The sequence below is a fragment of the Oncorhynchus gorbuscha genome, linkage group LG09 (genome assembly GCF_021184085.1).
Source record: "Oncorhynchus gorbuscha isolate QuinsamMale2020 ecotype Even-year linkage group LG09, OgorEven_v1.0, whole genome shotgun sequence".
NCBI lineage: Eukaryota > Metazoa > Chordata > Actinopteri > Salmoniformes > Salmonidae > Oncorhynchus > Oncorhynchus gorbuscha.
In genome coordinates this window covers 91,343,420-91,414,305 of record NC_060181.1, presented here as the reverse complement: position 1 = coordinate 91,414,305, position 70,886 = coordinate 91,343,420, and the positions used below count along the sequence as shown (strand labels likewise).

At 44.1% G+C, this 70,886-nt stretch overlaps 4 protein-coding genes across 8 annotated transcripts; all 4 read left to right on the top strand.

The window, feature by feature from the left end:
- The first annotated feature begins 3,974 nt into the window (after positions 1 to 3,974).
- On the top strand, positions 3,975 to 7,993 carry LOC124043023 (uncharacterized protein C21orf62-like). 3 transcript variants are annotated; one of them, XR_006840241.1, is made up of 3 exons: positions 3,975 to 4,325; positions 6,405 to 7,325; positions 7,433 to 7,993. XR_006840241.1 is itself a non-coding variant. In XM_046361207.1 (3 exons), exon 3 carries the CDS (start codon positions 6,462 to 6,464, stop codon positions 7,227 to 7,229), a length of 768 nt encoding a protein of 255 aa, XP_046217163.1. In that variant the 5' UTR covers positions 3,983 to 4,092; positions 4,200 to 4,325; positions 6,405 to 6,461; the 3' UTR covers positions 7,230 to 7,993. The 3 variants fall into 3 exon arrangements, 2 of the variants coding, with proteins under 2 accessions (XP_046217163.1, XP_046217164.1); XM_046361207.1 differs by having other exon boundaries at positions 3,983 to 4,092; positions 4,200 to 4,325; positions 6,405 to 7,993; XM_046361208.1 differs by lacking the exon at positions 3,975 to 4,325 and adding an exon at positions 4,859 to 5,426 and having other exon boundaries at positions 6,405 to 7,993.
- A 15,566-nt stretch (positions 7,994 to 23,559) lies between these two features.
- Positions 23,560 to 47,692, top strand: LOC124044475. The gene is given in 16 exon segments (XM_046364105.1): positions 23,560 to 23,915; positions 24,323 to 24,439; positions 26,314 to 26,482; positions 28,906 to 29,066; positions 29,254 to 29,402; positions 33,581 to 33,740; positions 33,862 to 33,989; positions 34,364 to 34,456; positions 34,458 to 35,244; positions 37,902 to 37,940; positions 38,561 to 38,690; positions 40,396 to 40,574; positions 40,834 to 40,979; positions 41,199 to 41,364; positions 41,564 to 41,676; positions 46,711 to 47,692. Coding segments are annotated over 15 exon segments (3,150 nt in total). The 5' UTR covers positions 23,560 to 23,915; positions 24,323 to 24,390; the 3' UTR covers positions 47,392 to 47,692.
- A 212-nt stretch (positions 47,693 to 47,904) lies between these two features.
- Positions 47,905 to 50,596, top strand: LOC124044275. Its single transcript, XM_046363915.1, has 2 exons — positions 47,905 to 50,283; positions 50,365 to 50,596. The coding sequence occupies exons 1-2, from the start codon at positions 49,663 to 49,665 to the stop codon at positions 50,419 to 50,421; spliced, it is 678 nt and encodes a 225-aa protein (XP_046219871.1). The 5' UTR covers positions 47,905 to 49,662; the 3' UTR covers positions 50,422 to 50,596.
- Positions 50,597 to 55,705: 5,109 nt separating this feature from the next.
- Positions 55,706 to 68,392, top strand: LOC124044274 (interleukin-10 receptor subunit beta-like). Of its 3 annotated transcripts, none has more exons than XM_046363912.1 (7): positions 55,706 to 55,792; positions 60,947 to 61,073; positions 61,632 to 61,804; positions 62,130 to 62,284; positions 64,052 to 64,199; positions 64,375 to 64,520; positions 67,257 to 68,392. In XM_046363912.1, exons 2-7 carry the CDS (start codon positions 61,000 to 61,002, stop codon positions 67,392 to 67,394), a joined length of 834 nt encoding a protein of 277 aa, XP_046219868.1. In that variant the 5' UTR covers positions 55,706 to 55,792; positions 60,947 to 60,999; the 3' UTR covers positions 67,395 to 68,392. The 3 variants fall into 3 exon arrangements, with proteins under 3 accessions (XP_046219868.1, XP_046219867.1, XP_046219870.1); XM_046363911.1 differs by lacking the exon at positions 55,706 to 55,792 and adding an exon at positions 59,334 to 60,408; XM_046363914.1 differs by lacking the exon at positions 55,706 to 55,792 and having other exon boundaries at positions 60,987 to 61,092.
- Positions 68,393 to 70,886: the final 2,494 nt, after the last annotated feature.

The window sequence follows — 70,886 nt, the reverse complement described above, 5'->3', positions numbered from 1 at the left end:
GAGCCAGTGGGTTTGGCGACGAGTATGAAGCGAGGGCCAGCCAACGAGAGAGTACAGGTCGCAGTGGTGGGTAGTATATGGGGCTTTGGTGACAAAACGGATGGCACTGTGATAGACTGCATCCAATTTATTGAGGAGGGTATTGGAGGCTATTTCGTGAATGACATCGCTGAAGTCGAGGATCGGTAGGATGGTCAGTTTTACAAGGGTATGTTTGGCAGCATGATGAGTGAAGGATGCTTTGTTGCGAAATAGGAAGCCAATTCTAGATTTAACATTGGATTGGAGATGTTTGATGTGAGTCTGGAAGGAGGGTTTACAGTCTAACCAGACACCTAGAATATTTGGACAACTACAAATACCTAAGTCAGAACCGTCCAGAGTAGTGATGTTGGACGGGCGGGCAGGTGCAGGCAGCGATCGGTTGAAGAGCATGCATTTAGTTTTACATGTATTTAAGAGCAATTGGAGGCCAGGAGAATTGTATGGCATTGAAGCTCGTCTGGAGGGTTGTTAACACAGTGTCCAAAGAAGGGCCAGAAGTATACAGAATGGTGTCGTCGGCGTAGAGGTGGATCAGAGACTCACCAGCAGCAAGAGCGACATCATTGATGTATACAGAGAAGAGAGTCGGTCCAAGAATTGAACCCTGTGGCACCCCCATAGAGACTGCCAGAGGCCCGCACAACAGGCCCTCCGATTTGACACACTGAACTCTATCAGAGAAGTAGTTGGTGAACCAAGCGAGGCAATCATTTGCGAAACCAAGGCTATCGAGTCTGCCGATGAGGATGTGGTGATTGACAGAGTCGAAAGCCTTGGCCAGGTCAATGAATACGGCTGCACAGTAATGTTTCTTATCAATGGCGGTTAAGATATCGTTTAGGACCTTGAGCATGGCTGAGGTGCACCCATGACCAGCTCTGAAACCAGATTGCATAGCGGAGAAGGTATGGTGGGATTCAAAATGGTCGGTAATCTGTTTTTTGACTTGGCTTTCGAAGACCTTAGAAAGGCATGGTCTGTAGCAGTTTGGGTCAAAAGTGTCCCCCCCTTTGAAGAGGGGGATGACCGCAGCTGCTTTCCAATGTTTGGGAATCTCAGACGACACGAAAGAGAGTTTGAACAGAGGTTGCCACCCTTAGTAATAGGGGTCTAGATTTTGCAGCTCTTTCAGAACATCAGCTGACTGGATTTGGGAGAAGGAGAAATGGGGAAGGCTTCGACGAGTTGCTGTGGGGGGTGCAGTGCTGTTGACCGGGGTAGGGGTAGCCAGGTGGAAAGCATGGCCAGTCGTAGAAAAATGCTTATTGAAATTCTCAATTATAGTGGATTTATCTGTGGTGACAGTGTTTCCTATCTTCAGTGCAGTGGACAGCTGGGAGGAGGTGTTCTTATTTTCCATGGACTTTACAGTGTCCCAGAACTGTTTTGAGTTTGTGTTTTTTGGGGGGGAGGTTGAGTTTGGTGTATACACATGTACAAAGTTGATGTCAATCTGGAACTCTTTGGGGGTCTCAGTGAATTCATCATCCCAGAATCCTTTGGGGCACTGGAGCTCCTGAGCTCCTGATTCAGCCACATCACCCACTGGGCCACAGGATTGTGTTTTTTTATAGAGGCCCAACTCTATGCAAAGGAGATGTGACGCTGCACGGGGCAGATAGTTGTCACACCAGTATTCAAACACAACTCTAGACTGCCTCAGGCTTTTCCAGTTTTTCATTTAACCAACCTGGAAGACCAGGTGTGTTGAATTTATCTCTGAACTGATCAATTAGCTCAGTTAGTCAGGTGTGGTGCCTAGTTGAAACAAAATCCTTCAGTACCTTCGACACTCCATGAACAGGGTTGCTTACCACTGGCCGTGGCCCTCACATTGAGCAAAGAGACAGCTATGTTAATGTAACGGATGTGAAATGGCTAGCTTAGTTAGCGGCGGTGCGCGCTAAATAGCGTTTCAATCGGTGACGTCACTTGCTCTGAGACCTTGAAGTAGTACTTCCCCTTGCTCTGCAAGGGCCGCGGCTTTTGTGGAGCGATGGGTAACGATGCTTCGTGGGTGACTGTTGTTGATGTGTGCAGAGGGTCCCTGCTTCACGCCCGGGTATGGGCGAGGGGACGGTCTAAAGTTATACTGTTACATTGGTGCCGTGACCCGGATCACTGGTTGCTGTGGAAAAAGGAGGAGGTCAAAAGGGGGGTGAGTGTAACGGATGTGAAACGGCTAGCTTAGCTAGCCATGGTGCGCGCTAAATAGCGTTTCAATTGGTGATGTCACTTGCTCTGAGACCTTGAAGTAGTGGTTCCCCTTGCTCTGCAAGGGCCGTGGGTTTTGTGGAGCGATGGGTAACTCTGCTTTGTGGGTGACTGTTGTTGATGTGTGCAGAGGGTCCCTGGTTCACGCCCGGGTATGGGCGAGGGGACGGTCTAAAGTTATACTGTTACATTAACATGAGTTAAATGTCATGTGTCTTGCTCTGTGGGAAATATTTTCTTGTTACTTAAACTCTATATATTATTTATATTATTTTGATCCACACTGCTCAAAAAACTAAAGGGAACACTAAAATAACACATCCTAGATCTGAATGAATGAAATATTCTTATTGAATACTTTTTTCTTTACATAGTTGAATGTGCTGATAACAAAATCACACAAAAATGATCAATGGAAATCAAATTTATCAACCCATGGAGGTCTGGATTTGGAGTCACACTCAAAATCAAAATGGAAAACCACACTACAGACTGATCCAACTTTGATGTAATGTCCTTAAAACAAGTCCAAATGAGGCTCAGTAGTGTGTGTGAACTCCACGTGCATGTATGACCTCCCTACAATGCCTGGGCATGCTCCTGATGAGGTGGTGGATGGCCTCCTGAGGGATCTCCTCCCAGACCTGGACTAAAGCATCCACCAACTCCTGGACAGTCTGTGGTGCAACGTGGCATTGGTGGGTGAAGCGAGACATGATGTCCCAGATGTGCTCAATTGGATTCAGGTCTGGGGAACGGGCGGGCCAGTCCAGAGCATCAATGCCTTCCTCTTGCAGGAACTGCTGAAACACTCCAGCCACATGAGGTCTAGCATTGTTTTGCATTAGGAGGAACCCAGGGCCAACCACACCACCAGAAATGCCACCCCACACCATGACTGACCCACCGCCAAACCGGTCATGCTGGAGGATGTTGCAGGCAGCAGAACGTTCTCCACGGCATCTCCAGACTGTCACGTCTGTCACATGTGCTCAGTGTGAACCTGCCTTCATCTGTGAAGAGTTGATGTGTGCAGAGGGTCCCTGGTTCGCGCCCGGGTATGGTCGAGGGGACGATCTAAAGTTATACTGTTACACAAGTAATGGTACTCAGACACAGCCAGTGTATTAGTGTGCTTTGGTGAGTGAGTCATGGCAGAGAGGGTTTGAATACTACAAAGCATGCATGGTTCTGCAAGCAGAGGTATCTCTTAGATTTTTGGGTTCTATTCTGTACACTGTCAGTCCTTACCCATGAGCCCCAGTGTCACAATGTTCCATGGAAGACAAACGGTGTGTGTGTGTGGGGGGGGGTAAAAACATTTCAGATTAATTGTTTGGTATTCAAATAACATGATTTGATAGATAAGATCTCGAATACTGCAATTTTAATAGTGTAAGTAGTCTGTATTAGTCTGAATGGTAAAATATTTGTTCAGTAGTAGGCTTATTATATTCTACCAGCAGATGGCAGCTTGAGGAACATCGACAAGAGGGAGGGAGTGAAATAAGAGAGGGAGGGAGTGAAATAAGAGAGGGAGGGAGTGAAATAAGAGAGGGAGGGAGGGAAATAAGAGAGGGAGGGAGGGAAATAAGAGAGGGAGGGAGGGAAATAAGAGAGGGAGGGAGTGAAATAAGAGAGGGAGGGAGGGAAATAGGAGAGGGAGGGAGTGACAAGAGAGGGAGGGAAATAAGAGAGGGAGGGGGGGAGGAAGAGGGAGGGAAGAAAGAAGAGAGGGAATGAAAGCGAGTGACATGAGGAGAAAATGGGCAGATTATTTGTGTCCTGTGTCATCATCACCGAAGACTGTCCGTGCTATCCCATGTTCAGAGAGTAAGTCTGTCTTTCTCCTCTCCTTCTCTCACTCTTCCCAGCTCTCTCTGTCTCTCCCCTGTGTGCCTCTCTCTGGGCTGACTGTTTCTCCCCCTTGCGTCTGCTAGACGGGTGAGGAGTTCCACTGTGTCTGCCAACAGATGGGGAAGGCTAAGTTGCTGCGTCTGGAGCAGAGCTGAATCATAACGTCTGAGAAGCACATGCCTCCCTGACTGCTGCCTGCGCTCTTCCCTGTAAGTAGCCATACTTTTAATAATCAAGCCAATTCGTCTCATTTATCGTGTGTGTGTGTGTGTGTGTGTGTGTGTGTGTGTGTGTGTGTGTGTGTGTGTGTGTGTGTGTGTGTGTGTGTGTGTGTGTGTGTGTGTGTGTGTGTGTGTGTGTGTGTGTGTGTGTGTGTGTGTGTGTGTGTGTGTGTGTGTGTGTGTGTACGTGACAGTCTCAGACAGAAAATGGGATTTCGAGGAAGAAGGAGAGGGATGATTTGGAGAGGCAGAGAAAAAGAGTGAGGATTTTGGAGAGGAAGAGAGAGAAAGGGATGATTTGGAGAGGGAGAGAGGGATGATTTTGGAGAGGCAGAGAGGGAGAAAGGGATGATTTGGAAAGGCAGAGAGGGAGAAAGGGATGATTTGGAGAGGCAGAGAGGGAGAAAGGGATGATTTGGAGAGGCCGAGAGGGAGAAAGGGATGATTTGGAGAGGCAGAGAGGGAGAGAAGGATGATTTGGAGAGGCAGAGAGGGAGAAAGGGATGATTTGGAGAGGCAGAGAGGGAGAAAGGGATGATTTAGAGAGGGAGAAAGGGATGATTTGGAGAGGCAGAGAAAGAGAAAGAGAGGGAGGATTCCGTTGGGTGCTTGCGGCCGCATGCGGAACATGATGTCAGAGGAATGCCCTGCGCCGCTCCTCATAGCTGACTGGAACAGCAGCCACCTTCCTCTCTCTCTCCCTCCCTGTCTCCCTTTCCTTCAGCATCCGGCCCAGCAGCTGGAGCTTGAAGCTAATAAAGGGAGTGGAAGGGAGCAAGGGAGAGAGACAGAGGGAGAGGCAAAGTTTGGTGTGACACAAAGAGAGGGGAATAAGTTGGACTGGGACAGTAAAGGAGTGGGAAGGAAGGGAACAGAACAGTAGTCTATAAAGCTGCACTGAGCTCTATAGTAATGCAGACCTGTGAGTCATGGCTGTGGTCTGTATAGGAATGGAACAGAACAGTAGTCTGTAGAGCTTGGGCTCCGGTAATGTCGACTGGGCTGTGGTCTGTGTACTTAGCAGGGATCCGGTGACTGAAGGATACAGAGGCTACATGGAGCAGTCAGACACCTTAACACAGAGTGGGAGTAAGTTGACACCGTGTTGTATGGAGACGGCTGCTGAGCTTCTAGTTTAGGTTTAAGGTCTATGGTATATTCCGTTTAAAGACTGAGAATGTCTTGATGTTTTGTGATGGATAAGAGATGTTTGATGCTAGGCTGAGGAGTGGGGATCGACATAGCCGAATCCTCTGTTAGTCTGGGTTTTCAACCAAACATATCCTCTTACATCGCTTCAGTTGCCACTACAGTGCCAGACTGGCAGACTATCATCAACGCTATATGCTGGTTATATAAGAGATAAATAAATAGGATTCTTTGTGACCAGAGCCATCCTTCTATTTTTTCAGACATGTTTCAGACAACTAAGTACATTTTGTCCAACTGTGATGCCAATCACAACATCGGAAAGTCCTCTCCTTTAAAAACAAAAAGAGGGAAAAAGTTATTCTGGAAGTCCTTTATTCATCCCACCTTTCCTCTGCTCCTCGGTGGGGAAAGAAAGAGGCAGTGTTTTATTTTTCCTGACAGTTTTAATGTGGCTGGCCTCTGCCTTTACCGTAGCACGGTGCAGGCATTTTTATAGACAGTCGTATGCCATCCGCAGTAGCCCAAGGCCTGAAGGACCTCTCCCCAATAAAGTTGGAGAGCAACAAAATAAATGAGCTAAATTACGGGCGCCTGGAAATAAAGAGCTGAATTCAGCTGGCTGTCTCTCACGGACCTCCAACCAATAAACTGACATTTTAAATAAGAAGCAGCTAGGTTACTGTAGGACAGAACAGCTATTTATCATGTGCTATTCTGAGCGAGTGAGTATGATTGAGTTCTTCTGTGACAGAGGCAGAAGGCTATCTGACACATTTTTCCCACTGGTAGGATTTGTCTTGGTTTCAATTTTGCTTTGTTTTTGATTTGTCTCGGTGTCTATATTAGGTTGAAATCTATCTCAAAGTACACTTTGCTCTTTAAAAATCTGCATAACTTTCACCTCCCATCCTACAGATTTGCTTACAGGCTTCAGGATATCCACTCGGTGAAGATGTAGTCCATTTGGTTTCCATGGAGATGTCTCTAAACAGGGCCTCCTCTTGTCGCATCCCTCCTGCCCTGTTGCCGTGGCTACTGTGGACTCTGTGGGTTCTACTCGTCCCCACGACCGTCGCCTCGACCACGGGCCCCGGCAACAGCACCCTGCTCTTCAACAGTGCCGCCCACGGCAACAGCCTGCGGAAATGCAGCTGCTCCACCCACATCCAGGACTGTGACGAGGCGTTGGCAAACCTGCTGTGCAGCTGCCGCACCATGTCGCACTCAGAGCTGACCCCTGGGGGCCTGAGGGAGCAGGGTAGCTTGACCATGTGGCTCAGAGAGCCTTGGGTCCTCACAGAGCTACTGAATGGGAGTGTGGTGCCAGACCTGCGCCTGTCCTACTGTGGACCCGGGTCCCTGGCCATCCCCACCCAGTACCTGGCCCTGTTTGGTCTCCGTAGGCTGAGGGTCCACAGCGCTGCCCAGGGTGCCCCACACCCGGAGCAGGTCCTCACAATCGCCTCTGGGACTGAGGATATAGACGGGTTGGGGTCCCTAGCCTCCACTGACCCCTCGTCTATCCTCCATGTCTCCTTCCTGGATGTAGCGTTGCTTAATGGCTTATCGTCCCTAAAGGCCTACAGTGTGAGCGCCCCTCCCATGCCCACCCTCTCCCAGTACTTCCCCCACCTGCCCCTGTACCTCTCCACCGCCTTGGACCAGCCCCTGTACCCCTCCACCCCTCTGGACCAGCCCCCAGACCCCCAACAGGACTGCCTCTTCACCTTCATCTACTAGACCTGTAGGCTCTGAGCAGAGAGCAGGGCTGGGTCAGTCCCTCAGCTAAATAGATCTATGGAAACTAGACTGGGCTGGATGGATAACACTGAAGTGGTAAGTGCAAGAGCTCCATTCACCCTGATGTTACTGAATGGACTTGATGTGCAGAGAGCTATGCTGCTTTTCCATTTGTTTCTATATAGTGTGTTTCTACGCTGCAGAAAACACTATTCCAATATCCACAAGAAGACTCTGGACAAGACAAGACAACCATCTCTGAGAAGAAGAAGGAGGCATCTTGCAGTATCAATGCAAGAGCAAGGCAGAGAATAAGAGATGGAAAGAGACTGAGAACGAGACAAGGACGGCATCCGTCTGCTGCTCTAAAGACTAACAGAAAGCTTGTAGGCCTGCTGTTATGAATGCTATCAGACAGTTAGCTTGTAGGCCTGCTGTTATGAATGCTATCAGACAGTTAGCATGTAGGCCTGCTGTTATGAATGCTATCAGACAGTTAGCTTGTAGGCCTGCTGTTATGAATGCTATCAGACAGTTAGCATGTAGGCCTGCTGTTATGAATGCTACCAGACAGTTAGCTTGTAAGCCTGCTGTTATGAATGCTATCAGACAGTTAGCATGTAGGCCTGCTGTTATGAATGCTATCAGACAGTTAGCATTCATAACAGCAGGCCTACAAGCTATCAGACAGTTAGCTTGTAGGCCTGCAGTTATGAATGCTATCAGATAGTTAACTTGTAGGCCTGCTGTTATGAATGCTATCAGATAGTTAGCTTGTATGCCTGCTATTATGAATGCTATCTGACAGTTAGCTTATAGGCCCGCTGTTATGAATGCTATCTGACAGTTAGCTTATAGGCCTGCTGTTATGAATGCTATCAGACAGTTAGCTTGTAGGCCCGCTGTTATGAATGCTATCTGACAGTTAGCTTATAGGCCTGCTGTTATGAATGCTATCTGACAGTTAGCATTCATAACAGCAGGCCTATAAGCTAACTGTCAGATAGCATTCATAACAGCAGGCCTATAAGCTATCTGACAGTTAGCTTTGCCAGCTGCTCTTTTCTTCAGTTATTCGGTGCAGATGGCCTATTAAGGCATGTTGTTTTGAAGCAGGTTACCATGGCTCCCCTATAAATGGGTCTTCCTGGTTGGAACCCTAATGGATCGTCAGGTCATGTGACTGTTCTTAGTTGAACTGTACGGTTGTGGACCCACCTTAAGCTGGACTTGGTTGGGTTTTGTAATTCAAGATGAAGCTGACGTAGAAGCCTTTTGGACTGGTGTGCTCTGGTGACTGGGTCCGTCCGGCCCATGCTGGATTGATTACATCACTGTGTTTCTGGTGTTCTAGAATACAGGCTTGTCCTGGAACGGCCTTGGACTCACCCCTACGGTCCACAATATGTCATTCTGCTCATGTTCTAGAATCAGCATGTCTGTACCTTTTTAGTTTTAAAGTAGTATCCTGGCCAGGGATTAGACCATGTTAGTAAAAGTTAATAAATCTTACCCTTGGTTTAAAAAATAATAATAAGAGGGGGAAGAAGGAACATCACAAGAGGTGTTAGGAAATATTTTCTGATCTCCAACTCAAATAACAAATAGCACATGTTTTATTTTCAGCTGACATCCAGAGAGAGACATAGTCATATCATTCATCTAAAACCACCCTCACAAACCGACTGAAGCCAACACTTCTGTTCTGCGTGTGCGTGTGCCTAGGCGTGCAAGTGTACATGCATATTCTTATATACGTCTTGTAAATAATTGTTGAAGATCGGTGACGTGACGCTTCAGTTCCTCTGCCTGCCCTGTGGTGAGCAATGGTGGGTATTTTCTAGATTAGGTCACTCCAGAACACACTCACTAATGACAGTTGGGAAATGAAGTTTTCTAGATTAGGTCACTCCAGAACACACTCACTAATGACAGTTGGGAAATGAAGTTTCCTGGATTATTCTACATTGACATGACACTACAACATTCAGACGCATCAGATCCCAACCAGATCGCTGTATTTAAGAGAACAATGTTGAATATGGTCTCTAATTCTACACATTCGGTTATATAGCATTAGTGAAATATTCCAGTGGAATATTAAAACATTTCCTATGTCATGTTAATCAGGACCGAACACATCTGGGATACAATCTCTCAAGCTCAGGCTCTCTCTGTAGAGACAGAAACCTGACACTAGTGCTTCCCATTTGGAGAATTTAGGTCACACCTCTGGGGAACCATTTACTGTGGATTAAACATTTAGGCTAGGATGTCACAAAATGTGTCGCTCCTCACGCTCACTGTCTGCACCCTAAAGTATATCTCAGTCACTCACAATCCGGGCAGAACGATCCATGAGCCTCCGTAGCAGGAGATGGGTGCTTGTGTATCATGTCATGTTTATTAACTAGTGTTGCTACTTTGATTTTAAAGCACCTTTTGATTCAAGCACTTTTTTTCTTCACTGTATCATATTAGGATATTTTTTGAAGGTATATACAGTTGAAGTTTGAGGTTTACATACACCTTAGCCAAATACATTTAAACTGAGTTTATCACAATTCCTAACATTTAATCATAGTAAAAATTCCCTGTTTTAGGTCAGTTAGGATCACCACTTTATTTTAAGAATGTGAAATTGCAAAATAACAGTAGAGAGAATGATTTCTTTCAGCTTTTATATTATTTCATCACATTCCCAGTGGGTCAGAAGTCTACATACACTCAATTAGTATTTGGTAGCATTGCCTTTAAATTGTTTAACTTGGGTCAAATGTTTCGGGTAGCCTTCCATAAGCTTCCCACAATAAGTTGGGTGAATTTTGTCCCATTCCCCCTAACAGAGCTGGTGTAACTGAGTCAGGTTTGTAGGCCTCCTTGCTCGCACACTCTTTTTCAGTTCTGCCCACAAATATTCTATAGGGTTGAGGTCAGGCCTTTGTGATGGCCACTTCAATACCGTGACTTTGTTGTCCTTAAGCCAGTTTGCCACAACTTTGGAAGTATGCTTGAGGTCATTGTCCATTTGGAAGACCTATTTGTGACCAAGCTTTAACTTCCTGACTGAAGTCTTGAGATGTTGCTTCATTATATTCACATAATTTTCCTATCTCATGATGCCATCTATTTTGTGAAGTGCACCAGTCCCTCATGCAGCAAAGCAAACCCACAATATGATGCTGCCATCCCCGTGCTTCATTTTTGGGATGGTGTTCTTCGGCTTGCAAGCCTCCCCCTTCTTTCCTCCAAACATAACGATGGTCATTATGGCCAAAAAGTTATATTTTTGTTTCATCAGACCAGAGGACATTTCTCCAAAAAGTACGATATTTGTCCCCATGTGCAGTTGCAAACCGTAGTCTGGCGCTTTTTTATGGCAGTTTTGGAGCTGTGGCTTCTTCCTTGCAGAGCGGCCTTTCAGGTTATGTCGATATAGGACTCGTTTTACTGTGGATATAGATGCCTTTGTACATGTTTCCTCCAGCATCTTCACAAGATCCTTTGCTGTTGCTCTGGAATTGATTTGCACTTTTTGCACCAAAGTACGTTCATCTCTAGGAGACAGAAGGCGTCTCCTTCCTGAGCAGTATGACAGCTGCGTGGTCCCATGGTGTTTATACTTGCGTACTATTGTTTGTACAGATGAATGTGGTACCTTCAGGCGTTTGGAAATTGCTCCCAAGGATGAACCAGACTTGTGGAGGTCTAAAATTGGCTTATATCTTTTGATTTTCCCATGATTTTCCCATGATGTCAAGCAAAGAGGCACTGAGTTTGAAGGTAGGCCTTGAAATACATCCACAGGTACACCTCCAATTGACTCAAATCATGTCAATTAGCCTATCAGAAGCTTCTAAAGCCATGACATCATATTCTGGAATTTTCCAAGCTGTTTCAAGGCACAGTCAACTTAGTGTATGTAAACTTCTGACCCACTGGAATTGTGATACAGTGAATTATAAGTGAAATAATCTGTCTGTTAACAATTGTTGGAAAAATTACCTGTGTCGTTGCACAAAGTAGATGTCCTAACCGACTTGCCAAAACTATAGTTTGTTAATAAGAAATTTATGGAGTGGTTGAAAAACAAGTTTTAATGACTCCAACGTAAGTGTATGTAAACTTTCGACTTCAACTGTATGCTTTGCAGAAACCTGTATAAATCACATATAGATAAGTACAGGCTCTCTGGTGTTGGGGACTGGCTGTATAAATCACATATAGATAAGTACAGTCTCTCTGGTGTTGGGGACTGGCTGTATAAATCACATATAGATAAGTACAGGCTCTCTGGTGTTGGGGACTGGCTGTATAAATCACATATAGATAAGTACAGTCTCTCTGGTGTTGGGGACTGGCTGTATAAATCACATATAGATAAGTACAGTCTCTCTGGTGTTGGGGACTGGCTGTATAAATCACATATAGATAAGTACAGTCTCTCTGGTGTTGGAGACTGGCTGTATAAATCACATATAGATAAGTACAGTCTCTCTGGTGTTGGGGACTGGCTGTATAAATTGCTCTGGGTACAGTCTCTCTGGTGTTGGGGACTGGCTGTATAAATTGCTCTGGGTACAGTCTCTCTGGTGTTGGGGACTGGCTGTATAAATTGCTCTGGGTACAGTCTCTCTGGTGTTGGGGACTGGCTGTATAAATCACATATAGATAAGTACAGTCTCTCTGGTGTTGGGGACTGGCTGTATAAATTGCTCTGGGTACAGTCTCTCTGGTGTTGGGGACTGGCTGTATAAATTGCTCTGGGTACAGTCTCTCTGGTGTTGGGGACTGGCTGTATAAATTGCTCTGGGTACAGTCTCTCTGGTGTTGGGGACTGGCTGTATAAATTGCTCTGGGTACAGTCTCTCTGGTGTTGGGGACTGGCTGTATAAATTGCTCTGGGTACAGTCTCTCTGGTGTTGGGGACTGGCTGTATAAATTGCTCTGGGTACAGTCTCTCTGGTGTTGGGGACTGGCTGTATAAATTGCTCTGGGTACAGTCTCTCTGGTGTTGGGGACTGGCTGTATAAATTGCTCTGGGTACAGTCTCTCTGGTGTTGGGGACTGGCTGTATAAATTGCTCTGGGTACAGTCTCTCTGGTGTTGGGGACTGGCTGTATAAATTGCTCTGGGTACAGTCTCTCTGGTGTTGGGGACTGGCTGTATAAATTGCTCTGGGTACAGTCTCTCTGGTGTTGGGGACTGGCTGTATAAATTGCTCTGGGTACAGTCTCTCTGGTGTTGGGGACTGGCTGTATAAATTGCTCTGGGTACAGTCTCTCTGGTGTTAGGGACTGGCTGTATAAATTGCTCTGGGTACAGTCTCTCTGGTGTTGGGGACTGGCTGTATAAATTGCTCTGGGTACAGTCTCTCTGGTGTTGGGGACTGGCTGTATAAATTGCTCTGGGTACAGTCTCTCTGGTGTTGGGGACTGGCTGTATAAATTGCTCTGGGTACAGTCTCTCTGGTGTTGGGGACTGGCTGTATAAATTGCTCTGGGTACAGTCTCTCTGGTGTTGGGGACTGGCTGTATAAATTGCTCTGGGTACAGTCTCTCTGGTGTTGGGGACTGGCTGTATAAATTGCTCTGGGTACAGTCTCTCTGGTGTTGGGGACTGGCTGTATAAATTGCTCTGGGTACAGTCTCTCTGGTGTTGGGGACTGGCTGTATAAATTGCTCTGGGTACAGTCTCTCTGGTGTTGGGGACTGGCTGTATAAATTGCTCTGGGTACAGTCTCTCTGGTGTTGGGGACTGGCTGTATAAATTGCTCTGGGTACAGTCTCTCTGGTGTTGGGGACTGGCTGTATAAATTGCTCTGGGTACAGTCTCTCTGGTGTTGGGGACTGGCTGTATAAATTGCTCTGGGTACAGTCTCTCTGGTGTTGGGGACTGGCTGTATAAATTGCTCTGGGTACAGTCTCTCTGGTGTTGGGGACTGGCTGTATAAATTGATCTGGGTACAGTCTCTCTGGTGTTGGGGACTGGCTGTATAAATTGCTCTGGGTACAGTCTCTCTGGTGTTGGGGACTGGCTGTATAAATTGCTCTGGGTACAGTCTCTCTGGTGTTGGGGACTGGCTGTATAAATTGCTCTGGGTACAGTCTCTCTGGTGTTGGGGACTGGCTGTATAAATTGCTCTGGGTACAGTCTCTCTGGTGTTGGGGACTGGCTGTATAAATTGCTCTGGGTACAGTCTCTGGTGTTGAGGACTGGCTGTATAAATTGCTCTGGGTACAGTCTCTCTGGTGTTGGGGACTGGCTGTATAAATTGCTACAAGCCTTCGATGACATATTTAATACGTCATCAATACATCCCGTATCACAGTTTGGTGGCTTTTATTTGTGTATAATTTGGTTCAAGGCAGATTATTGACTGGTTTATAAAGGTAGAAATCATTAGTTTATATAGGTGAGTGTGGGTTATGGCCTCTGTCCACACTCCATTAAATGTTGAATATGAGTATTATGTTATTAAAAAAAACAATAAAAGTGACAATGTCTAAAATGCAATTATTTCTGTGTCGATGTGCGCACACATTTACAGGTGTCAGTGTATGGCCCATAGAGGGCACCTTGGAGCTACACAAACAGCAAAGTACAAAAACATTCAATGTTTTGAGGGGCACCAACTCAAATCCATTCCTTTTTACAGGTGTATAGTTTATGGAACAGCAGCAAAGATTTTGATTCAGAAGCTGGACAGAATCTGGTATATAGCTTAAAGGATACGTATTGGTGCATTTAAATCAACATCTGTATGTGTCTTAGTAGTGGAGGCAGGTGAGATGCCTTTGAATATACGACGTAATAAATTGTCATTAGCTTATTGAGTTGAAAGGCTGTGAGGCTGAGCATCCCACTGCTACTGTTCTAGATGACTGTTGGGAATATACTAGTAGACAAGGCAGTGGTTTTGGTTGGACAGTTGGAAAGCTTGCTGATGACAGTGGTTTAACCAGAAGGGGACTAGGGTCCCAATTTGGGAACACCCCCCCCCCCCACCCCCACGTTCAGCTGGAAGGTGGCGCATGGAACGCAAAAATATTCCTAAAAATATTTAACCTCCACACATTAACAAGTCCAATGGCTCAAATGAAAGATAAACACCTTGTTTATCTACCCAGCAAGTCAGATTTCTAAAATGTTTTACGGCGAAAACATAGCACATATTTATGTCAAACCACCACCGAAGACACAGCTAATTTGCATAGCCAAGTTGAAAAAAATATGCAATCAACAAACGCAGGATTAAAATAAAAATAATGCATTAACCTTTTGAAATCTTCATCAGATGACAGTAATATAACATGTTACACAGTACATTTATGTTTTTTTCAATAATATGCTATATATATATCCATAAATCTCTGTTTACAATGATGCATTGTTCAAAAAATGCTACTCAAATGTCCTGAGAAATGATGATAGCTCCGGCAGATAACGTCAGCTAACAAGGAATACACATCATAAACTTTGACTAAATATGCATGTTCTACATATATATAGTTAGATACACTTCTTCTGAATGCAATCGCTGTGTTACATTTATTTTTAACGTTACAGGTTTCGTTCACTTGGCTATACTATGAGTCTGCGCTCAAAAAGTAGCATTATGGCTCCTCTATCTTGGAGTCCACAGAAACCCAAATTTACCAAATAAATATTCCCTTACCTTTGCTGTTCTTCCATCAGAAGACCTGGAAGGAATTATACTTACCAAAAACAGCGTTTAGTTTTGCAGTCTGTGTCTTTCGGTTCTCAAACACGACACATTTCAGTTGAAATGTAGCCAAAAGTCAAGTCGTGAGGACGAACAGAAACGCATGCATTGTATAATCGATCTTGGAAAAAAGACAGGACCGGAGCAGAGCACGCATGAGAGTGACCTGTTTTTTCGCTTGACCGAAAGGTTTCCGCCCGCCAAAACTCTCGTGAGCGCGCAATTCTCACAATGAGAAGCCCCATTGGAAGCAGACATCGCGCTGAAGACAAAGAGACTGTTCCCAGACCTGTAGGTGCTTGGGAAGGGTGGGGGCGATGACGTCAAAGTTGGGCCAACTTTTCTGATGACAAGAGAGAGTTTGGGGGAATGACTGCCCTGAGAGTTCTGCTTTACATACAGACATAATTTAAACGGTTTAGAAGCTTTAGAGTGTTTTCTATTCAATAATATATTTTATTTGCATATATTAGCAATGTTTGACAAAAACAAAATATGTTTACTATGGGCACGCAATTATTCCAGCGGGGGCAGTAAACAGCCCTATTAAGGGAGTTGGAGGTTGGCCAGTCTGTGGTGATAGGGGATGTTCCTCCATGGTTACTCCCAGATCCTGTTGTTGATCTAACCTTGGTAGAGAAAAAGGAACGGTTGGTCAGAAGTCAGTGATAAAGGGAAACTGGTTGACAGTTACATTGGTAGAAGTTATGCTTTTTTATCACTTTTCACAGATGGATCCAAGGACCCAGATAGTGGAGCTCAGGAGCCTTTACCTTCCTGGATGTGATGTGCAGATATGTAGAACCCAGATAGTGGAACTCAGGAGCCTTTACCTTCCTGGATGTGATGTGCAGATATGTAGAACCCAGATAGTGGAACTCAGGAGCCTTTACCTTCCTGGATGTGATGTGCAGATATGTAGACCCCAGATAGTGGAGCACAGGAGCCTTTACCTTCCTGGATGTGATGTGCAGATATGTAGAACCCAGATAGTGGAACTCAGGAGCCTTTACCTTCCTGGATGTGATGTGCAGATATGTAGAACCCAGATAGTGGAACTCAGGAGCCTTTACCTTCCTGGATGTGATGTGCAGATATGTAGAACCCAGATAGTGGAGCACAGGAGCCTTTACCTTCCTGGATGTGATGTGCAGATATGTAGAACCCAGATAGTGGAACTCAGGAGCCTTTACCTTCCTGGATGTGATGTGCAGATATCTAGAACCCAGATAGTGGAGCACAGGAGCCTTTACCTTCCTGGATGTGATGTGCAGATATGTAGAACCCAGATAGTGGAGCACAGGAGTAGGCGTTTACCTTCCTGGATGTGATGTGCAGATATGTAGGACCCAGATAGTGGAGCTCAGGAGCCTTTACCTTCCTGGATGTGATGTGCAGATATGTAGAACCCAGATAGTGGAGCTCAGGAGCCTTTACCTTCCTGGATGTGATGTGCAGATATGTAGAACCCAGATAGTGGAGCACAGGAGCAGGCGTTTACCTTCCTGCATTTGATGTGCAGATATGTAGAACCCAGATAGTGGAGCACAGGAGCAGGCATTTACCTTCCTGGATTTGATGTGCAGATATGTAGAACCCAGATAGTGGAGCACAGGAGCAGGCGTTTACCTTCCTGGATTTGATGTGCAGATATGTAGAAGACTAACAGATGAACTGTCAGAACACTCAGTTGAACTGTTGGTGATAATAGTTGCCCTCTGGTGGTTGGAGGACGTACAACCTGTTAGAATTATAGGATGATCAGATTCTCTGTCTGGACTGAATAGTTTATCATCTGGTAAATCTGATAGGAGGGATTTACTATTGGAGGTATTCATGTTATTATGGAGAGTTGAGACACTGGGCGTGATAGTGAGATTCTGCTGGGTCCCAGCACATTCAGGTGTGGAAGGGAATGAAATTGTAGACCAGTTAGCTAAAAGAGCTTTGAAACGAGACATAATTGATATTAATGTTCCACTGGGTAGCGGTGAGACCAAATTTAAGATCAGAGACATTTTGAGAGATGTAGAAGAGATGGGACTCTGAGCCCAATGGCCGGCATTTTATATGCCCTCCACAGAAATGTCGGTGGACCAAGATTCAAAGGTCAGATCAGGAAGGAAGAGGTGGTGTTTGCTCGACAGCGCTTAGGACATTGTACATTGAACTCGTCATTACAACTGGTTAGCAAGCATGTGAATGGTTTGTGTCTGAAGTGTATGGTCGCGAAACTGTGGAGCATGTGTTGTTATACTGTTGTAAGTATGTTGAAGACAGGGAAAGATTGAAGTGTGGGGTCATTGAGGTTGGGGGGTTGGGGGGGTTGGAAGGCATTCGTGGGAAGGGGAGGGTCTATTAGAAGTTAGTAGGGTTATTTTGTATTTTCTCAGAAGTACTGAGTTAGGTAGGAGGATTTAGAAATGTTGTAAACCGTGATTGACCACACACTCCAGCCCAGTAGGTGGCGGCATGCACCTGTAACGTTGGTTTGCGGACCGCCATTATATCGTAGAAGAAGAAGTCCATTCGTTGCGGACTATGGTTCCGGCTAAAGAAAAAGATAGCGGAAGTGGATCCTGACTTCGAATCAAGCAGCGCGTTGAGCCAAGTTGATGAAGACGAATGTTCTGAATGGACAACGGTAGTAGTGAAAACTGTAACAAAAAGGAAATTGGCTAAAATTGGAGTGGAGGATATGTGTATGAATGATAATAAATCGCTTCTTGTTGGGATGCATATGTGGCAAACCCGTTTGAGGTGTCGAAAATTGTGAAAACGCTGGGAAAAAGTGGAGTACAAATGTATTAATTGTTTTTCTGAAGAACAGAGGAAGATTGCAGTGAGCCTGAAAAGAATCCGAACAACAGAAGTGTTGGGTTTTGAACTTCGCTGTAGAGCACCCGTCAAAGGAGTCAACTCAAGGGTGACGACAGATGTTGAATTTGAATACCATTTACCTGAAAACTCCTGCTGTGGTTGGTTCCCGGTGTCTGATCCGCTGGTGTCTGATCCACTGGTGTCTGATCCGCTGGTGTCTGATCCGCTGGTGGTCTGATCCGCTGGTGGTCTGATCCCCTGGTGTCTGATCCCCTGGTGTCTGATCCGCTGGTGTCTGATCCGCTGGTGGTCTGATCCGCTGGTGGTCTGATCCCCTGGTGTCTGATCCCCTGGTGTCTGATCCACTGGTGTCTGATCCGCTGCCACTGGGTGAATGAAGAAGAAAAAAAGTCTGAGGGACCTGTCGGTTTTTGATAAAGAGCTTGTCGGGCACGCTCATAGTGTACATGGGGCATTAGGCGGCCGAATATGGCAGCAGATCAACGACCTTAACTGACCAAGATGCACCTCCAACAACAACAACAACACACAAAACCTCACATAATTCTGCCCACAAACAATTACAATTTCTCTCAACCAGTGGCATATGGGCTTTTTAGGTGTGTGCCTATGCCGCATTTAATAAGCAGTACCCACTGCAACATATTTTGCTTATCCATTCCCTGCGCACCTCTCCAGGGTGGAGGGACGCGTCTCTTAAGCGCTCCACCAATGTTTTTCATTAATCTAACGTAAATCATGCAGCAGATATAGGATATGGTAGAAAGAGTGTGTGGCCTTTTCTATTGCCTACAGCCTGGAAATACAGTGCCTTGCGAAAGTATTCGGCCCCCTTGGACTTTGCAACCTTTTGCCACATTTCAGGCTTCAAACATAAAGATATAAAACTGTATTTTTTGTGAAAAATCAACAACAAGTGGGACACAATCATGAAGTGGAACGACATTTATTGGATATTTCAAACTTTTTTAACAAATCAAAAACTGAAAAATTGGGCGTGCAAAATTATTCAGCCCCTTTACTTTCAGTGCAGCAAACTCTCTCCAGAAGTTCAGTGAGGATCTCTGAATGATCCAATGTTGACCTAAATGACTAATGATGATAAATACAATCCACCTGTGTGTAATCAAATCTCCGTATAAATGCACCTGCACTGTGATAGTCTCAGAGGTCCGTTAAAAGCGCAGAGAGCATCATGAAGAACAAGGAACACACCAGGCAGGTCCGAGATACTGTTGTGAAGAAGTTTAAAGTCGGATTTGGATACAAAAAGATTTCCCAAGCTTTAAATATCCCAAGGAGCACTGTGCAAGCGATAATATTGAAATGGAAGGAGTATCAGACCACTGCAAATCTACCAAGACCTGGCCGTCCCTCTAAACTTTCAGCTCATGCAAGGAGAAGACTGATCAGAGATGCAGCCAAGAGGCCCATGATCACTCTGGATGAACTGCAGAGATCTACAGCTGAGGTGGGACACTCTGTCCATAGGACAACAATCAGTCGTATATTGCACAAATCTGGCCTTTATGGAAGAGTGGCAAGAAGAAAGCCATTTCTTAAAGATATCCATAAAAAGTGTTGTTTAAAGTTTGCCAAAAGCCACCTGGGAGACACACCAAACATGTGGAAGAAGGTGCTCTGGTCAGATGAAACCAAAATTGAACTTTTTGGCAACAATGCAAAACTTTGTTTGGCATAAAAGCAACACAGCTCATCACCCTGAACACACCATCCCCACTGTCAAACATGGTGGTGGCAGCATCATGGTTTGGGCCTGCTTTTCTTCAGCAGGGACAGGGAAGATGGTTAAAATTGATGGGAAGATGGATGGAGCCAAATACAGGACCATTCTGGAAGAAAACCTGATGGAGTCTGCAAAAGACCTGAGACTGGGACGGAGATTTGTCTTCCAACAAGACAATGATCCAAAATATAAAGCAAAATCTACAATGGAATGGTTCAAAAATAAACATATCCAGGTGTTAGAATGGCCAAGTCAAAGTCCAGACCTGAATCCAATCGAGAATCTGTGGAAAGAACTGAAAACTGCTGTTCACAAATGCTCTCCATCCAACCTCACTGAGCTCGAGCTGTATTGCAAGGAGGAATGGGAAAAATGTTCAGTCTCTCGATGTGCAAAACTGATAGAGACATACCCCAAGCAACTTACAGCTGTAATCACAGCAAAAGGTGGCACTACAAAGTATTAACTTAAGGGGGCTGAATAATTTTGTACGCCCAATTTTTCAGTTTTTGATTTGTTAAAAAAGTTTGAAATATCCAATAAATGTCGTTCCACTTCATGATTGTGTCCCACTTGTTGTTGATTCTTCACAAAAAAAATACAGTTTTATATCTTTATGTTTGAAGCCTGAAATGTGGCAAAAGGTCGCAAAGTTCAAGGGGGCGAATACTTTCGCAAGGCACTGTAAATATATATATAATGATGCAGACACTTTTTACATCATGCAGGTTTCTCCAGATCAAATACTGGAACCTAAATGGCACTCATATCCTAACAACAGGTCTCTCTCTCCTAACAACAGGTCTCTCTCTTCCCCCTCTCTCATATCCTAACAGGTCTCTCTCTCCTAACAACAGGTCTCTCTCTCTCCCCCTCTCTCATATCCTAACAACAGGTATCTCTCTCCTAACAACAGGTCTCTCTCTCTTCCCCCTCTCTCATATCCTAACAACAGGTCTCTCTCTCTTCCCCCTCTCTCATATCCTAACAACAGGTCTCTCTCTCCTAACAACAGGTCTCTCTCTCTTCCCCCTCTCTCATATCCTAACAACAGGTCTCTCTCTCCTAACAACAGGTCTCTCTCTCTTCCCCCTCTCTTTCTCTATCCCCCTCTCTCTTTCTCTTCCCCCTCTCTTTCTCTTCCCCCTCTTTCTCTTTCTCTATCCCCCTCTCTCTTTCTCTATCCCCCTCTCTCTCTAACCTCTCTCTCTTTCTCTAACCCCTCTCTCTTTCTCTAACCCCTCTCTCTCTTTCTCTAACCCCTCTCTCTCTTTCTCTATCCCCCTCTCTCTTTCTCTATACCCCTCTCTCTTTCTCTATACCCCTCTCTCTTTCTCTCTCTCTTTCCCCCTCTCCCTTTCTCTATCCCCCTCTCTCTATCAGGACAGGTCAAAGTGAAATGGACAATATGGAATGGAGAAATCACAACTGTTGTCCAGGAGTTTCACTCCCATTGTCATGATCAGTGGTTTCAAGTTTGTATAGATCAATGTTTGACAAGCTGATCATAGCGAAACAAGACAAATACTTCTACATTTCCCACTATGTGTAAACACACTGCAAATAGGCTTGAGAACTCCTGATGAAGTTGAGTAGCTGATTTCAGAGCTTAAATAGACAAATGAATTAGTCACAGGAATCAGGACTAATAAAGCCAATGCAACTTCCTGTTTTACAAATGGTGGGCCTACCACATGGATGGGCATTCATTAAATTCCATTGCCGGATGACATTGTAGGTCACACCCCAGTAAGCACAAGCCGACATCTAGGTTTACCACATGGATGGGCATTCATAAAGAATGTCATTTTAGGCAACACTGTAAGTTATACCTCAGTTAGCACAGGAGGATGTCTTTTTTTTGGTGCAGTTCCGAACAGGAACTGAATATGATTTCAACGTCCACGGACATAGATTTTTGATCCGGACCAAATTTGAACCAATCATATGTTAGGTTCAGTTTTTGTCCAGTCTAGACCATTCTTGATTTGGCCCAAACATAGACGTATATAAATGACTTATTTTCAACTTTCATTCAGAACCGAAAATGAACCTGATTTCAACATCCATAAAATATGTTTTTTTTTCTGGAAAAGATGCCTTTTCAAAATCCTGGAAAATGTTATTTAAACATACCTTTTCACCTTCCATTCAGAACCTAAATTTAACCTAACTTCGTCTTGTAAATAAGTATTTTAGACGTCCTTTTAACGTCATTATGCTTACTGGGACTATTCTAGTTTTGTGCGGGGGCGAATTTTTTTGGTCTCGCCTATTCCGGCATAACGCCAAGGACCGGTGTTGTGCCGAAAATCTCCCCCCTGCCAGAATCCCCCATTCGCGTGAACGCGCACGCACTCAGTTCTTCATTGCTGCGATTTGCTTGCTTGTTGAGATTTCTGATCACGTTAGGCTACGCCCTGGTGAAGTGCAGACCTTACCGTGAAATGATTGTTTTCAAGCCTTTATTAACGAACAATGCGGTTTTCAGAAAATATAGTTAAGAAAATATTTACAAAATAAACTAATCCAGACACCCTGGAGTGCCCTGTAAACGTGAAGGAGATTGAGGTGACTAAAAAAAAATCAGAGCGGTCAATCGAATCGCTTATGCAGAAGCGATTAACAGAATTGAGAAAATAAGTGATGCTAGTGAATATGTGGTTGTGGACGCATCACAGTCTGTAGTAAATGTTTGCTGCCAGCCAAAAGATAGCCTGTGCGTTTAAAGGGTGGATTTTGTGGCGTTCATTTCCACAGTTATAAACTGTGCGGCACAAGTCTCAAATAAGTATAATAATGTAATGACCTGACTAGATCACAAATGAACAATTGTCCAGACAGAGGCCTGAGTTTGCGAATTGACGGTTTATTAAACCAACTTTACACAGGTTACTGTTTGGGCCGTAGCACACGCCAAAAAGATGACAGATAACCCACAAGCCAATCGTGACCTTCTCCTGTGAAGCCCAGACGCAAGAGAGAGAGAACAAAGGCTGAACCTGGTCTTAACTTCCAATGCCCCGCCCCCTCCACGCCACTCCGCCAACCACCAGGATGCCCGGCATCAGAACATTCCAGGCATTCCTGTGATTGGCAGATAGCAGGTTGATTGACAGGTCGGACCCCGCGAACACCGGGTACTGGTCAGTACAACACAACCACCTCCTAGCCTAACACATAACACACAGCTGTCTGTGCGGGTCGCTACAATAATAAGAAACTGGACATTATTGTGTTTGCGGCAGAACGTTTTTGGGGACTTAAGGATCTTACATCGGAAGGCCCGCCCTCCCAGGTTCCCCGTGAGCCTGTGTATGGATCGCATGGTTTATTTTGTTAACAGAAAAGTTGTTTGATTTAGTTTATTTTTTGTTCGTTTTTTGTTGTTTTTGGTATTTTGTTCCATTTTGGGGAATCCTGTTTCCATCCCGCACAGCAGGTTGCCGGATGCACATTTAATTGTGCGATCGTCAATATACCATAGAAGAAGTCCATTCCACAAATAGAACAATGAGACAGATATTTCACCAGATGTATAAATGTAAAGCATCCGCTTGGCGTTTAAACTCCCTACCAAATATGGTAGTGAGAGGAAGCCCAGTGGCCGGCAGTGGTAGAAGACGCAACGAGATGGATTTTGGCCAATATTCTGCACATTTTCTCATCGATTACATTTTTTTTTATCTCAATACAGTTTTCTGTTCCCAAAACTGTTGTAAACAGAGTGGACTACGTTTTGTAGACTTTAACATTTGCAAAAGTTGTAAAAAAAAAAATGCATTGTTTACTTTAGAAGGAACGCAAAGACGAATTTAGTTATTGCACACGCGCACTTCACCGAGTAGGGTTCCCTAACGTGAATTACATTTACATTTACATTTAAGTCATTTAGCAGACGCTCTTATCCAGAGCGACTTACAAATTGGTGCATTCACCTTATGACATCCAGTGGAACAGTCACTTTACAATAGTGCATCTAAATCTTAAAGGGGGGGGGTGAGAGGGAATACTTATCCTATCCTAGGTATTCCTTAAATAATGCAGATATCTGCTAGTACGGGCGAATAGGATCTCATCTCAGTATGACTCATTTGTTCCCATTGCAAATGGCAGGCCCTGGTCTATCTTGGTTTTAGTTATACACATATTTGCCCCGTTGCCTTTTGGGAGCGTTCGACCTGGTTATCACGTGATTTCACGAAAACGAGTGACGTTTGGAAAACACACGTGACCGAAAGAAACTAACAAATTGCTTGTAATTCACAGCACGGTCAGACTGTTTATATGTCTATTTTCTCTTCTGCTTTTACCCACGGGGGAAAATATCACGTTCTTTGAAAGGGATTCATCAAGGAAGTCATATCTTCAGGTACAATTATTTATTAATGCCAGCATTTAGTTCGGATCAAAAACCGTGTAGGACAAGCGTAACGTTACCCCTTTTACAAGCGAAGTCATTATTAGAAACACTGTAGACTTGGAAGACTACACAAATCTCTACATTTTATTTCATTCATTAAAATTGTTTGTTGTGTTTAATCGTTTCAAGAGTTGCATACTGGTTGTAGACAACATATTTATATAAACACATAACAGTAGCCTAAAGTAAGCATAGATTGAGTCAAGTGTTGTTCACCTGTCCCGACGTTAGATCATACAACCTGGTCGTTCTAGCAATAGACGCCACACAAACCTCACAGTACTGCATTACCTTTCCTTTTGTGTGAGCGAGAACTTCATTTTCACTTCTGTATTCAAATGGCTTTTGTTTTTCAGAACATTGACCAACAATGGACCAGTCCTCTCGATAATTAAAAAAAAAAGGTTTTGGGAATAAAAAAGATATGAAATATATCCATCTATCTATTTATTTGATGTTGCAGTATTTTTATGGTAAGTTGTCCACTGCTATTATGGGTTTATGAACAGGTTCAACGTAGCAGTGTTTACTGCTGAGCGTGTTTACTGCTGAGCGTGTTTACTGCTGAGCGTGTTTACTGCTGAGCGTGTTTACTGCTGAACGTGTTTACTGCTGAGCGTGTTTGCTGCTGAGCGTGTTTACGGCTGAACGTGTTTACTGCTGCTGAGCGTGTTTACTGCTGCTGAGCGTGTTTACTGCTGAGCGTGTTTACTGCTGAGCGTGTTTACTGCTGCTGAGCGTGTTTACTGCTGCTGAACGTGTCTACTGCTGCTGAACGTGTCTACTGCTGCTGAACGTGTCTACTGCTGCTGAACGTGTCTACTGCTGCTGAACGTGTCTACTGCTGCTGAACGTGTCTACTGCTGCTGAGCGTGTTTACTGCTGCTGAACGTGTCTACTGCTGCTGAACGTGTCTACTGCTGCTGAACGTGTTTACTGCTGAGCGTGTCTACTGCTGCTGAACGTGTCTACTGCTGCTGAACGTGTCTACTGCTGCTGAACGTGTCTACTGCTGCTGAGCGTGTTTACTGCTGCTGAACGTGTCTACTGCTGCTGAACGTGTCTACTGCTGCTGAACGTGTTTACTGCTGCTGAACGTGTCTACTGCTGCTGAACGTGTCTACTGCTGCTGAACGTGTTTACTGCTGCTGAACGTGTCTACTGCTGCTGAACGTGTCTACTGCTGCTGAACGTGTCTACTGCTGCTGAACGTGTCTACTGCTGCTGAACGTGTCTACTGCTGCTGAACGTGTTTACTGCTGCTGAACGTGTTTACTGCTGCTGAGCGTGTTTACTGCTGCTGAGCGTGTTTACTGCTGCTGAGCGTGTTTACTGCTGCTGAGCGTGTTTACTGCTGCTGAGCGTGTTTACTGCTGCTGAGCGTGTTTACCGCTGCTGAGCGTGTTTACCGCTGCTGAGCGTGTTTACCGCTGCTGAGCGTGTTTACCGCTGAGCGTGTTTACCGCTGAGCGTGTTTACCGCTGAGCGTGTTTACCGCTGAGCATGTTTACCGCTGAGCGTGTTTACTGCTGAACAGTGCTGAGTTTCCCAAACTAGGGGTCAAGTTGAAAATGCGGTCGCAAGACAAAATTTGGGCAGATTCTAGATGTGGTTGTAATTAACAGACCAGTTTCTGTTTTCTTCCTATAAATGTGGCTCTCTTTTTAACGTTCTAAGCTTAACAATATTATGATGCCTTTCACTGAAAGAAATGCCTCAGGAACACTTGTTTCCAGCTACTATGCCCACAAGACGTTAGAATGGCGCAGACAAGACCAGGCTCTAAATCAGAGGGGGAAAGAACATTGTCAATGATGGTGTTATTTTCAACACAGAAGATCATACAATGTTATTGCCTGATGGTCTGCTGAACTTCTCAGTACCTTTCGAATGCATTTCAGGGGCGGCAGGGTAGCCTTGCGGTTGGACTAGTAACCGGAAGGTTGCAAGTTCAAATCCCCAAGGTGACGAGGTACAAATCTGTCGTTCTGCCCCTGAACAGGCAGTTAACCCACTGTTCCTAGGCCGTCATTGAAAATAAGAATTTGTTCTTAACTGACTTGCCTGGTTAAATAAAGGTAAAAACTTCAATCCATACTGTCTTTTAGACTGAAGACTGATTTGTAATAAACTGTCATAGTCAAATTAGGAAAGGAACCATTGGCCGTTGATTACATAACATGGTGGGGTTACTGGTGGCTAGGTAACAAGCTATTGACTTACTGTACCTTGGCTGGGATAAGATACTGAAGTCTCTAGTTGCTCTCAGACATACACCCACAAACAGTCTGTGTCTGTGGGCAGTATAGTGTCTTGTACTGACATACTGTATGTTATCTTCATTTAGGAGTTTTTACGATACAGTCCCTCTCTGTATCCCCTTTTGCCATCCTAGCCCTGTGTACCCTCCCTGCTCCGGTCAATGTTACCATCGATTCTCTCAACTTCCACCATGTTCTCCGCTGGATCCCTGGGCCAGGCACACCACCCGGGACCATGTACAAGATCTTACACAGGTTGTTACCTACATCACCCATCATCATGATTTTGTTTGTGTTTGTCATATTGAATAATTCTACTACTGCATTGTGGTTAAGGTTTATGGACTTTAGACGAATGATGGAGATCTGATTCCCATGACACTTGATATGACTGGGTTGTAAACGTGTGTCAGACGTTAGGTGTAGTAATAATAATGATAATGTCTCCCTGTCATGGCTTTTGATCCATCAGTACAGATCCCAACACATCTTGACCAGCAAAGTCCATTTGATGTCACAAATCTGTCCCAGTACTTTAAAAATATCCTCTCCTGTTGTCCTGGTTTCCAGTGGTTTGCAGAAGAGGATGTCGTCCTTAATTGAACCCCCGTAAGCGTAACGGACACTCACCAGGAGCTGTGCCAGGCCCGCCATGTCTGACTCATCCAGCTGTAACGCATAGAATTCACTGGCTTGTATGCGAAGCAGTATTTGTTTCAAAACATCTCCTGCCATGTCACTGATGCGTCGTGAAACAGTGTTGTTTGATGAAGACACTGTCTGTATCGTTGTTTTGGGCCTTTTCCTCCAGCATTGTCCCAGCCCATATCCGCGGCAGCAGGAAGAATTAAGTCCTCTACAATAGTATGGGGCTTCCCTGTCCCAGCCACTCGGTAGCTCACCATATAAGACGCTTCTAGCCCCTTCTTATTAATTGTATCTGTTGCTTTTATACATGTCTTACTACTCGAAAGTCATCTTAATTCTCACTCAAAAAAACTCCTGTGGCTTATTTTTCGAATTGTCATGTTTCGTTTCTAAATGTCTGCGCAAGAGTGGCGGTTTCAATCGAGAGAGTAACTGTTAATGTGATTGGATGAGTAACGGCGAATGTGATTGGATGAGTAACGGCGAATGTGATTGGATGAGTAACGGCGAATGTGATTGGATGAGTAACGGCTAATGTGATTGGATGAGTAACGGTGAATGTGATTGGATGAGTAACGGTGAATGTGATTGGATGAGTAACGGCGAATGTGATTGGATGAGTAACGGCGAATGTGATTGGATGAGTAACGGCGAATGTGATTGGATGAGTAACGGCTAATGTGATTGGATGAGTAACGGTGAATGTGATTGGATGAGTAACGGTGAATGTGATTGGATGAGTAACGGCTAATGTGATTGGATGAGTAACGGCTAATGTGATTGGATGAGTAACGGCTAATGTGATTGGATGAGTAACGGCTAATGTGATTGGATGAGTAACGGCTAATGTGATTGGATGTTAATAATTTGACAAGGCTACCTGGTTAATGTGATTGGATGTTAATAATTTGACAAGGCTACCTGTATTTGACATTGTGGTGTTATTTTTTGCCAGATGGTTTATCTTATTTTTGGCAGTGAAACGAGGCTACTCTGGTGAGGGGGAAAAAAAAAACTCACCCAAAAGTATAGTCCCGTTGGAAAAATATAAAATGTGCTGTTTGATTATAATATTTTTGGTCTGTGAATCACATTTTTATTTGGCGTACCCCCTGACGGCATTGTGTGTTCCCCAGTTTGGGAAAACCTGATATAGAGGATATCGCCGTAGTCTAAAATCAGAATGAATGTACACTGAATGATTTGTTTTCTGCTATTTAACGAAAGACATTCCCTATTCCTAAAGACCTCTTAACTAACTCATCAATTTGCTTTTTTAGAAAGATAGCTTTTTCATCAATTCAGATACCCAGATATGTATAACCCTGGACATGATCAATGTGGGCATCATCTAATGTACATATGGATAAATCATCAAGATACATTTCCAATATGGGATAAATCACCAAGATACATTTCCAATATGGGATAAATCACCAAGATACATTTCCAATATGGGTAAATCATCAAGATACATTTCCAATATGGGTAAATCATCAAGATACATTTCCAATATGGATAAATCATCAAGATACATTTCCAATATGGATAAATCATCAAGATACATTTCCAATATGGATAAATCATCAAGATACATTTCCAATATGGGATAAATCACCAAGATACATTTCCAATATGGATAAATTATAAAGATACATTTCCAATATGGGATAAATCACCAAGATACATTTCCAATATGGATAAATCATCAAGATACATTTCCAATATGGGTAAATCATCAAGATACATTTCCAATCCTTTTGGAATATAATATATGCATGGATAAATACTTGTAAGCCATTATGGAACAGGAAAGACTACTTTCTGGTTGGAAATGTGGTTACACAACACCACTCTGAGATAGAATATATCTTGTTGAGGTCTGAGGGCCACATTGATTCAAAATTATAATGATTTGGAATCCAAAAATGAACTCACTGTATTTTGTCAATGAAGTAATTTTAACGGGGTCTACTTTGTAATTTTATTCGCTACATTAAAAATGTACCTCCTGGTTTCTATCCTAACAGAGAAAACAACATGGCCCTACAGCTACAGCATCAAACCAACATGACAAATCAGATGCTGGATCTGAAGTACCCCAAAGAAGAATACAGATTGTGTGTTCAGGCTTCCCACGAGCTCTTAGAGTCGCCAGTGACCGTGATCACCTTCACCCCCTTCACACAGAGTACGTCTGCTGGTCATTCTGTCTTGCTAATGGGTGGATGACTATACTTCTGCACATAACACACTCTAGGCATGTATTTCAATGTGTCTTATAATATGTAATATAATATGTTGTTATTAAAAAAATAAATTTTAAAAAGTTAAATATTTAATTGTGAAATGATGCTACAGTATCATATCTTCCACAGCTGTTATTGGTCCTCCGACATTGTCTTTGGATGGATGTGGCAATTGTCTGGTAATCAACATCACACTGCCTGAGATGGAAACCATTCAAAATGTCTACGGGAGCACCGTTTCCTTTCAGATCGACTGGAAGAGAGCAGGAGAGACTCTGGTAAAAACAACAATGCCTATCCTTTCCCTGTCTTTCCTGTCTATCCTTTCCTTGTCTTTCCTGCCTCTCCTGTCCCTGTCTTTCCTGTCTCTCCTTTCCCTGTCTATCCTTTCCCTGTCTTTCCTGTCTCTCCTTTCCCTGTCTTTCCTGTCTCTCCTTTCCCTGTCTTTCCTGCCTCTCCTTTCCCTGTCTTTCCTGCCTCTCCTTTCCCTGTCTTTCCTGTCTCTCCTTTCCCTGTCTTTCCTGTCTCTCCTTTCCCTGTCTTTCCTGCCTCTCCTTTCCCTGTCTTTCCTGCCTCTCCTTTCCCTGTCTTTCCTGTCTCTCCTTTCCCTGTCTTTCCTGTCTCTCCTGTCCCTGTCTTTCCTGTCTATCCTGTCCCTGTCTTTCCTGCCTCTCCTGTCCCTGTCTTTCCTGCCTATCCTTTCCCTGTCTTTCCTGCCTTTCCTGTCCCTGTCTTTCCTGTCTCTCCTGTCCCTGTCTTTCCTGTCTATCCTGTCCCTGTCTTTCCTGCCTCTCCTGTCCCTGTCTTTCCTGCCTATCCTTTCCCTGTCTTTCCTGCCTCTCCTGTCCCTGTCTTTCCTGCCTCTCCTTTCCCTGTCTTTCCTGCCTCTCCTGTCCCTGTCTTTCCTGCCTCTCCTTTCCCTGTCTTTCCTGCCTCTCCTTTCCCTGTCTTTCCTGCCTCTCCTTTCCCTGTCTTTCCTGCCACTCCTTTCCCTGTCTTTCCTGCCACTCCTTTCCCTGTCTTTCCTGCCTCTCCTTTCCCTGTCTTTCCTGCCTCTCCTTTCCTGCCTCTCCTTTCCCTGTCTTTCCTGTCTTTCCTGTCTATCCTTTCCCTGTCTTTCCTGCCTCTCCTTTCCCTGTCTTTCCTGTCTATCCTTTCCTGTCTATCCTTTCCTGCCTCTCCTTTCCTGCCTCTCCTTTCCCTGTCTTTCCTGCCTCTCCTTTCCCTGTCTTTCCTGTCTTTCCTGTCTATCCTTTCCCTGTCTTTCCTGCCTCTCCTTTCCCTGTCTTTCCTGCCTATCCTTTCCTGCCTCTCCTTTCCTGCCTCTCCTTTCCCTGTCTTTCCTGCCTCTCCTTTCCCTGCCTTTCCTGTCTTTCCTGTCTATCCTTTCCCTGTCTTTCCTGCCTCTCCTTTCCCTGTCTATTCTTTCCCTGTCTTTCCTGCCTCTCCTTTCCCTGTCTTTCCTGCCTAGTCTTTCCTGTCTATCATTTCCCTGTCTTTCCTGTCTATCATTTCCCTGTCTTTCCTGCCTATCCTTTCCCTGTCTTTCCTGCCTATCCTTTCCTGTCTTTCCTGTCTTTCCTGTCTCTCCTTTCCCTGTCTTTCCTGTCTCTCCTTTCCCTGTCTTTCCTGCCTAGCCTTTCCTGCCTCTCCTTTCCCTGTCTTTCCTGTCTATTCTTTCCCTGTCTTTCCTGCCTCTCCTTTCCCTGTCTTTCCTGCCTCTCCTTTCCCTGTCTTTCCTGCCTAGTCTTTCCTGTCTATCCTTTTCCTGTCTTTCCTGTCTATCCTTTCCCTGTCTTTCCTGTCTATCCTTTCCTGTCTCTCCTTTCCCTGTCTTTCCTGCCTATCCTTTCCCTGTCTTTCCTGCCTTTCCTGCCTCTCCTTTCCCTGTCTTTCCTGCCTCTCCTTTCCCTGTCTTTCCTGCCTCTCCTTTCCCTGTCTTTCCTGCCTCTCCTTTCCCTGTCTTTCCTGTCTCTCCTTTCCCTGTCTTTCCTGTCTATCCTTTCCCTGTCTTTCCTGCCTATCCTTTCCTGTCTCTCCTTTCCCTGTCTTTCCTGCCTCTCCTTTCCCTGTCTTTCCTGCCTCTCCTTTCCCTGTCTTTCCTGCCTAGCCTTTCCTGCCTCTCCTTTCCCTGTCTTTCCTGTCTATTCTTTCCCTGTCTTTCCTGCCTCTCCTTTTCCTGTCTTTCCTGTCTATCCTTTCCCTGTCTTTCCTGTCTATCCTTTCCTGTCTCTCCTTTCCCTGTCTTTCCTGCCTATCCTTTCCCTGTCTTTCCTGCCTTTCCTGCCTCTCCTTTCCCTGTCTTTCCTGCCTCTCCTTTCCCTGTCTTTCCTGCCTCTCCTTTCCCTGTCTTTCCTGTCTCTCCTTTCCCTGTCTTTCCTGTCTATCCTTTCCCTGTCTTTCCTGTCTATCCTTTCCCTGTCTTTCCTGCCTATCCTTTCCTGTCTCTCCTTTCCCTGTCTTTCCTGCCTCTCCTTTCCCTGTCTTTCCTGCCTCTCCTTTCCCTGTCTTTCCTGTCTCTCCTTTCCCTGTCTTTCCTGTCTCTCCTTTCCCTGTCTTTCCTGCCTATCCTTTCCTGCCTATCCTTCCCCTGTCTTTCCCGCCTATCCTTTCCCGCCTATCCTTTCCCGCCTATCCTTTCCTGTCTCTCCTTTCCTGCCTATCCTTTCCTGCCTCTCCTTTCCCTGTCTTTCCTGTCTATCCTTTCCCTGTCTTTCCTGCCTATCCTTTCCTGCCTCTCCTTTCCCTGTCTTTCCTGCCTATCCTTTCCTGCCTCTCCTTTCCCTGTCTTTCCTGTCTATCCTTTCCCTGTCTTTCCTGCCTATCCTTTCCCTGTCTTTCCTGTCTCTCCTTTCCCTGTCTTTCCTGTCTATCCTTTCCCTGTCTTTCCTGCCTATCCTTTCCTGCCTCTCCTTTCCCTGTCTTTCCTGCCTATCCTTTCCCTGTCTTTCCTGTCTATCCTTTCCCTGTCTTTCCTGCCTATCCTTTTTCCTTCCCCTGTCTTTTCCTTTGTCTATCCTTTCCCGCCTATCCCTGTCTTTCCTGCCTATCCTTTCCTGCCTCTCCTTTCCCTGTCTTTCCTGTCTATCCTTTCCCTGTCTTTCCTGCCTATCCTTTCCCTGTCTTTCCTGCCTATCCTTTCCTGCCTCTCCTTTCCCTGTCTTTCCTGCCTATCCTTTCCCTGTCTTTCCTGTCTATCCTTCCCTGTCTTTCCTCTATCCTTTCCTGTCTTTCCTGTCTTTCCTGCCTATCCTTTCCCTGTCTTTCCTGTCTATCCTTTCCCTGTCTTTCCTGTCTATCCTTTCCCTGTCTTTCCTGTCTATCCTTTCCTGCCTCTCCTTTCCCTGTCTTCCCTGTCTTTCCTGTCTATTCTTTCCCTGTCTTTCCTGCCTCTCCTTTCCCTGTCTTTCCTGCCTATCCTTTCCCTGTCTTTCCTGCCTAGTCTTTCCTGTCTATCCTTTCCCTGTCTTTCCTGTCTATCCTTTCCCTGTCTTTCCTGTCTCTCCTTTCCCTGTCTTTCCTGCCTATCCTTTCCCTGTCTATCCTTTCCCTGTCTTTCCTGTCTTTCCTGTCTATCCTTTCCCTGTCTTTCCTGTCTATCCTCCCTGTCTTTCCTGTCTTTCCTGTCTCTCCTTTCCCTGTCTTTCCTGTCTCTCCTTTCCCTGTCTTTCCTGTCTCTCCTTTCCCTGTCTTTCCTGTCTCTCCTTTCCCTGTCTTTCCTGTCTCTCCTTTCCCTGTCTTTCCTGTCTCTCCTTTCCCTGTCTTTCCTGTCTCTCCTTTCCCTGTCTTTCCTGTCTCTCCTTTCCCTGTCTATCCTGTCTCTCCTTTCCCTGTCTATCCTTTCCCTGTCTTTCCTGTCTATCCTTTCCCTGTCTTTCCTGTCTATCCTTTCCCTGTCTTTCCTGCCTCTCCTTTCCCTGTCTTTCCTGCCTCTCCTTTCCCTGTCTTTCCTGTCTCTCCTTTCCCTGTCTTTCCTGTCTCTCCTTTCCCTGTCTTTCCTGTCTCTCCTTTCCCTGTCTTTCCTGCCTCTCCTTTCCCTGTCTTTCCTGCCTCTCCTTTCCCTGTCTTTCCTGTCTCTCCTTTCCCTGTCTTTCCTGTCTCTCCTTTCCCTGTCTTTCCCTGTCTTTCCTGTCTCTCTTTTTCCTGTCTCTCCGTTCCCTGCCTTTCCTGCCTCTCCTTTCCCTGTCTTTCCTGTCTCTCCTTTGCCTGTCTTTCCCGCCTATCCTTTCCTGCCTATCCTTTCCTGCCTATCCTTTCCCCTGTCTTTCCCGCCTATCCTTTCCTGCCTATCCTTTCCTGCCTATCCTTTCCCCTGTCTTTCCCGCCTATCCTTTCCTGCCTATCCTTTCCCTGTCTTCATTGTAGTGTCAAATTCTATACATATATATATATATATTTTTTTTTAATGTATTTTTTTTATTTTTACAAATGATGTCCATTTAATATTCATTTTCAGATCAAAGAGACCCGTACAACTCATTTAAGTTATATGCTGGAGAACTTGAATGTGGGCACAGAGTACTGTGTGAGGGTGCATACGATGATCACCACCAACCAAAAAACACAGCCTTCTGAGTGGAAGTGTGCACACACCAGTATTGTGGAGGCTAACAGAGGTGAATATTGTCTATAGTTATGTTAGTCAATGCTTCATCCTCAGTTTTACCATTATTCTGTTCATTCAGTGCACCTTGGATTGGGGTATAACCATGACTTGTCCGTCCCCCCCCCCCCCAGTCCCTGCTGTTGTAGCTGGGGTGTCGGTTCTCCTCATTGTGAGTGGGGCAGGCCTGATGGTTCTCATGTTTGTCTTGTTCTACACTGGGTTCTTGTGCAAGTTGAAGACCCATCTGCCTAGATCACTGGTGAGAAATGGCTCTATCTTGTAGCTAACCACACCCTACACTCTCACTTCATTTGTTTCAATTTAAAGGGCTTTAGTGGCATGGGAAACACATGTTTACATTCATCAAACCCATTTCTCACAACTCTCTCACTGTTTGTCTATGATAGTATTTGTTTGGCTTTGCCATTGTTGATTTGTTGGTCCTGGTTGTGAGTTTGAGGAGCTTAAGAAATGCAAAAGCCAAACTAAATTCCTGCAAAAGGCAAATATCATTAATTTCAACTCTTTCATGCCCTGTTGTCCACATAAAGTTAAATCAGCTTCAGGCAGTGACATCACTGTGCTTTTCTCTGTGTCTAACACAGCCTCTCTCTTCTCCCTCTCCCCTTGTAGACTGCCCTGGTTGAGGGCTACCTAGTCACCCCAGAGAGAATATTTCCTGACCTGGTCTCCATATCCTCTGAGCCAGAGCAACAAGGGAAGGCCCTCACAACAAAAGCATACCACAACAGAGAGAACTCGAACCGAGCAGGGGAGGAAGAGGGAGGAGGAGGATGAAGAGGAGGAGGGGGGAAACGGCATGGTCTACATGGACCGCGATGCGGGGCTCTCCTTTGATAGCAGCTCCAGCACCATACAGTCCCAGGAAGCATCAGGGGCTAATGTTGCCCTTCTTAACGTAGCAGGGCATTCTGGGGGGTTGAGTTTTGAGACAGCAGCTGAGGAGGAAGAGGAAGTTCCTGTGGGTGTGGTGGTGCTTGGAGGTCAGGGTCAGAGCGAGGTCAAAGGTGAACTAACGAAGGTCATTTCCTGCCTAGACGGAGATCAACCCAGACCTCTGGGACTTGTACGGTTGGGTGGAGAGGAGGAGAAAGAGATGAGGGAGGTGGAGAAAGAGATGAGGGAGGAGACCTCTGGTAACGTCAATCTGTTCTCTGTGACTCTGGGGGCTTTAAAGAGGGAGGAGGAGGAGCATGAGACAGATGTTTTATTAGGCTGTTCCAAACAGGAGCAGAAGCCTCTACTTCCCATAGACTCCTTACAGATGACATTAGGACTGGACAGCATGGGATCACAGGGTGAGATACAGGAAGATACAGGTCTAGTACTGTCACGGGCTGACTGCACACACAAATACTTTGAATATTCAGATAGACATGCTGTCAGCTGTACAAAGACATACTCTGACTGCCTGGTAACGCACACTGGCACTGTGCAGTCTCACAATGAGACAGAGGAGGAGGAAGAAGACTTCTCAGGCTATATGGGACATTGATGCATGCGTGCGTAGCGTGGTTCATTCTGCGTTGTGTACTTTTAATTAGGACGCTGCCACAACTGAAGGTCTGCTAGTTGAATTATTTTTATTTGCCCTGCACACAGAGACAACACACATTATGTTAACCCTTGGCACAGTCATAGCTCTCAGGCACCTTGCTAGCCGAAGGTCAGGCAAAAGAGAACAATAAGGGGGTACGGAAATACAGGAAATACAGATAACCCGCGATGGGCCAAACCAAAATATACAAAATGTACAATATTGATATGAAAAAGTGTTTGTACACCAAAGAAAAACATTAGCTATGCAGCTGTAATTACATTTAAAAAATACACTGAATTATTATTATCAAATTATTAACATCCCCTCTTGACCTGGCCTATTTGAACTGGTCCTTGAGTGCAAGTTGGTGCATCATCTAGGGGAACAACATCACACTGCTACACATGTGTGCTGTGTAGACCTACAGTGTAAGTGTCTTAGCCAATATTTGCACAGATATTCCACTTGGTTGGTTATGCCTTCTATCACGTCCATTCCTTCCCAAATATTGTCTTCTGTTGAGAATGTGTGTAAAACAAAGGTATTCACACTTTCCCGATCCTCACCCAAAAACTAATGACAGCCTTAAAATGTCTCTTACGTGTTATCAGGATTCTGTTCATTCAGATTTTTGAAATGATCTTTCTCAAAAACGTTTGTATATTGTCCCATACTATAGCATGTACTATTAATTTGTATTTTTGTTTGTTATTTGGTGACATCAATGCAGTTCCTCCACCCCGACTTTGAATACCACTGATTTGTCCGTTACATTCATTGTAATGTACGTGCAATTTTATGAAAGAAGAAAATCAGAGCTCAATGATCAAATCGTGACCCGGTTTTTGTGTAGAATGTGTTTTTTTTTTAGGCTATTGTTTCTAAAAGTTATTATGTGGGAAATTCCTTGATACGTCGAGACTTGTGTGTCATGTTAAAGTACACTGCTCTCTAAAAAAAAGAAATGCTTAGTGTGAAACAATGTCCCCCAGGAAAAGCCATTCCGTTCTTATAAAGATCTGTGGTTGGTTGCGCAACGTTGTCGTCATTTCCAGCAGCAGCGTTGTTATGCCGCGTTCAAAACAACTAGGAACTCGGAAAAAATGTGAGAAAATCTGATATCTAGAAAGAGGCCCGAGTTCCCAATTTGGAATTCCGAGTTGGATGACCGTTCGAAATTATTTTCCAAACCGTAACTCGTTTTTTAACGCCTGTAAATCGGATATTTCCGAGTTCCCAGTTGATTTGAACGCGGCAGAAAACCTTTTTTGTATTTCTACAAGCTGGCAAGGCAAGCAGTTACGGAAAGCACCCCAATTGTGGCAGAGGACTGGCTCTTCTTGTTTGACTTTCTGTTGCCAACCAGGCAGAAATGTGAAATGTCATCTCATAACGGTAGCTATGTTTTTATTGTAATTGCATTATGCTTGGCGTTATCAAAGGATATCCACTGTTTGGCCTAGGCTTTGTTAGCGAGAAGCTAACGAAATCATTGCATTAGTGGAACCGAGCTGTTGTTTTACTAGCGGTTATCGTGTTTTGTTCTTACTATCTCTCTGCACGTTTATGTTGGTAATGTTGATCTAACTAGTTGGCAGGGGTGTAAAAAAAATACTTTTGAAGTACCATTTAATGTTACCCCCATAAAACGACTTATCTGCTTTACTATTTTATATTTTTTGACAACTTTTACTTCACTACATTCCTAAAGAAAATGATGTTACTTTTATTTACCCCATACATTTCAACCCAAAAGTACATGTTACATTTTGAATGCTTAGCCAGGACAGGAAAATGGTCCAATACACGCACTTAATCAAGAGAACATCCCTGGTCCTCCCGCCTCTGATCTGCGGACTCACTAAACACAAATGATTCAGCTTGTACATTATGTCTGGGTGTTGGAGTGTTCCCCTGTCGATCCGTAAATAAAAACTATACATTTATGCGGTCTGGTTTGCTTAATTATATGCCATTTTAAAAGATTTCCACTTCTGATACTGAAGTATATTTAAAGTCAAATACATTTAGACTTTTACTCGAGTAGTATTTTAGTGGGTGAATTTTACTCGAGTCATTTTCTATTGAGGTACTCTGTACTTTTACTCAAGTATCCACCTCTGCTAGTTGGCCACCTGAAACGAGAATGTGATATCAACTAGTTATGCCACATAGCTACAAAAGTTCCCATTTCCATTATCACAAAGCAGCAGATTTCTGTAAAAAAGAGTTAAGGAAAAGAAACACATTCTGACACCACCCCGGTTGCAATAGCCTAATGTAGCTTACCAAATTAGTCTGTTTTTCCTTTTATCTTCCCAAAATTCCAGCACAATGTTGGTTTGAGTTGTGAATTATGAATCCCAGACGCCCTCAACCACATAAGAATGAACACGGTTAAACAGTACATCCACAACTCAATCATCCGATCCTTTGAAACCAAGTGAACAAACACCACACCCAAAGAGACAATGAAGCCCGTCTGTCCTTTTCAGCTAGAAGAGGATGGACATGAGAGCTGCTGCACGGTGGAGTCAAGGTGGAGGATGTACGAGTCCGCTTGATTGACATGACACACCCAGTGTTGTGGCAATGGTGTCATGTCTCCAGTGATATGGATGATTACCTGGTTACTACAGACACATTCAGGTGAGACATTTTTGAATAGCTTGTCGTCCCTCTGCATCTTGTACAATATATATTTTCCTCAGTAATGTTACGGCTTCATAATTGTAGTCATCATTACTGTATTTCCCAGTGACTGTCCAGTGTGATTTCTTTGAAATAATGACCTATAATTAATTACATTATGAGTGAAATAGCATTTTTGGGGGATGGAAAACTAAAAATGTTAAAAATAATCTTTCCTGTGTTTGAATGGTGTGGCCGTACCCCAACAACAAAATGGTGTGGGTGTAGGCCTATACTTTAAGTTGGGTGTGGTATATTTAAGCAATATGGCCCGAAGGGGTGCGGTATTTGGCCAATATAGCACAGCTAAGGACTGTTCTTACACACGACACGAAGCGGAGTGCCTGGATAAAACTCTTAGCTGTGGTATATTGGCCATATATCACAAACCCCCCCCGAGATGCCTTACTGCTAATATTAAAGACTGGTTACAAACGTAATTAGAGCAGTAAAACAAGTGATTTTTGTGTCGTAGTATGCTGTGGTATACGGTCTGATATACCACAGGTTTTCAGCCAATCAGCATCCAGGACCCAAACGACACACTAAATAAAATGTATTTTCCTCTTCTTTCTCAGCTGTGTGTGATCTGCCTGCTCCAGTCAATGTGACTCTCTCCTCCAGACATTTTGTCCACGAGCTGAGGTGGGACCCAGGCTCGGGCTCCCCCAGGAGCGTGTACTACCGTGTGATGATTTTCTCTAGCAGGTATGATGTAGGTGTGTCGTTCTGTATGAGTTTCTCTCTCGCTCTTTGATCCTCTCAGTTACAAACTGCTTTCCCTTGATGTGTTTGAATGATTCAGTACTGTAATCACAACATATTGGTTGATTCTGGGTTAAACTTAGACCATTGTTTATATTCAGAAGTATCTTGTTTTAAGGAGTGATGGCGACTGGTTTTTGTTTTACATCAGAAGTTAATGGTTATCTGTAGGAGCCAGATGGCTTTGGAATGTGTTGGCTGGACGGGAGGAAGTCACAGGATTGCTATAGGGGATACGGATGGTGATCTGTGGGTTAGGAAAATGAGGGGTTGAGGTCAGGTCCCCTTAAAGGGAGAAATGATGCTTTATTGCCCTATTACTTTGTCTTCCCGTCAAACCATAATAGATGTCAGGATTAGAGAGAAGGAGTTGTGCCTAAATTGGAGTGTATATACTAGTGGTGGTGGTGGAAACATGTTTTGTCTAATGCAGTTGTATTGACCCTCTGGGAAGAATAAACTTGGTTAAGCTTTCATAATGAGAATTAGAACCGAACTATATCATATACCTAGGTGAAGATAGACTTGTCAGAACATGACTTGGGAGTGTCTTCTTGTATTTTAGCTCAATGATACACACACCATACTAACTACCGTAATTTCTGGACTATTAAGCGCACTTGAATATAAACCGCACCCACTGAATAAAATTTAAAAAAGTGTATTTTGTACATAAATAAGCCGCACATGTCTATAATCCGCAGGTGCCTACCGGTACATTGAAACAAATTAACTTACCACAGCCTTTAAACGAAACACGGCTTGTAACAAAAAATATATAAAAAATAGCAGTAACCAGTAGCCTACCAAGAAAGTCATTGGTCACTATCTTCCTCCTCCTGTGCACTGAAACCACTGAAGTCATCTCCTTCGGTGTCGGGTTGAAACCACTGAAGTCATCTCCTTCGGTGTCGGGGTTGAAACCACTGAAGTCATCTCCTTCGGTGTCGGGGTTGAAACCACTGAAGTCATCTCCTTCGGTGTCGGAGTTGAAACCACTGAAGTCATCTCCTTCGGTGTCGGGGTTGAAACCACTGAAGTCATCTCCTTCGGTGTCGGTGTTGAAACCACTGAAGTCATCTCCTTCGGTGTCGGAGTTGAATAGCCTCAGAATTGCTTCATCCGATGTTGGATCGCTGCCCTCTTCAACACGCAGCAGTCCAGCCTTTGATGATAGTGGATTTTTTGACAATGCTCCGCGCTGTCAGCAGCTCTATTTCCTTTTCCAACAGCCAGATCGATCGCCTTCAACTTGAAAGCTGCATCATATGCATTTCTCCGTGTCTTTGCCATGATGAGGGTGACAAAATTACTACCGTAATCAGAATGATGGGAAGTTTGAGTGCGCTCGATTTACGTCACATTATGTGACGGTGCTCAGTTTTTTTGGCGGCATGAATCTTGTAAAAGCGGGAAAAATCCATAAATTAGCCGCGTCATTGTTTAAACCGCAACGTTCAAAGCGTGGGAATAAAGTAGTGGCTTATAGTCCGGAAATTACGGTACTGTGTCATGTTAGGCCAACTAGCAAACAAATAAGCTAGACTTGAACTTCTCTCTCTCTCTCTCTCTCTCTCTCTCTCTCTCTCTCTCTCTCTCTCTCTCTCTCTATCATTACCTCTCTCTTTTTTCCCCTCATTTAAATTAGGGGTGGCCAGTTTTGGGAGGTGGTGGCTGGTTGTGAGCACGTGGAGTCCCCTCTGGTGTGTAACCTGACTAAAGCATTCTCAAGCCGCAGTCAAACCTACTACAACAAGGTGTTCGCTGTGTCTGGGGACGAAGTCTCACCCCCGGGCAACCAAAGCGGCTTTAAACCCATCGATGGCAGTGAGTGTCAGTGTTTCCTCAGTCACGCCGAAAAAGAGAGCAGGCCAGTTGTTATCAGGGTTGTGGGGGAAGGAGTTTGTAGGGTTAATGTTATAATACTTTGGAGTTGTGTTCAGAAGCGCTAGCAGAACAACTAGTAGGCTGACACGTTCTTCATTTAAAAAAAAAAAACATGTTCTCCCCTTTCTGGAGAGACTTTAAAACTGCTTGGTTGAACATCAGCCACTAAGTGCTGTTTGTCCCTCTGTGTGTCCTGTAGCCCTCCTGGACCCGCCCGTGGTGAGTGTTAAGGCCTGCGGCAGCACTCTGTGTGTGAACCTGAAGCCTCCTGTGGACGGCTTGTGGGATGTCTACGACAGTTTCCGCTACAGTTTAAGCATCAGAAGCAGCAGGCATGGAGCTAAGGTGAGGACAGGAAGAGCCAAACCTTTTGAAAATCTAAAACATGCCTACGGGTTGGAGCTACATGGGTCATTTTGATATTGAGTGACAGATTCACACACAGTATAACATCATCACTGCATCGTCAGAGATGCTTTACTTATTGCATGCCGTGTTCTCATTTCAGTGCTGAATAACTCTGTGTATTCAAGCATGACGCATTGGTTTCTGTTGTGTGTCCAGTACTCTGAGGAGATGACGTCTCTGAAAGAAAAGATTCTAAATAACCTGGCTCCAGGCAGAGAGTACTGTGTCTCCGTCAGAATAAGGGACAGCGAGGAGAGAAGTGACAAGAACTCTTCCTACAGCCAACCACACTGTGCCTTCACAGCTGCCAAGTACAACGCAGGTACTGTGTGTGTGTGTGTGTGTGTGTGTGTGTGTGTGTGTGTGTGTGTGTGTGTGTGTGTGTGTGTGTGTGTGTGTGTGTGTGTGTGTGTGTGTGTGTGTGTGTGTGTGTGTGTGTGTGTGTGTGTGTGTGTGTGTGTGTGTGCGCGCACAAGCACATATGTGGTCTTTGTGTTCTGACTGTCGATCTCTCTCCGCAGATGCAGAGATCTCAGTGGTTTTGTGTTTGCTTGTGTTGTCTGGGCTGTTAACTACTACCCTACTATTCCGCACTGGATTCATCTGTCTGAGACGACACCTTCCAGAAGTACTGGTAAGCTATAGACTGATACAGATAGATCTATTCTAGCCCTGGTTTCAATCAATCAATCAAAATCTATTTTATAAATATCTTTTAACAACAGCAGTTGTCACAAAGTGCTTCACAGATACCAGCCTAAAACCCCAGAGAGAAAGCAATGCAGAAGCACAGAAACTAGGAAAAACACCCTAGAAGGCCCTTCTGATCGAATACTCGATCAGAAGGGGTCTGGGACTGGCCTCCCGAGTGGCGCAGCGGTCTAAGGCACTGCATCACAGTGCTAGAGGCGTCACTACAGACCCTGGTTCCATCCCAGGCTGTATCACAGCGGTCTAAGGCACTGCATCACAGTGCTAGAGGCGTCACTACAGACCCTGGTTCCATCCCAGGCTGTATCACAGCGGTCTAAGGCACTGCATCACAGTGCTAGAGGCGTCACTACAGACCCGGGTTTGATCCCAGGCTGTGACGCATATGGCTGAGACCGGATGACCCATGAGGCGGCTCACAATTGGTCCAGGTTAGGGGAGGGTTTGGCGTAGTCCTTGTCCCATCGTGCTCTAGCTACTCCTTGTGGCGAGCCGGGCGCATGCACGCTGACTTTGGTCGCCAGCTGTGCAGCTGGTGTGTGCAGCTGGCTTCCGGGTTAACCAAGCAGTGTGTCAAGAAGCAGTGCGTCTTGGCTGGGTTGTGTTTCGTAGGACGCATGGCTCTCGACCATCGCCTCTCTTGAGGAGTTGCAGCGATGAGACAAGACTGTAACTACCAAGTGGATAACATGAAATTGGGGAGAAAAAGAGGTCTGGAACAAGGTAGAACTGACTGAACTGACTGAAGAGCGGTCACGTTCACAAATCTTAACATTAGCTCATGCTAAAACGTCAACAGGAGGCTCAGACAGTGGAGATTGTCAGCCCTGCACAATTCTTTTTTTAATCTTCAACATAGAAAATGCTACTAAAAATAACCCATGATTCACCAAACTATATTTTGAAAGGGGAAGCAAAGTACTTTAAGCACGTGTTTTTTGTTTTAGTCCACTAGCCGAAGATAATTGTATGGATTTTTTTTTCTACTATTAATGTAAAATTAACAACTGTACAGAAAGACTCATGTGAAGGCCAAATTACAAAGGATGAATTTCTTGACTCAATGAAAGGCTTTATGTCTGAGAGAACTCCAGGGTTGGATGGTATAGTCAGAAGACTACGATTAGCATGTTTTAATAGAAATGGTAGATTACCAGATACTCAACAAGGTGTGATTTCATTATTACTGAAACAGGACCCAGGTGGTAAATATAAAGATCCAGTCCATTTAAACAAAATTGGAGGCCCCTTACATGTCAGTGTTCTAGTCAAATGCATAGTGCATAGAATTAAAATTGTATTGTTTGATATTATTCAACCTAATCAGACAGATTTATTTTTACATCGATGATAAAATTGAGATATTATAAGATAAATACTGGAAACAATAGAACACTATAAAAAATAATCTGGGAAACCAGGCCTGGTATTCATAACTGACTTTAAAAATGATTTTGATTAAGTATGCCTGGAATTTAAAAGCGATGAGATAAGCGATGAGACTAGATAGTAGCTACTAAACAATTGGATACCACAAAATTGGGGAGAAAAAGGGGTAAAATAAATAAAGGAATCTCAGACGACACGAAATAGAGGTTGAACAGGCTAGTAATAGGGGTTGCAACAATTTTGGCAGATCATTTTTAGAAAGAAAGGGTCTAGATTGTCTAGCCTGGCAGATTTGTATGGGTCCAGATTTTGCAGCTCTTTCAAAACATCAGCTGACTGGATTTGACCCTGCCTATACCTAACAACCTGTTTTTTTTTATGATCAAAAAATATTCAAGTTTATCTGAAATGGCAAATCAGTCAAATTTAAACAGGATTATTTATATAATGAAGATGAATTCGGAGAAATGATTAAATATCGAAGGATTAGACCTCTTACTAAAAGCTTCAGTCATACAAACATTTTAAATCTAGACTGGTTCTCTAGCAAATTAGTAAGAATGTCTCACCCCATGTTCAAGAATGGCCTTTTTCCCCTTTATTCAGATTACGATCTATTACTTTCGGATATTTTAAAATTAAATAATCTGCAAAATATTGCTATATTTAAAACAAGCCTTAGAAAGTTGGTTTCAATTTCAGTTTAATCCACCAGAAAAGACAGAACAAATACTAAAACAGATATTGTGGTTAAACTCAAATATACTAATAGATAAAAAATAAAAAAAACATTACCAAAAAAAGTATAATCTTTATAATTATATCATAAGTATGACTGGTGGAGTTAAGTCACACATGCAGTTTACAGAAATACATGGAAATGTCTGCTCTACCCAAAATTACAATCAACTAATTGCAGCAAAATAACGGCGGATTCACAACTTAGAATTTGTCTATTTAAATTAGTATACAAAATTTGAATAAATAATTTTGTACATGTGTAGATTGTTTTTGGTCGCAGGTCCAGGATGGTTGGAGAAGTGCAACAATTGACTTGGAACAGTTAGCACTACTGGGTGATTTGATAAATAATATAGTCATACTTTTAGCAATTAAAAAAACAAATATTTAATATACAATCAGTAGAAACTATGAGAATAAGAAAGATTCAAAACTTTTGAACATCATAGCACAGTTGAAATATATATGGCAAGTAAGAAATACAAAGGTTTTCTGAGAGGGGTTGTGTGGAGCTAAAGGATGGGAACGAGAAACTACAAGATAACTAATGTAAAATATACTTTGTCCGTGTATATAAGTTCAGAACTTTTGTGAAACATAACGGCACAGTTGAAAAATAGAAATAAAACTGGATGGACTTCAGAGATCGATGGGAGGGGTTCGTGGTAGCTGAAGGAAGTGGATTTAAAAAATAAAATAAAAAACACACACGATAACTATTGTAAAATACATTGTGTCAAGTAAAATGTACATACAGTAGTAAAATGTATATAATTTATATAGAATGTATATAGTATGTATAAACTGGAAGTAGAAGCCTTAGTGTTGTTGTCCAGTAGTTTACTCCAATTAGAGGAGGAGTGGTAAAGTTAGGGGAAATAATAAAGGAAAATATAAATATATTTTAATATATACAGTACCAGTCAATGTCTTCATTATTATTCTACAATGTATAAAATAGTAAAAATAAAGAAAAACCCTTGAATGAGTAGGTGTCCAAACTTTTGACTGGTGCTGTATATGTTTACAACAACAACAATATACAGGGGGATTGGAAGTGATGCAGATAATTACATTGATAGAAGCTACAATCTGTCTGCACTGTTAAAGCTGATCTACACCCTAACAAAAAGAAAGACAGCCCTGCACAATGCCAGAAAGAGCTGCAAATCACACACACACACACACACACACACACCCAACCAACTGTGATGCATGTAATTGTGCTGTGCTCACAAAGACTGAAACGGCACTGTGTTTACCAGGCAGCTGAAGCCCCAGGCTGCTGCAACCAACTTGGTTTAAAAAAAAAGCACTCTTGTTTCTCTCCTAGTCTCTTTATCGGATACATGTGTATACGGTGCATTCAGAAAGCATTCGGACCCCTTGACTTTTTCCACATTTTGTTACGTTACAGCTGTATTCTAAAGTTTTTATTAAATAAAACATTTCCCTCATCAACAATACCCCATAATGACATCACAATACCCCATAATGACATCACAATAACCCATAATGACAAAGCAAAAAAACAAGTTATTAAACATTTTTGCAAATGTATATAAAGAAACGTATTTACGTAAAGAATTCAGACCCTTGGCGATGAGACTCTGTTTAGGTCCGGTGCATTCTGTTTCTATTGATCAACCTTGAGATGTTTCGATTAACTTTATTGTAGTCCACCCGTGGTAAATTAAATTGATTGGGCATGATTTGGAAAGGCACACACCTGTCTATATAAGGTCCCACAGTAGACGGTGCATGTCAGAGCAAAAAAAACAACCAATGAGGTCGAAGTCCATATTTGCAAACACTTTTTTTTTTTTTTTTACAGTTTTTGCTTTGTCATTGTGGGGTATTGTGTGTAGATTGAGGGGAAAAAAACAAATGTGATACATTTTAGAATAAGGCTGCAACACAACTAAATGTGGAAAAACAGTAAATCCAATTCAGGCCTCTTTCTACACCTTTGTCTCTGAAGATCAATGACGTCATTATTTGACCTTGTATTTTTCAAAGTTCCCAGTTGTTTTGAACACAGCATTAAACCACACAGCTGAATTAACCAATCACACAGTGGAGGAGGGGGGGGGGGGGTCTGATTTAAACCATACAGCTGAATTAGCATATCACAGGGGGGGGTCTGATTTAAACCACACAGCTGAATTAGCATCACACAGGGGGGTCTGATTTAAACCACACAGCTGAATTAGCATCACACAGGGGGGGGGAGGGGAGGGGGTCTGATTTAAACCATACAGCTGAATTAACATATCACAGAGGGGGGGGTCTGATTTAAACCATACAGCTGAATTAGCATATCACAGAGGGGGGGTCTGATTTAAACCACACAGCTGAATTAGCATCACACAGGGGGGGGGGGTCTGATTTAAACCACACAGCTGAATTAGCATCACACAGGGGGAGGGGAGGGGGGTCTGATTTAAACCACACAGCTGAATTAGCATCACACAGGGGAGGAGGGGAGGGGGGGTCTGATTTAAACCACACAGTGGAGGGGGGGGGGGTCCTGGCTAACAATGTGCCAATGAAAGCTAGGTTGTTTCCCATCTGCTCACTATTTGATTTGTTCTATCATGAAGTGTTGACCACAGCGGTGCTTTTAGTATTCACGAGGTGACCTTAGTCACAGGCTCACACATGGTGTCAAAAGAGGCGCAACGCTCTGTTGATTTTAAGACTTGTTTTGTTTTTTTTAGTCTACGTAATCTACGTATTTAAAAACATTTTCGGTAGCCGTGGTCTTATTCTGTGGTACGTGTCTGACTCCTCACCTCACAGATGAACTCGTATCTCTCCTCTGCAGAGCTCAATACAACACCACGAGGAGAGCCTATACACAGTGCCCTGTGATGAGAAACCATGTCCCTCTGTGCTTCCAGTGCCACCATCGCCCCCTTCAGGAAGCACTGGGAAGGACACAGAGAGTGAGGAAGAAAGCGAGACAGAGACAGAGCGAAGCAGTGGGGGAGGACAAGGATACAAGACACGAGGGATCACTGCTGGTCTGACCTCTCATAACCCCCTCTCTTCCTCCTCTTCCTCTAGAGCAGAGGTGTTCCTACACCCCTATCTAAGCACACGCTCTCTGGCATCTCCCACTGACGGTCTCTCAATGTCTCTATCAAACAACCATCCACCGTCTGGACCCTCACAAACCAGTCAGCTTACAGAGCCAGCTCAATGTGCCTCACGGGGACAGGACTTGAGCTTCAGTCTTTCCTCAGAGAGGGACACAGGGGGATTTCATCCGGAGGAGGAGAGCTGCTTGGATGTCAACCTGCTGTCTGTAACTCTAGGTAGACATGAGGAGATGAAGGATCCAGAACCCCGCTCTCTGGGGGAGCCCCCTGAGCCCACCACTCCCTTCCTGCCCTCTGACACCAAGTGTTGGGCCACAGAGCCTGCCATAACACAGACGCACACTGCTACCTCTGAGGAAGAGGAGGAGGAAGATGAGGAGTATTTTGGTTACATGAGGCGATGAGAGAAGTAATTTGTTGCACAATTAACCATTCCATTTGATTATTTTTTTGCCAGGAGGTTTTTGATTTGTTAATGAAAGCCACATGGTGCCTACCTGTGGACATTCAGTGTACTCTTCTGGCATAAATATCAAGGTCCCAAGGTAGCCTAACGTGGCTTCCTTGTCCTTCCTTTATTTTTGTTATAACCTTTATTTAACTAGGCAAGTCAGTTAAGAACAAATTCTAATTTACAATGACGGTCTACTGGGGAACAGTGGGTTAACTGCCTTGTTCAGGGGAACAGTGGGTTAACTGCCTTGTTCAGGGGTACAGTGGGTTAACTGCCTTGTTCAGGGGAACAGTGGGTTAACTGCCTTGTTCAGGGGAACAGTGGGTTAACTGCCTTGTTCAGGGGAACAGTGGGTTAACTGCCTTGTTCAGGGGAACAGTGGGTTAACTGCCTTGTTCAGGGGAACAGTGGGTTAACTGCCTTGTTCAGGGGAACAGGGGGTTAACTGCCTTGTTCAGGGGAACAGGGGGGTTAACTGCCTTGTTCAGGGGCAGAACGAGCAGATGTTTTACCTTGTCAGCTCGGGGATTCGATCCAGCAACCTTTCGGATACTAGTCCAACGCTCTAACCACTAGGCTACCGACTGCTCCTTTATCTGCATTAGGTGAAAATAACTGTTTATCTCTCCTATTGCTTTGACTTCTCTTGTATTTTCAGAGCAGTTCAAATTTAAAAGAGAAAGAGCCAATGTATTTGCCTCACTACCCAGACTCCTCGCTCTGGCCATATGCTACGCCACGCCAACGGACGTTAGTTTCTTCTCCGAAATGAGTCTGGATCCGAGTACCTCCCCCAACGATTTCTAGAATGCAAACCCTTTCTAACCATTCTGATTGGTCCCAGAAACTGATGGATTGGACCAGAGCCAGAACACACGGTAAAGCGGCGTTTAGAAAATGTGTCATTGGGTTTTGATACTCTGATTGGTCAGAGATGATCCAATTGCTGATGACTTTGTTTTGTACAACACCCCCTCCTTTTGATGTCAGTTTGACTGAAGTATGGAGCGAACGACAGAACAGCGGAAGTATTTAGTTTGAGTCGGCAGTCAACCAATAGTATTGATATGGACTGTACTATATTATTGCAGTTTTTTTTTAAAGTATTTAGACATATAGAATTGTTTTTTTTACCTCATTAAATTGTTAGTTTTTCCCAATTGCTAAAACACAATTTTGAAAACTAGGCTGGTTTTATCCAAATACTTAACACAATTCACAAAACCACACACCCAAACTGCAAAATGAAGCACTGCAACAAACTACACATATCAAAATCAAACGTTTGCACGAAATGGCACACACTTTATTCATATTACCAGATTTTTGTGTAACCAACTTCACACTGTTGGACATAATGAAAAGCACTCTCATCTTTAGGATGCTTTGCCATAATACTAAAATAGTTCAAATTCTAGAAGATTCTTCAGATGCACAGAAATATTTGCAGATACACACACATGCTGTTGAAACATTTTATTTTTCACCAAAACAAGTCAGTGCAACATACGCACAGCAGATATATTTACTTTGGACTGAACAAAAATATGCAAAACAAAAAAAAAGTCAACTGAAAAAGAAAAGTGCAGAAAAAAATATATAGAAAAAAAGAGGCATGAAAAATAATTAGGCAGCATCTTGTCTCACAGCTGGGTCTGGCCACAATGCCTCGTCCACATCACAGGCAGCATCTTGTCTGACAGCTGGGTCTGGTCACAATGCCTCGTCCACATCACAGGCAGCATCTTGTCTGACAGCTGGGTCTGGTCACAATGCCTCGTCCACATCACAGGCAGCATCTTGTCTGACAGCTGGGTCTGGTCACAATGCCTCGTCCACATCACAGGCAGCATCTTGTCTGACAGCTGGGTCTGGCCACAATGCCTCGTCCACATCACAGGCAGCATCTTGCCTCACAGCTGGGTCTGGCCACAACGCCTCGTCTACATCACAGGCAATATCTTCCCTTGCCAGACATCGAGGGAAGAAGCGCCTTGAGTGCCTTTATCCATCCCTGAATCGCACCCACATCAATCTCATCACATGCCTCTTCCATAGCCTACACAAGAGGCCTGCGCACTAAGGGCTGCCGGTCGTACACCTTCCACCGTCGTGCTGAAAATAACTCTTTTATGGGGTTTAGAAATGGTGAGTATGGTGGGAGGTATTGCACGAGACATGGTGGGTGGTCAGCGAACCAGTTTTGGACTGGTGCTGAACGATGAGAGCTCACGTTGTCCCATACTACAACGTACCGGGTTCTTTGATCTGCATCATTCATACGCTCTGGTGGTATGAGAATGTTGTGGAGTCTGTCCATAAATGTGAGAATATGGGCTGTGTTGTATGGTCCAAGGTTGGCATGACGGTGGAGGACACCATGCCTATTGGAGATGGCAGCGCACAGTGTGATGTTCCCACCACGTCGGCCAGGAACATCTATAATGAGGTGGAGGACACCATGCCTATTGGAGATGGCAGCCCACAGTGTGATGTTCCACCCACGTTGGCCAGGAACATCTATAATGAGGTGGAGGACACCATGCCTATTGGAGATGGCAGCACACATTGTGATGTTCCCACCACGTTGGCCAGGAACATCTATAATGAGGTGGAGGACACCATGCCTATTGGAGATGGCAGCGCACAGTGTGATGTTCCCACCACGTTGGCCAGGAACATCTATAATGAGGTGGAGGACACCATGCCTATTGGAGATGGCAGCCCACAGTGTGATGTTCCCACCACGTTGGCCAGGAACATCTATAATGAGGTGGAGGACACCATGCCTATTGGAGATGGCAGCGCACATTGTGATGTTCCCACCACGTTGGCCAGGAACATCTATAATGAGGTGGAGGACACCATGCCTATTGGAGATGGCAGCACACATTGTGATGTTCCCACCACGTTGGCCAGGAACATCTATCATGGCTCTGTGGCCAATGACGTTTCTCCCACTTCTTCTGGTCTCTGCTAGGTTGAACCCAGCCTCATCTATAAAGATGAACTCATGTGGGTTTGCATGAGCATCCATCTCCAGTACTCCCTGAAAACAAAGAACAAAAACAGTCAATATGGTGTTATCCAGTACACTGGGAAACAATGTGTGTAGTGTACTGCAGTCAATATGGTGTTATCCAGTACACTGGGAAACTATGCTGTGTGTAGTGTACTACAGTCAATATGGTGTTATCCAGTACACTGGGAAACTATGCTGTGTGTAGTGTACTGCAGTCAATATGGTGTTATCCAGTACACTGGGAAACTATGTGTGTAGTGTACTGCAGTCAATATGGTGTTATCCAGTACACTGGGAAACTATGCTGTGTGTAGTGTACTACAGTCAATATGGTGTTATCCAGTACACTGGGAAACCATGTTGTGTGTAGTGTACTGCAGTCAATATGGTGTTATCCAGTACACTGGGAAACCATGTTGTGTGTAGTGTACTGCAGTCAATATGGTGTTATCCAGTACACTGGGAAACAATTCTGTGTGTAGTGTACTACAGTCAATATGGTGTTATCCAGTACACTGGGAAACCATGTTGTGTGTAGTGTACTACAGTCAATATGGTGTTATCCAGTACACTGGGAAACCATGTTGTGTGTAGTGTACTGCAGTCAATATGGTGTTATCCAGTACACTGGGAAACCATGTTGTGTGTAGTGTACTGCAGTCAATATGGTGTTATCCAGTACACTGGGAAACCATGTTGTGTGTAGTGTACTGCAGTCAATATGGTGTTATCCAGTACACTGGGAAACCATGTTGTGTGTAGTGTACTGCAGTCAATATGGTGTTATCCAGTACACTGGGAAACAATTCTGTGTGTAGTGTACTACAGTCAATATGGTGTTATCCAGTACACTGGGAAACCATGTTGTGTGTAGTGTACTACAGTCAATATGGTGTTATCCAGTACACTGGGAAACAATGTTGTGTGTAGTGTGCAGCTGTAGGACCTTCTGTGGATCTGTGGATGCCAAATCTTTTCAGTCACCTGAGGGGAAAACTTGTCCTCTTCACAACTGTCTTGGTGGGTTTGGACCATGATAGTTTGTTGTGGACAGTCAATATGGTGGATGATGTGGCAACCAAGGTTGTTCTGATTTCACTCTCTGTCCAGCCTCTCGCATTGTCAGCCCCATGGTTGATGACATGATCAACTAAGGTTGTTCTGATTTCATTTGAAAGTTGTCTTTGGCCATGAATTCCTCTACCAGCTCTACCCCTACCTCTCACTCTTCCTCCCCCTCTCATTCTCACCCTTCCTCTACATCTCCCTGCAACGGCTTCCATTGTTGTTGTAAAACAAAAGGTGCTCACCTGTGGTCTTTTCATGGTGCTTACTTCCTGATTGAAGTGGTAACAATTAACCATTGAGGTGTTTGGCCAGGTGGCACATGTATTGGCCAATTAGCTCATGTCCTGTCATTTTGAATGACAGTGTTTTGAAATGGCCAACATGTGACTTTATGTCAGATTGTTGTGTGTTATGCAGAGAACCGTGTGAAGTGCATTTAAAACATGCCATTTAGAATTACAAAATGTGTGTAAAGCAGAACATGTGTTTAGACTTTTGGAGACTTGAGAAGAAGGTTTTGTACTCTGTGTGTCATTTTAAATAATTGTGCTGTGCATGTCGTTTTAGTGTGCTAGCAATGTAAAGTACATATTACCTCGACGGAGTTCTCAAGTTGCTAACTTGAATGTGAGAGCCATTATCAAAAGTTAAATTAGGTTTACAAGTACTTTGGGGTTATATTATCGATGTTCACAGACAGCATTAGCCAGTAGTACTAATGCTAACGGGCAAACGGTCAAGGGCATCATTGGTCAAGCTATACAATACAGTATTCTGTACTTATTCAGAAGGTCAACATACTTTTTAGTGTTTATGCGATCATCGTAGTAGTACTTGTTTACTTGCTTTTTGCTATACTGTAAGAAACATTTAATCTGTTACATATTCAGGAAAAAGTCGTCCTTTTGAAGTGTGTATTATACATTTGTTGTAATCTGTAAAATTACAACAAATGTAAAATAAATGTAATATTTGTTAACGCCAAGGGTGCAATGAATAATACAAACATATTGTAATGAGTCTTAAAGACCATTATTTTAATCCTTCATTTTTTTTAATGTAATAAAATATTTTTCTATACCATCTGAACATTTTGTTTTATTGTTTGTTATAAACACAGTTAAGAAACTATTCAGTACAACATTAGAAGCTTTTTATGTTCCTGACAGATATCCTTCAAACCACAGAAACACAACTAATACAGCAAACACTTCAAAATATTACATCAAAATGGACAGCAAAGAAATACACTGAGTGTACAAAACATTAGGAACACCTTCCTAATATTGAGTTGCACCCCTCAGATCAGTCAATTCGTCGGGGCATGGACTCCACAAGGTGCCGAAAGCGTTCCACAGGGATGCTGGCCCATGTTGACTCCAATGCTTCCTACAGTTGTGTCAAGTTGGCTGGATTTCCTTTGGGTGGTGGACCATTCTTGATTACACACAGGAAACTGTTGAGCGTGAAAAAACCAGCAGCTTTGCAGTTCTTGACACTCAAACCGGTGCGCCTGACACCTACTACCATACCCCGTTCAAAAGCAATTAAATATTTTGTCTTGCCCATTCACCCTCTGAATGGCACACACACAATGTATGTCCCAAGGTTTAAAAATCCTTCTTTAACCCATCTCCTCCCCTTCATCTACACTGATTGAAGTGGATTTAACAAGTGACCTCAATAAGGGATCATAGCTTTAATCTGGATTGGTCAGTGTGTGTCATGGAAAGAGCAGCTTCCGTTACCTACAGTATCTTATCTTCATTGTCAAGAAAATAATGTTTCAGAGAACATGTTTGATTTGTTTATCTCTGGTACTAATATTTTGCTCTACTGTAATATCTCTCTCTGGTGTCCTGTTTAATACCCGTCTCTCTGGTGTCCTGTTTAATACCCGTCTCTCTGGTGTCCTGTTTAATACCTGTCTCTCTGGTGTCCTGTTTAATACCCGTCTCTCTGGTGTCCTGTTTAATACCCGTCTCTCTGGTGTCCTGTTTAATACCCGTCTCTCTGGTGTCCTGTTTAATACCTGTCTCTCTGGTGTCCTGTTTAATACCCGTCTCTGGTGTCCTGTTTAATACCTGTCTCTCTCTCTGGTGTCCTGTTTAATACCCGTCTCTCTGGTGTCCTGTTTAATACCCGTCTCTCTGGTGTCCTGTTTAATACCTGTCTCTCTCTCTGGTGTCCTGTTTAATACCCGTCTCTCTGGTGTCCTGTTTAATACCTGTCTCTCTGGTGTCCTGTTTAATACCCGTCTCTCTGGTGTCCTGATTAATACCTGTCTCTCTGGTGTCCTGTTTAATAGCCGTCTCTCTGGTGTCCTGTTTAATACCCGTCTCTCTCTCTGGTGTCCTGTTTAATACCTGTCTCTCTCTCTGGTGTCCTGTTTAATACCCGTCTCTCTGGTGTCCTGTTTAATACCTGTCTCTCTGGTGTCCTGTTTAATACCTGTCTCTCTGGTGTCCTGTTTAATACCCGTCTCTCTGGTGTCCTGTTTAATACCCGTCTCTCTGGTGTCCTGTTTAATACCTGTCTCTCTCTCTCTGGTGTCCGGTTTAATACCCGTCTCTCTGGTGTCCTGTTTAATACCCGTCTCTCTGGTGTCCTGTTTAATACCCGTCTCTCTGGTGTCCTGTTTAATACCCGTCTCTCTGGTGTCCTGTTTAATACCCGTCTCTCTGGTGTCCTGTTTAATACCCGTCTCTCTGGTGTCCTGTTTAATACCCGTCTCTCTGGTGTCCTGTTTAATACCTGTCTCTCTCTCTGGTGTCCTGTTTAATACCTGTCTCTCTGGTGTCCTGTTTAATACCCGTCTCTCTCTCTGGTGTCCTGTTTAATACCTGTCTCTCTCTCTGGTGTCCTGTTTAATACCTGTCTCTCTCTCTGGTGTCCTGTTTAATACCTGTCTCTCTCTCTGGTGTCCTGTTTAATACCTGTCTCTCTCTCTGGTGTCCTGTTTAATACCTGTCTCTCTGGTGTCCTGTTTAATACCCGTCTCTCTGGTGTCCTGTTTAATACCCGTCTCTCTGGTGTCCTGTTTAATACCTGTCTCTCTCTCTGGTGTCCTGTTTAATACCTGTCTCTCTCTCTGGTGTCCTGTTTAAAACCTGTCTCTCTGGTGTCCTGTTTAATACCTGTCTCTCTCTCTCTGGTGTCCGGTTTAATACCCGTCTCTCTGGTGTCCTGTTTAATACCTCTCTCTCTGGTGTCCTGTTTAATACCCGTCTCTCTGGTGTCCTGTTTAATACCTGTCTCTCTGGTGTCCTGTTTAATACCCGTCTCTCTGGTGTCCTGTTTAATACCTGTCTCTCTCTCTGGTGTCCTGTTTAATACCTGTCTCTCTCTCTGGTGTCCTGTTTAATACCTGTCTCTCTCTCTGGTGTCCTGTTTAATACCTGTCTCTCTCTCTGGTGTCCTGTTTAATACCTGTCTCTCTGGTGTCCTGTTTAATACCCGTCTCTCTGGTGTCCTGTTTAATACCCGTCTCTCTGGTGTCCTGTTTAATACCCGTCTCTCTCTGGTGTCCTGTTTAATACCTGTCTCTCTCTGGTGTCCTGTTTAATACCTGTCTCTCTCTGGTGTCCTGTTTAATACCTGTCTCTCTCTGGTGTCCTGTTTAATACCCGTCTCTCTGGTGTCCTGTTTAATACCCGTCTCTCTCTCTGGTGTCCTGTTTAATACCTGTCTCTCTCTCTGGTGTCCTGTTTAATACCTGTCTCTCTGGTGTCCTGTTTATTACCCGTCTCTCTGGTGTCCTGTTTAATACCCGTCTCTCTGGTGTCCTGTTTAATACCTGTCTCTCTGGTGTCCTGTTTAATACCTGTCTCTCTGGTGTCCTGTTTAATACCCGTCTCTCTCTCTGGTGTCCTGTTTAATACCCGTCTCTCTCTCTGGTGTCCTGTTTAATACCCGTCTCTCTCTCTGGTGTCCTGTTTAATACCCGTCTCTCTCTCTGGTGTCCTGTTTAATACCCGTCTCTCTCTCTGGTGTCCTGTTTAATACCTGTCTCTCTCTGGTGTCCTGTTTAATACCCGTCTCTCTGGCTGGTGTCCTGTTCTGTGTGACTGTCTTATCATTTTATATTTTTTTGTCTGCGTCTCCCTCCCTTTCTCTCTATATGTCGATATGTTTCAGTGGTGTGCCTGCCCCCAGTCTTTAGCAACGTGTCCATTGTCTCCTTCAACCTTGAGCACACTCTGACCTGGCTGCCCTGTCCAGGGACTCCTGCCAACACCCACTTCACAGTTCAGAGCCTCAGGTACGCTCTTACTCTTCAGTCCCATGCTTTCCTTTTCCGATCCTTCTAGTGTAGCTGCTGAGTAAGTGCTTTCCTTTTCCGATCCTTCTCGTGTAACTGCTGAGTAAGTGCTTTCCTTTTCCGATCCTTCTCGTGTAACTACTGAGTAAGTGCTTTCCTTTTCCGATCCTTCTAGTGTAGCTGCTGAGTTAAGTGCTTTCCTTTTCCGATCCTTCTAGTGTAGCTGCTGAGTAAGTGCTTTCCTTTTCCGATCCTTCTCGTGTAACTGCTGAGTAAGTGCTTTCCTTTTTCGATCCTTCTAGTGTAGCTGCTGAGTAAGTGCTTTCCTTTTTCGATCCTTCTCGTGTAACTGCTGAGTAAGTGCTTTCATTTCAGCTGGTTACATGGTAAAGGCAAAATACTGACTCACTGCAGTCTAGCACAGGCACACCACTGGTAGAAATAGAGAGAAGGGGGGGAAAAAAAGTGATTTAATCCATGTAAGGGCTGTAAACATGAAGAAGGGGTCTGAATACATTCCGAATGCGCTGGATCTCCTTCATTTGGAGGTTGTTGTTGTTTTACAGTGTAGAGATACGTCCAAGGGTACATATACCTAAAAAAGAAAGTTCTGAGAATCTGGTCAAAACCCTCTCACATTTTCTTTTGAATTGAACCTGACAATAACACCAGGACTGAGGATGACAAAGTAGATCAGTATTTAGTCTAATATAATAATTACATCCGGCACATTTTTCCTCTCTGAGGGGTTCTTTACCTCGTACTGCAGATGTAGATACGTGTGGTTTTTTCAGACTACTTCCTCTCACCAGAACACACCCTGTTTGTGTTCAAGGAAACTCACCTCTCGCTCTAAGAATTACACCACCACAAGTTCAGGGGGAGGGGGCTCATCTCTAACCCACAGGTTCAGGGGGAGGTGGCTAATCTCTAACCCACAGGTTCAGGGGGAGGGGGCTAATCTCTAACCCACAGGTTCAGGGGGAGGGGGCTAATCTCTAACCCACAGGTTCAGGGGGAGGGGGCTAATCTCTAACCCACAGGGGGAGGGGGCTCATCTCTAACCCACAGGGGGAGGGGGCTCATCTCTAACCCACAGGGGGAGGGGGCTCATCTCTAACCCACAGGGGGAGGGGGCTCATCTCTAACCCACAGGGGGAGGGGCTCATCTCTAACCCACAGGGGAGGGGGCTCATCTCTAACCCACAGGGGGGAGGGGGCTCATCTCGAACCCACAGGTTCAGGGGGAGGGGGCTCATCTCTAACCCACAGGGGGGGGGGGCTCATCTCTAACCCACAGGGGAGGGGGCTCATCTCTAACCCACAGGGGGAGGGGGCTCATCTCTAACCCACAGGGGAGGGGGCTCATCTCTAACCCACAGGGGAGGGGGCTCATCTCTAACCCACAGGGGGAGGGGGCTCATCTCTAACCCACAGGGGAGGGGGCTCATCTCTAACCCACAGGGGGAGGGGGCTCATCTCTAACCCACAGGGGGAGGGGGCTCATCTCTAACCCACAGGGGGAGGGGGCTCATCTCTAACCCACAGGGGAGGGGGCTCATCTCTAACCCACAGGGGAGGGGCTCATCTCTAACCCACAGGGGAGGGGGCTCATCTCTAACCCACAGGGGGAGGGGGCTCATCTCGAACCCACAGGTTCAGGGGGAGGGGGCTCATCTCGAACCCACAGGTTCAGGGGAGGGGGCTCATCTCGAACCCACAGGGGAGGGGGCTCATCTCTAACCCACAGGTTCAGGGGAGGGGGCTAATCTCTAACCCACAGGTTCAGGGGGAGGGGCTAATCTCTAACCCACAGGTTCAGGGGGAGGGGGCTAATCTCTAACCCACAGGTTCAGGGGGAGGGGGCTCATCTCTAACCCACAGGTTCAGGGGGAGGGGGCTCATCTCGAACCCACAGGTTCAGGGGAGGGGGCTCATCTCGAACCCACAGGTTCAGGAGGAGGGGGCTCATCTCTAACCCACAGGTTCAGGGGAGGGGGCTCATCTCTAACCCTCAGGGGGAGGGGGCTCATCTTTAACCCACAGGTTCAGGGGGAGGGGGCTCATCTCTAACCTTCAGGTTTAGCGGGAGGGGGCTCATCTCCCATCTCTAACCCACAGTTTATTGTGTGCAAAAGGCATGAGGAGGTAGGCGAATAATTACAATTTTGCAGATTAACACTGGAGTGATAAATGATCAAATGGTCATGTACAGGTAGAGATACTGGTGTGCAAAAGAGCAGAAAAGTAAATAAATATAAACAGTATGGGGATGAGGTAGGTAAAATGGGTGGGCTATTTACCGATAGACTATGTACAGCTGCAGCGATCGGTTAGCTGCTCAGATAGCAGATGTTTGAAGTTGGTGGGGGAGATAAAAGTCTCCAACTTCAGCGATTTTTGCAATTCGTTCCAGTCACAGGCAGCAGAGAACTGGAACGAAAGGCGGCCAAATTAGGTATTGGCTTTAGGGATGATCAGTGAGATACACCTGCTGGAGCGCGTGCTACGGGTGGGTGTTGCCATCGTGACCAGTGAACTGAGATAAGGCGGAGCTTTACCTAGCATGGACTTGTAGATGACCTGAAGCCAGTGGGTCTGGCGACGAATATGTAGCGAGGGCCAGCCGACTAGAGCATACAGGTCGCAGTGGTGGGTGGTATAAGGTGCTTTAGTAACAAAACGGATGACACTGATAAACTGCATCCAGTTTGCTGAGTAGAGTATTGGAAGCTATTTTGTAGATGACATCGCCGAAGTCGAGGATCGGTAGGATAGTCAGTTTTACTTGGGTAAGTTTGGCGGCGTGAGTGAAGGAGGCTTTGTTGCAGAATAGAAAGCCGACTCTAGATTTGATTTTAGATTGGAGCTGTTTGATACGAATCTGGAAGGAGAGTTTACAGTCTAGCCAGACTCCTAGGTACTTATAGGTGTCCACATATTCTAGGTCGGAACCATCCAGGGTGGTGATGCTAGTCGGGCGTGCGGGTGCAGGTAGCGAATGGTTGAAAAGCATGCATTTGGTTTTACTAGCGTTTAAGAGCAGTTTGAGGCCACGGAAGGAGTGTTGTATGGCATTGAAGCTCGTTTGGAGGTTAGATAGCACAGTGTCCAAGGAAGGGACGGAAGTATACAGAATGGTGTCATCTGCGTAGAGGTGGATCAGGGAATCACCCGCAGCAAGAGCAACATCATTGAAATATACAGAGAAAAGAGAATTGAACCCTGTGGCACCCCCATAGAGACTGCCAGAGGACCGGACAACATGCCGTCCGATTTGACACTCTGAACTCTGTCTGCAAAGTAATTGGTGAACCAGGCAAGACAGTCATTAGAAAAACCGAGGCTACTGAGTCTGCCGATAAGAATATGGTGATTAACAGAGTCGAAAGCCTTGGCCAGGTCGATGAAGACGGCTGCACAGTACTGTCTTTTATTGATGTCGGTTATGATATCGTTTAGTACCTTGAGTGTGGCTGAGGTGCACCCGTGACCGGCTCGGAAACCAGATTGCACAGCGGAGAAGGTAGGTGGGATTCGAGATGGTCAGTGACCTGTTGGTGTGTGGTACTGACCCTTGTGTGTCTGTCTGTCCCTCAGTGTCTGTGGTACCGACTTCAACTGTATATATAAACTCAGCAAAAAAGAAATGTCCCTCTTTCAGGAGCCTGTCTTTAAACTAAGATGAGTATTTTGATTTCCTGTCACACTCACAGTCGACTCCTTTCTTTTTGCTGGTAACCCAGGCTGAAAACACTCCTAAAGCACCAGGAATATTCTATATTCCTACCAAGAAGTACAGAATATTCTGTACTTCTTGGTAGGAATAAAACGAAAATATAAATTTAATAAATATTGTTGTGTTTCCCATTATTCCTGTCTAATTTTAACACCATAAATGACAAACAATGTCGATTTCCGTTTTTCAAATTCGGGAACAATAAATTAGCCTTTTTCCGTTTTGACTCAGAAATCAAAGTAACGAATGTAACGTTACAAAGAAGCAAGGTGAAGCAGCAGTTCAGGCAATCTTGCAAGTCAGAACAATACTTGACAAATACATTTCATTTTTATATTTGAAAAATTACTTGACAAGCAGTAGGCATTTAGTATGAAATGTGGAGTGAAACTATATAGTTATGGCGAAACATCACGTGCCCTGTTTTCTATCGAACGTATCAGGCCATCATTTACTCGAAAAACACTGCTCATTCAATCATAATTTGTCGCAATAAAGTAAGACAAAATAAAGATCCACCCCTGTCGAACGGATACACATTTTGTCGATCTTTTGAAAATGAATATTACATCTGCCGTTTCCATTAAGTTAAAACAAGCCTAAAGGTTTTTTTTTCCGACATCGACTAAACTTGGTTCAATGGAAACCTGCCCGGGCTTCTTCTGTATTTATATCACTCAGCTTGGTTTCGCTTCCCCGCAATTCTCCGCCCTTTCAGAAAGTACACAATAAACTCTCAAGAGCGGCCTGAAGCAACTATAGCGGAACATTTCAGTGTCGCTGGACAACACAGAACATCTCTTGGGCAACATGCAATCTACGGTGTTTACTATCTCGTTTGTCAAACTATTCTGCTTAACTTTACATGGAATGACAGGTCAGTATTTCTCTTTCGACTTTACCACAGCATAGTCTCCCAACGTGCTGTCAATCGATTGGCTTTGATTGTAGATTCATGTTTTAAACCATTCAATATCACGACTGGTTTTTACGAACTTGTTGTTGTTGATATTTCGTGATAATTTCACAGTCTATTTTTATAGGCTACATTTATTTAGCACTTATACATTCCATAATCTACTTTTACTGTCACTAGTGGGAACCAATGGAAACACCTCGCATGTTGGTCTCTGTTAGATTGTCATACTGATGATGTAGGCTAAATATATACATAGACAATGGCTTAAGGTTTCACATACTATATGTGGTCAAGAGTGTTCATCTCGAGGAAGTGCAATGGGCTTAATTTATCTCTAAAAAATAAATAATAAAAAAAACTCTTAAAATCGGCCAATACATATAAAATACAATGTTCCTCATCTGACTCAATACCCTTCTGTATCTAAAGCCTGTAATCCCCCTGAATTATGTGTATTTGTCAATATGTTCAACTGTGTCTAACTGTGCTTTTACAGCAGTGTTAGCTGAACTTCCAAGTCCCAGTAACATCAGAATTACCTCCATCAACATGGGACTAGTGTTGGAGTGGGATCCCCCTCAGAACCACACAGGAACCCTCACCTACAGATCAGAATACAAGTGGTAATATGAACACAACCAAGTGAGGGTGAACATTTAAATATGGCACACTTCCTGCTGGGAAAGAGGAGAAATGACACACCCCACAAGTTATCGTCCCCAGAAGAATCTGTGTCATACACACTCACTCACTCACTCACTCACTCACTCACTCACTCACTCACTCACTCACTCACTCACTCACTATATCTATAATTTCACTTATAAAAAAAAAATGTTTTACACAATACTTGGCAGAGCGGGTTTCAGGAATACAAACAGCGTACATACACTGGTAACAATAGTCTTCTTTTTTACCTTTATTTTACTAGGCAAGTCAGTTAAGAACAAATTCTTATTTTCAATGACGGCCTAGGAACAGTGGGTTAACTGCCTGTTCAGGGGCAGAATGACAGATTTGTACCTTGTCAGCTCGGGGATTCGAACTTGCAACCTTTCGGTTACTAGTCCAACGCTCTAACCACTAGGCTACCTGCTGGTTACTAGTCCAACGCTCTAACCACTAGGCTACCCTGCCGTCTACCGCAATAACAACACAGTGGTGTCTTGTTTTGAACACAGGAAGAGCATCAGGAACAGCTACCGGGTCGTATGTTTGGACACAACTGCCCTATGCTGTGACTTCACCAGACATCTAAACAAATTTGGAGTGTACACTTTCCAAGTGAGGGCAGAACGAGAGGGAGAGACATCTCACTGGGTGGAGACTAAGGAGTTTGTTATGGATGAACACAGTGAGTTCCTAGTTACCCATCTGTAACTTCAATCTACATAAGGATTTCATTACACATTCATAACCTAATACATACATGGACATTTCATAGTAGTTTTTTTGTTGCAGTGCACTAGAGATGGGTATGACAATGTAATAACAGGTACTGTTAAACCAGAGGTCAGGGCAAAAGCAGAGTGTATCATTAGACTGGAGCCTGACAGATTTTGCTCTTTAATGGACTATGGTGATCCGCTAGCAGATGCCATGTCATTTCTTTACCCCTGAGAGGTCGCCACTTCCTTTAGGTCACTTTCTTTCCCATGTCTCTCTGTCTCTCTCCACAGCCACTTTAGGCCCTCCCCGTGTGACTCTAGTCTCCAGTGGTGCGAACATTGAAGTGAGCATCGAAGACCCAGTGCTCAGGATCTCTGAGTTTAAAGAGATCTACAATCATGCAACCTTTAACCTCACCTACTGGAAGGAGGGCCAGGAGAAGAAGGTATGGTGGCCATTTTACTTTCCATCTGGGATTATACATTTTGAGTGTAATGTCCACTGCCTACAACCAGGGGATCTGAGGAATGGCGAAACAAAGTAAAGCAGTTTGCCTGACCTTTCACATCTGATGTCATAGTGACAGTAGCCAATAAGGAGTATGAGATGCAGGTTTAGGGTCTGAGCACATAATAATAATAATAATATATGCCATTTAGCAGACACTTTTATCCAAAGCGACTTACAGTCATGTGTGCATACATTCTACGTATGGGTGGTCCCGGGGATCGAACTACTTTCCATCTGCCATTGGTCAATTTGAGAACCGTAGGGGTGATCATCTGGTGACACTTTGAGTACGGTTACATGCACACAACAATGGGATTATAGTAGATAGATTAATATATAATGGGATTTGAGTTTGGACGTATAAGTTTGGCTAACGCTTTTTTATTTTAAGGGGGTCCTTATTAGTGGTCCTTATTACAGTGGTCCTTATTAGTGGTCCTTATTACAGTGGTCCTTATTATAGTGGTCCTTATTACAGTGGTCCTTATTACAGTGGTCCTTATTACTGTGGTCCTTATTAGTGATCCTTATTACAGTGGTCCTTATTACAGTGGTCCTTATTAGTGGTCCTTATTACAGTGGTCCTTATTAGTGGTCCTTATTAGTGGTCCTTATTAGTGGTCCTTATTACAGTGGTCCTTATTACAGTGGTCCTTATTACAGTGGTCCTTATTACAGGTCCTTATTAGTGGTCCTTATTACAGTGGTCCTTATTACAGTGGTCCTTATTACAGTGGTCCTTATTACAGTGGTCCTTATTACAGTGGTCCTTATTACAGTGGTCCTTATTACAGTGGTCCTTATTACAGTGTGTGTAATTACACTTTAACGAGTATTGTAATTCACTGTAACAACCACATGGCAGTAATTGTGGTCTGTAATTACAAAAAAAAGGTGTAACAATGAATGCTTGTCTTCCATGCTTGTGATAAAAGGGCAGGTTGCCCAATACATTCGCCAACTTAGTGTTTAGTGTCTTATCACCTGCGTACAGTTACAACTGTCACAAAGGTTGTGACCCCTCGTCGGTGCGCTGGGTGTCCCAATATATTTTTTTATTATACTTAACCATGAAAGTTCACTGTTGTAAATATATCTCCACTCAATGTTATTGCTAGCGGTTGCCGCCAAAATAAAATGTACCAATCTGGGTTAATTTGGTCATCCCAGATGAGGATAAATACCCTGTTTCAAAGCATATTACATTTAAATGTCTGCCTAAGTACAATGTAATTACTAGGAGTTACACAGGATGTAGATAGTTCAAATGAAGTGTATCTTGAGGTGTACTTACTTGTAACTAATGTAATGTAACTAACTACAGTACATGATCCATACGGACAATCTGGCCCTCCATTTTAAAGCTTCCGGAAGTTTAATTCCAGAATTCACTTCATTTATGTACCTTGTTGTGAAATGAAACTTCCGGAAGCTTTAAAATGAGGGCCGCTCAAGATAAAATGAAGTTTATATAGCTACAGCCTGTGTAAAACCTTAGTAATTACATTGTACTTGGGTAAAACATTAAATGTACTATGCTTTCAAACAATGTTTAAGATAATCAGAGTAAGGTGTTTACATGGCTATTGCATAATGTGCCGGCTGCCAATCAGTTTAATATGAAAAAATTACAATGTGTGTAAAACATACTCATTGCGTGGCGCTCACTGCTTCCTTAATTCTCCTCTATCACCCCCTGCAGGTCAAACGGATGAATGGCATCCAACTGCATGAAGTGGTGTTGGAGCTGGAGCAATGGACCAGGTACTGTTTTCAGGTCTGGGTGGTAACCGAAAGGTTCTTCAAACAAAGCCAGCCCAGCAACGTTACGTGTGAGAGCACCGCTAAGGGTGAGCGCCATCTCTCTCTCTTTCTTGTCCTCCCCTTGTTTTTTACATCTGTAAACACAAATTATGACTATTAGATTGTTCCCTTCAATGATTCTCTGAGTACAAGTCTACTCTTTTGCTCAACTCAATTCTTCGTCCCCGGTGTCCACTTTCCCCAACCCCAAACCGTCTGCAGGCAAGGACAGGCCCTGGGTGATGGCCCTGGGGATGTTTGTGGTGATGGCTGTGTCAGTGCCCCTGGTGGTTCTAGCATTCTGGCACTGCTACAGGGTGGTCAGCTTCCTCAGACCCAAGGTCAAGCTGCCTGGACATTTCACAGTGGTCAGTATGGCGCATGATCAGTGTGTTTCAATGACTAATACACTGTGTGTTTCTTTGTGTGTACTAACTGTATCATTTGTTCCTTTGTTCTTTTGCGAACCCATAAATGACCACTGCGAACCCATAAATGACCACTGCGAACCCATAAATGACCACTGCGAACCCATAAATGACCACTGCGAACCCATAAATGACCACTGCGAACCCATAAATGACCACTGCGAACCCATAAATGACCACTGCGAACCCATAAATGACCACTGCGAACCCATAAATGACCACTGCGAACCCATAAATGACCACTGCGAACCCATAAATGACCACTGCGAACCCATAAATGACCACTGCGAACCCATAAATGACCACTGCGAACCCATAAATGACCACTGCGAACCCATAAATGACCACTGCGAACCCATAAATGACCACTGCGAACCCATAAATGACCACTGCGAACCCATAAATGACCACTGCGAACCCATAAATGACCACTGCGAACCCATAAATGACCACTGCGAACCCATAAATGACCACTGCGAACCATAAATGACCACTGCGAACCCATAAATGACCACTGCGAACCCATAAATGACCACTGCGAACCCATAAATGACCACTGCGAACCCATAAATGACCACTGCGAACCCATAAATGACCACTGCGAACCCATAAATGACCACTGCGAACCCATAAATGACCACTGCGAACCCATAAATGACCACTGCGAACCCATAAATGACCACTGCGAACCCATAAATGACCACTGCGAACCCATAAATGACCACTGCGAACCCATAAATGACCACTGCGAACCCATAAATGACCACTGCGAACCCATAAATGACCACTGCGAACCCATAAATGACCACTGCGAACCCATAAATGACCACTGCGAACCCATAAATGACCACTGCGAACCCATAAATGACCACTGCGAACCCATAAATGACCACTGCGAACCCATAAATGACCACTGCGAACCCATAAATGACCACTGCGAACCCATAAATGACCACTGCGAACCCATAAATGACCACTGCGAACCCATAAATGACCACTGCGAACCCATAAATGACCACTGCGAACCCATAAATGACCACTGCGAACCCATAAATGACCACTGCGAACCCATAGGACTGTCAATGAGGCACATATTATGGATCTCCATTAGTTCCTGTCAAGGCAGCAGTCTTTGGCTGAGTTCCATGTAATCAGTGTGTCCTGTTATATCTTGGCATAATAATGAATGGTTTTAGTCTAATCTCTTGTGGACAGACTGCTTAAACAATAAATGTGCATCTGTTCTGCCAGTGTAATCGATGTGAAATGGCTAGCTAGTTAGCGGTGGTGCGCGCTAATAGCGTTTCAACCGGTGACGTCACTCGCTCTGAGACCTTAAAGTAGTTGTTCCCCTTGCTCTGCAAGTGCTGTCGCGGCGTTTGTGGCGCGATGGGTAACGATGCTTCGTGGGTGTCAGTTGTCTATGTGTGCAGAGGGTGCGAGCCCGGGTTGGGACGAGGGGACGGATGAAAGTTAAACTGTTACACCAGTCACATTCTGTTAAAGGTCCCCAAAGTGCACACATCCCTGGGTCGCACCTCTTTTCAGTTCACTGCGCGACTGGAACGATCTGCAACAAACACTCAAACTGGACAGTTTTATCTCAATCTCCTCATTCAAAGACTTAATCATGGACACTCTTACTGACAGTTGTGGCTGCTTTGTGTGATGTATTGTTGTCTCTACCTTCTTGCCCTTTGCTCTGTTGTCTGTGCCCAACAATGTTTGTACTCTGTTTTGTGCTGCTACTGTGTTGTTGCTACCATGTTGTTGTCATGTTGTGTTGCTACTATGCTGTGTTGTCATGTGTTGTTGCCATGCCATGTTGTTGTCTTTAGGTCTCTCTTTATGTAGTTTAGCTCTGTTGTCGTGATGTGTGTTTTGTCCTATATTTAATCCCAGCCCCCGTCCCCACAGGAGGCCTTTTGCCTTATGGTAGGCCGTCATTGTAAATAAGAATTGTTCTTACTTGACTTGCCTCGTTAAATAAATAAAATATGACCAAATTTTGGTTAATTGAGATTAGTTTGAAAGACCTTTAAGCAGATTAGTCTGAAAGGCCTTTAAGGAGATTAGCTTGGTGTTGCAGTGATGCCGTGACAAAACTAAATTCCCCTTTAAGGCGTCCTCATGCTTCCCATCCGAAACAGTTCAGAACAGTTTGTGTATATATTATGACAATATTTTGTAACTTTTTCGTTCGTTTTAGTCTTCGGTCAAGAGTTGTTGTTTTTTTGGCTCTTTGTGCGCACAGGATTTTTTCTCGAGGCAAGCCGAAGTTGGTAGCCTACACACCTTGTCTGTGATTGGTCAACAGTAGGGATTCTTGAATTAAGTGTTTATTGTCTTTCAACAAGAGACAAATCATGCACATTTTTTAACTTGAGAAATTCTGCACCAAAGATCTTAGATGTAAAATTGCGTGACTAAGATCTCTTCTGCAAAAAAAAATGTCAAAATGAATGTTAGATTTCTCGAGTTATATTAGATTCATTCTGTCTATTAATTCTAGAATTCTATTTAGATAGACAAACAGTACTATTGGTGTTTTTGTTCCAATTTTTTAAGTGAATTAATTTAATTTAATTAAGGGAGTATGCGAGCACACTAATTCGGTTTTCAAGCTGATGCCTTTAGTGTGACCACAGTCTCCTCTCCCCTCCCCACCCCATGCAGTACCTGTTGGATCCTCAGTGCTCCTCCATCCTGGCCTTGCAGAGCAGCCCCCAGCCTGATGAGGTGTACCATGAGGTCAGCATCATGCCTGCGGGGACAGAGACAGAGAGAGAGCGCCCTCTGGTGGACAGAACATAAAGCACACAACCAGACTGACTGACAATACAAAGAAAGGCAGTGTTCGAGAGCATCAACACCGGGACTGACAGGCCGATCTATAAATAATATTAAGTTGTTATTTATGATGCAAGGTGATTGGTTGATCAGTCAGTCTCGACTCACCTTTAATGTCGGCTGCACCCAATCACAAAGATCTTGAAGTGGATGGGGAAGATATGGGTGAAAGACTGATGTGAGGAAGAAACGAAGACATCAATGGATGGCAGAGAAGAGGACGTATCTCTTAGTGAGAAATAATAGTCTAACTGCCATCAGGGATTTAGTTATTTAATTATCCCTGTGATGAAATTCTAAGAGAGATAATTTAGTGTAATGCAGGTGTCATCTACTCGATTCAGCTGCAGGCCCGATTTTTATCTCTTGGGGGTTCGGAAAAAAATCATTACAAATCATTTGTGATCGTATGCAAATTAGCCGCAAGAACCCAAACAAATATATTTGACTGAAACAATCATTTCAGACCTTGTTTCCATTTGTATACGATCCCATGTTTCTATGATGCCTAAAATCACTACGAGCTGATTTCCTGCTGTGAAAAATACAATAAAACATTTGACTGAGAACTTGGGGGGGGGGGCGAATATAACCACTGCCAGTTAGGGAACCCTGGTGTGATGTGTATGATAATGATCAATAATGCCTTTTATTCATTATAGGCCTTGGTACACTGGCATTTTATGATATGATGAGTGTAGGGCAATGGAATGGTGACCCAATATTCCACCAGAGAGAGTTCTCATTATGAGCTGACTGATACGACACACTCCAAATCATTTTATGGAAAATGGCGTTTTTGTATTTAGCTTGTGACACAGCAGTCAAGACATCATGACATCATCAGCAATGGGTCTACAATGAATTCTGAAAGTATTCAGCCCCCTTGACTTTTTCCTCATTTTGTTGCATTACAGCCTTATTCTAAAATGTATTAAAAATATATATTTAAAAAATCCTCATCAATCTACACACTTTGTATTTACTAGGGATCCCCATTAGTTCCTGCCAAGACGCTTCCTGGGGTTTATAATGGATCCCCATTAGTTCCTGCCAAGACTCTTCCTGGGGTTTATAATGGATCCCCATTAGTTCCTGCCAAGACTCTTCCTGGGGTTTATAATGGATCCCCATTAGTTCCTGCCAAGACTCTTCCTGGGGTTTATAATGGATCCCCATTAGTTCCTGCCAAGACTCTTCCTGGGGTTTATAATGGATCCCCATTAGTTCCTGCCAAGACTCTTCCTGGGGTTTATAATGGATCCCCATTAGTTCCTGCCAAGACTCTTCCTGGGGTTTATAATGGATCCCCATTAGCTGCTGCCAAGACTCTTCCTGGGGTTTATAATGGATCCCCATTAGCTGCTGCCAAGACTCTTCCTGGGATTTATAATGGATCCCCATTAGTTCCTGCCAAGACGCTTCCTGGGGTTTATAATGGATCCCTATTAGTTCCTGCCAAGACAGCAGCTACTCTTCCTGGGGTTTATAATGGATCCTCATTCATTCCTTCCAAGACAGCAGCTACTCTTCCTGGGGTTTATTATGGATCCTCATTAGTTCCTACCAAGACAGCAGCTACTCTTCCTGGGGTTTATTATGGATCCCCATTAGTTCCTGCCAAGGCAGCAGCTACTCTTCCTGGGGTTTATTATGGATCCCCATTAGTTCCTGCCAAGGCAGCAGCTACTCTTACTGGGGTTTATTATGGATCTCCATTAGTTCCTGTCAAGGCAGCAGCTACTCTTCCTGGGGTTTATTATGGATCTCCATTAGTTCCTGTCAAGGCAGCAGCTACTCTTCCTGGGGTTTATTATGGATCTCCATTAGTTCCTGCCAAGGCAGCAGCTACCCTTCCTGGGGTTTATTATGGATCTCCATTAGTTCCTGCCAAGGCAGTAGCTACCCTTCCTGGGGTTTATTATGGATCTCCATTAGTTCCTGTCAAGGCAGCAGCTACTCTTCCAGGGGTTTATTATGAATCCCCATTCGTTCCTGCCAAGGCAGCAGCTACTCTTCCTGGGGTCCAAAACACCCACCTTACATATAAAATAACAGATAAAACAGTGAACTATGTTTGTACTGAATGAACTAAAGATAAGACAGGAAATCATATAACATCCCAACACCACCACATGTCCACAACATGTTCAATACCACCATACAACAATGTGTGCGTACTGTTTACATGTGTCTGTACCTTTTGTGTCTCTTCACAGCCCCTGTCGTTCCGTAAGGTGTATTTTTTACCTGCTTTTAAATCTGATTCTACTGTTTGCATCAGTTATCAGATGTGGAATAGAGTTCCATGTAGTCATGGCTCAATGTAGTACTGTGTGCCTCCCATAGTCTTTTCTGGACTTGGGGACTGTGAAGACACCTCTGGTGGCATGTCTTGTGCGGTATGCATGGGTGTCCGAGCTGTGTGCTAGTATTTTAGACAGCTCGGTACATTCAGCTTGTCAACACCCCTTACAAAAACAAGTAATGATGAAGTCCATCTTTCTTCCACTTTCAGTCAAGAGAGATTGACCAGCATGTTATTAATGTTAGCTCTCTGTGTACATTTAAGTGCCAGCCGTGCTGCCCTGTTCTGAGCCAACTGCAATTTTCCTAAGTCCCTCTTTCTGGCACCTGACCACACTACTGCACAGTTGCGTAGGTGCGACAAAACTAGGGCCTGTAGGACCTGCCTTGTTGATAGTGCTGTTAAGAAGGCAGAGCAGAGCTTTATTACTGGACAGACTTCTCCCTATCTTAGTTACTGTTGTATCAATATGTTTTGACCATGACAGTTTACAATCCAGAGTTACTCCAAGCAATTTAGTCACCTCAACTTGCTCAATTTTCACATTATTCATTACGAGACGTAGTTTAGTGAGTGATTTGTCAACGCTTTTATTTTTGGAAATATTTAGGACTAACTTATTCCTTGCTACCCATTCCGAAACTAACTGCAGCTTTTTGATAAGTGTTGCAGTCATTTCAGTCACTGTAGTAGCTGACATGAATAGTGTTGAGTCATCCGCATACATAGACACACTGGCCTTACTCAAAGTCAGTGGCATGTCGTTAGTAAAGATTGAAAAAGTAAGGGGCCTAAACAGCTACCCTGGGGAATTCCTGATTCTACCTGGATTATGTTGGAGAGCATTCCATTAAAGAACACCCTCTGTGTTCTTTTAGACAGGTAACTCTTTATCCACATTATAGCTGGGGGTGTAAAGCCATAACACAAGTTATTCCAGCAGCAGACTATGATCGATAATGTCAAAAAATGCACTGAAGTCTAACAAGACAGCCCCCACAATCAGTTTATCATCAGTCATTTAAGTGCCGTGCTTGTTGAGTGTCCTTCCCTATAACTAAACTACTGAAAGAGCTGCTTCCTGTGCTTGGCCCTCCTATGTTAAACATAATAAATGGCTCTCTATCCACTGGATGTGTACCAAACTC

Coding starts and splice junctions, on each gene's coding strand:
- LOC124044274 (XM_046363911.1), top strand. CDS start 60,342: ATGCAATCTACGGTGTTTACTATCTCGTTTGTCAAACTATTCTGCTTA. Junction 60,409..60,946: donor AACTTTACATGGAATGACAG/GTCAGTATTTCT, acceptor GTGCTTTTACAG/CAGTGTTAGCTGAACTTCCA. Junction 62,285..64,051: donor AGGAGGGCCAGGAGAAGAAG/GTATGGTGGCCA, acceptor CACCCCCTGCAG/GTCAAACGGATGAATGGCAT.
- LOC124044275 (XM_046363915.1), top strand. CDS start 49,663: ATGAGAGCTCACGTTGTCCCATACTACAACGTACCGGGTTCTTTGATC. Junction 50,284..50,364: donor CCACCACGTTGGCCAGGAAC/ATCTATAATGAG, acceptor TTGGCCAGGAAC/ATCTATCATGGCTCTGTGGC.
- LOC124043023 (XM_046361207.1), top strand. CDS start 6,462: ATGGAGATGTCTCTAAACAGGGCCTCCTCTTGTCGCATCCCTCCTGCC.